The 72,089-nt window shown below is 46.9% G+C and overlaps 1 long non-coding RNA gene across 1 annotated transcript; it reads left to right on the forward strand.

Annotated features, from left to right (window-relative positions):
* Positions 1-33,571: 33,571 nt before the first annotated feature.
* LOC123091602 (uncharacterized) lies at positions 33,572-35,487 on the forward strand. The gene is made up of 2 exons (XR_006443354.1): positions 33,572-34,355; positions 34,459-35,487. It is a non-coding gene; the product is annotated as an uncharacterized lncRNA (long non-coding RNA).
* The last annotated feature ends 36,602 nt before the right edge of the window (positions 35,488-72,089 follow it).

A 72,089-nucleotide genomic window follows, 5' to 3' on the forward strand; every position in this document is an offset into this window, starting at 1 on the left:
GCTGATTTAAAATTTTACCTTCTGTGCGGCCGTTTATAAAATCTGAGAGTTGGCCAGTCGTCGGCTTCTGCCCCCATGTAACTAGTACCGGAGTGTTTGTGATAAATCTAAACGCTCTTTATCCAAATTTTTGGTCCTTTAAGGAGGTGTTTAGCGCAACGAGCAAGGCAATTGGACTATACAGCTTTATCACTTTCACTTAGCAATAGAAGTTCTATAATTTAAATTTTGGCGTAGCCCCTGGTATTCGGAAGGCCGAACTTGGGGCGCTCTACACGCCTAAATCGGACAAAGGCCGATTCCTCGCCCAAAGTGGATTTTTTAAGGATTTGAGACCTCTCGAATAGCGACCAGCTCTCGCTGCATCATGAAAGTTAGTTTTCGGCTTTCTCTACTTAGGTGCTCGTCCGGAAGAACTGGGACACAATCGCAGTAGTTCTCCCTGTGCCACCTTAGCCGATATAGTAGAGCGTAAGGCAGCAAAACATGGGAGCCGGGAAACCCAACTATTGACCCAAGACATGATTCGGAGCTGATGCATATAACGCTATAAGTTCAGGGCGCCGCACTGTCGAAACTGTTCGGACTTTTCTTGCCGTGTTATGGGGTGCACTGAAGCCCCTGGCGAGCTGAACGTACCAAAATGTATGGGTGCAATTTGTAATAAATAAACAGTCAACGAAAAAGATAAAGAAACGTAATAATAAGCTGACGATGTACATTATTTTCCATTGTTATTTGAATAATACGTCAAGGCTTATGTATACAAGTAGTGCAATAAGCAAAATAGGACTATTTAACATGTCCTAACCAAGGGCGAGCTATGTGTGGGTATGTAAAATAGGTATAGCGATCGTTATCAGAGACCACCTGGGGATTCCCTTGTACGTCAAAGCTCCTTGCCTCCTTGGTGTTTCCGTCCCGTGATGGGTCCGATAATCAGGCTATCGGAAGAGCCTCCAGAAAACAGGGACCTGAAAGAAAGAAAAGGGGTGAAGGTATACGGATCCTGGGGCGGCTGAGCCGCATTGTGAACCGCATTCTAGTTGTGCCTCCGTCTATGCCCATGGTATTTAAAGTGCGTAATTATGTAGGCGCGGCACAAATTTCCCCGCTTGACTGGGAATAGGACGGAGGCCGAATTGCTAGGCGAGCTCTGGATGTGCCGGACGATCTTGCTGCAGAGTACTTCGGACTCGCTTGGCCGTGTCTGGGGGTCTTATTGCCGAATTGGAGGTCTACCTAAGAAGGCTGCTCTGCATTTCTGCTGCGAGGGCCGCAGTGTGCTCCTCCGTACGGAGGGAGCGCTCTGTGTTTCCATCGACTGTTATAACCCCACGAGGTCTTGGCATCTTGAGCTTGAGGTATGCATAATGTGGTACCACATTGAATCTGGAAAATGCGGTTCGCCCGAGCAGTGCGTGATAGCCACTTCGGAAGGGGACGATATCAAAGATTAACTCCTCGCTTCGGAAGTTGTCCGGAGATCCGAAGAATACTTCCAGTGTGATTGATCCCGTCCAACAGGCCTCTACACCTGGTATGAGACCTTTAAAGTTGGTTTTGGTGGGTTTGATCCTTGAGGGATCGATGCCCATTTTGCGCACTGTATCCTGATAGAGCAGGTTTAGGCTGCTGCCACCATCCATAAGGACTCGTGTGAGGTGGAATCCATCGATGATGGGGTCGAGGACCAGCGCGGTCGAACCGCCATGACGGATACTGGTCGGATGGTCCGTACGATCGAAGGTGATCGTACAAGAAGACCATGGGTTGAACTTTGGGGTGACTGGCTCCATCGCGTAGACGTCCCTTAGTGCACGATTCCTTTCCCGCTTGGGAATATGGGTTGCGTATATCATATTTACCGTTTTTACTTGGGGGGATTTCTTCTGTCCTCCTGTGGTCAGCAGCCGGGGCTCCTCATTGTCATCACTATGTGGCCCCTTTTCCTTGTTTTCGGCATTCAACTTGCCGGCCTATTTAAACACCCAACATTCTCTGTTGGTGTGGTTGGCTGGTTTATCGTGGGTGCCGTGAATTTGACATGAATGATCGAGTATGTGGTCCAGACTGGATGGGCCCGGATTGTTTCTTTTGAATGGTTTTTTCCATTGACCAGACTTAGAGCCACTGAATCCGGCATTGATGGCCGTGTCTTCAGCGTTACCGCCATTATTGTGACGCTTGTGTCTGTTGTGTCGAGGCTTGCCGTTGCTATCTTTGGCATCTGAGGTGCTAGGATTTCTTGATGTGCTGTTGCTGCGAGCCAGCTAGCTATCCTCGCCCGCACAAAAGCGGGTCATGAGGGTCGTGAGGGCTGCCATGGATTTTGGCTTCTCTTGGCCGAGGTGTCGGGCAAGGCACTCGTCACAGATGTTATGCTTAAAGGCCGCTAGGGCTTCGGCATCCGGACAGTCGACAATTTGGTTCTTTTTAGTTAGGAACCGAGTCTGGAATTTCCTGGCTGACTCTCCGGGCTGTTGGGTTATGTGACTTAAATCATCAGCATCCAGTGATCGCACATAAGTGCCCTGGAAGTTATCCAGGAATGCATCTTCCAGATTCTCCCAACTTGCAATGGAGTTTGCCGGCAAACTATTCAGCCAATGCCGAGCCGGTCCCCTGAGTTTTAGTGGGAGATACTTGATGGCATGTAGATCATCACCGCGGGCAATGTGAATGTGGAGAAGGAAATCTTCTATCCATACCGCGGGGTCTGTAGTCCCATCGTAGGGCTCGATATTCACGAGTTTAAACCCTTCTGGGAATTCATGCTCCATTACTTCGTTAGTGAAGCATAGGGGGTGTGCGGCGCCTCTATGCCGGGCTATATCACGACGCAGTTCAAATGAGTCTGGTCTATTGTATTCGGCCTAGCCAGATTTGTATTTAGTATATCCGGTGTAGCGGTCATCGTCACACGTTGGGGCGGGCCCCCGTGATCCGTAGATCGATCTTGACTGTCCTGCTTTGTTTTCCAAGACGTCTTGCAGGTCATGCGTGTAGCCCCGGGCCCTCATGTTTTTGTTTGTTTGGTGACGGGGTGCGGGCTGGTGTTCGGGCTGATACGCTGCTTTGTCTCGGCCACGAGGTGGCCGGATAGCCGCATCCTGCACTAGTAGTGTAGGCTCTAGTGCCTCCTCCTCGGATTGAGGTAACAACCTGTACTTTGGGTAACTTTTGGTTGGGCACTCGAGTCCGTATTCCTCGGCTGCTAGGACCTCAGTCCATCTATCAGTTGGCAGATCTTGATCATCTTGAAGCTACTGCTGCTTTTTCTTCAGGCTTTTTGCAGTGGCTATAAGCCGGCGCTTGAAGCGCTCCTGCTCGATGGGATCCTCAAGCACGATGAAATCTTCGTTGCGAGGCTCACCTCATCTTTGGAGAGGGGCATGTAATTGTCATCCTCTGAGTCTCCATCCATTGCCTATTTATCAGGGATAGCTTGCCCATCCTCCCGTCCGGCTTGCTCGAAGCTTGGCTGTGCGGGATTGTTTTCGTCTTTGGCATCATCCGGAGTGCTATTGTCTCTTGTGCCGGTATCGCAATTTTTGCTATGCCAGGGCTTAGCGCGGCGCCGCTGACGCCGGGGCTTAGATTGCTTCTCAAGGGGATTATCCTCTGTTGCCTCATCGCCATTGCTTTCTTTGGGTGTGTCCACCATATATATATATATATATATATATATCATATGATGAGGTGGCTGTCAAGCACCCTTTGGGCGGTGGTTCATGTTCTTCTCCGGCATCGTCGCCCATACCATCGATGTCTTCGGGGTCAAAATCAAGCATGTCGGTTAAGTCGTCGACAATGGCTATTAAGTGGGTGGTGAATGGGGAACGAATTTCTTCATCATCCACTTCCCACTCAAGCCGGACATAGTTCGTCCAAGAGTCTCCTGACAGGGAGAGAGATTTTAATGAATTTAGCACGTCGCCCAAGGGCGAGTGCTGAAAGATATCCACGGAGCTAAACTCCATGACCGGTGCCCAGTCAGGTCCGATGGGCACGGATGCACGCGGTTCGGAGCCCCTGGTCGGAGACGAGTCTGAGGGTCCGAAGACACATATCTCCTTAGGAGTGGGATCTGTGTTCGGCTCTATCGCCGCTGAGTGTGCGGCCTCCGTGGCGGGGTCCATACACCCGTCCTCGGATGGCACAATCTGCTCTAGATTTAAAGCCAGGGCAACTACAGGTGCGTTCTCCTGAACACCATCCGATGGCAAATCTAAGCCATGCTCATCGTGACTGTACGGTGCACCTATCATGGGCTCGAATCCGTCGAAGATCATGTCTCCGTAGATGTCGGAAGTGTAGTTCAGGCTTCCAAACCTGACCTGATGGCCAGGGGCGCAGCTATCGATCTGCTCCAGATGGCCAAGCGAGTTGGCCCACAGTGCGAAGCCGCCAAATACGAAGATCTATCCAGGGAGGAAAACCTCACCCTAGATTGCATCATTGCGGATGATTGAAGGAGCCATCGAGCCTTACCGTGACGACACAGTGGAACTCTCAATGAAAGCACCAACGTCGGTGTCAAAACTGGCGGATCTCAAGTAGGGGGTCCCGAACTGTGCGTTTAAGGCTAATGGTAACAGGAGGGCGGGGACACAATGTTTACCCAGGTTCGGGCCCTCTCTATGGAGGTAATACCCTACTTCCTGCTTGATTGATCTTGATGATATGAGTATTACAAGAGTTGATCTACCACGAGATCGTAGAGGCTAAACCCTAGAAGCTAGCCTATGATTCTGATTGTTCTTGTCCTATGGACTAAACCCTCTGGTTTATATAGACACCGGAGGGGGCTAGGGTTACACAGAGTCGGTTACAGAGAAGGAAATCTACATATCTGAATTGCCAAGCTTGCCTTCCATGCAAAGGAGAGTCCTAGCCGGACACGGGACGAAGTCTTCAATCTTGTATCTTCATAGTCCAACAGTCCGGCACAAGCATATAGTCTGGCTATCTGAGGACCCCCTAATCTACGACTCCCTCAACTCCCCCGTCCATCAGGTCAGGTTTGGAAGCCTGAACTACATTGCCGACATCCGCGGAGACTTGATCTTCGACGGATTCGAGCCCACGACAGGTGCGTCGTATAGTCACGATGAGTATGACTTAGATCTGCCATCGGATTGTGTTCAGGAGATCGCACCTGCAGCTGCCCCGACTCTAAATCTGGAGCAGATCATGCCATCGGAGGACGGGTGGATGGACCCAGCCATGGAGGCCGCACACTCATCGGAGATAGAGCCGAACACAGACTTTGCCTCCAATGAGGTCTGTGTCATCGGACCCTCGGACTCGTCTTCGGCCATAGGCTCCGAACCGCTCGTGTCCGTGCCTATCGAACCTGATTGGGCACCGATCATGGAGTTTACCTCCGTAGATATCTTTCAGCACTCGCCCTTGGGCGACGTGCTAAATTCATTAAAATCTCTCTCCCTGACAGGACACTCCTGGCCGAACTATGTCCGACAGTGGGAAGAGAACGACGAAGAAATTTGTTTCCCACCCGCCACCCACTTAATAGCAACTATCGACGACTTAACCGACATGCTTGATTTCGACTCCGAAGACATCGACGGTATGGACGACGATGCCGGAGAAGAACAGGAACCACCGCCCACAGGGCGCTGGACAGCCACCTCATCATATGATATATATATGGTGGACACACCCAAAGAAAGCAATGGCCATGAGGCAACAGAGGATAACCCCCTTGAGAAGCAATCTAAGCACCGGCGCCAGCGGCGCCGCTCTAAGCCCCGCCTTAGCAAAAATAGCGATACCGGCACAAGAGACAATAGGACTCCGGATAATGCCGAAGACGAAAACAATCCCGCCCAGCCAAGCTTTGAGCAGGCCGGACGGGAGGATGGGCAAGCTAGCCCTGATGAACAGGCAATGGATGGAGACTTGGAGGACGACAATTATATGCCCCTCTCCAAAGACGAGGTGAGCCTCGGCAACGAAGAATTTATGGTGCCTGAGGATCCCTTCGAGCAGGAGCGCTTCAAGCGCCGGCTTATAGCCACTGCAAAAAGCCTGAATAAAAAGCAGCAGCAGCTTCAAGCTGATCAAGATCTACTTACTGATAGATGGACTGATGTCCTGGCAGCCGAGGAATACGGACTCGAGTGCCCAACCAAAATTTACCCAAAGTGCAGGTTGTTACCTCAATTCGAGGAGGAGGCACTAGAGCCTACACTACCAGCGCAGGATGCGGCTGACCGGCCACCTCGTGGCCGAGACAAAGCGGCGTATCAGCTCGAACACCAGCCCGCACCCCATCGCCAAACAAACAAAAACACGAAGGCCCGGGGCTACACGCATGACCTGCGAGATGAATTGGAAAACAAAGCAGGACAGTTAGATCGATCTACGGATCACGGGGGCGCGCCCCAACACGTGACGATGACCGCCATGCCGGATATACTAAATACAAGTTCGGCCAGGCCGAATACAATAGACCAGACTCATCTGAACTGCATCGTGATGTATCCCGTCATAGAGGCGCCGCACACCCCCTATGCTTCACTGACGAAGTAATGGAGCATGAATTCCCAGAAGGGTTTAAGCATGTTAATATCGAGCCCTACGATGGGACTACAGACCCCACGGTATGGAGAGAAGATTTCCTTCTCCACATTCACATGGCCCACGACGATGATCAACATGCCATCAAGTACCTCCCACTAAAACTCAAGGGACCGGCTCGGCATTAGCTGAATAGTTTGCCGACAAACTCCATTGGCAGTTGGGAGAACCTGGAAGACACATTCCTGGATAACTTCCAGGGCACTTATGTGCGACCACCGGATGCTGATGATTTAAGTCACATAACCTAACAGCCCGGAGAGTCAGCCAAGAAATTCTGGACTCGGTTCCTAACTAAAAAGAACCAAATTGTCGACTGTCCGGATGCCAAAGCCCTAGAGACCTTTAAGCATAACATCCGTGACGAGTGACTTGCCCGACACCTCGGCCAAGAGAAGATGAAGTCCATGGCAGCCCTCACAACACTCATGACCCGCTTTTGTGCGGGTGAGGACAGCTGGCTGGCTCGTAGCAACAGCACATCAAGAAATCCTGGCACCTCAGACGCCAGAGATAGCAACAGCAAGCCCCGACTCAACAGACACAAGCGTCACAATAATGGCGATAACAGCAAGAATACGACCATCAATGCCGGATTCAGTGGCTCTAAGTCCGGTCAGCGGAAGAAGCCATTCAAAAGAAACAATCAGGGCCCGTCCAGTCTGGACCGCATACTCGATCGCTCATGTCAAATTCACGGCACCCCCGATAAACCTGCCAACCACACCAACAGAGAATGTTGGGTGGTCAAACAAGCCGGCAACTTGAATGCCGAAAACAAGGAAAAGGGGCCGCATAGTGATGACGACGAGGAGCCCCGGCTTCCAAACACAGGAGGACAGAAGAAATTTCCTCCCCAAGTAAAAACGGTAAATATGATATACGCAACCCATATTCCCAAGCGGGAGCGGAAGCGTGCACTAAGGGACGTCTACGCGATGGAGCGAGTCGCCCCAAAGTTCAACCCATGGTCTTCTTACCCGATCACCTTTGATCGCAGGGACCATCCGACCAGTATCCGTCATGGCGGTTCGGCCGCGCTTGTCCTCGACCCCATCATTGGGGGATTTCACCTCACACGAGTCCTTATGGACGGTGGCAGTAGCCTGAACCTACTCTATCAGGATACAATGCACAAAATGGGCTTCGATCCCTGCTTCGTCTTGAGCTTGCGTTGGTTTTCCTCGAAGAGGAGAGGGTGATGCAGCAATAGTAGCGTAAGTATTTCCCTTAGTTTTTGAGAACCAAGGTATCAATCCAGTAGGAGGCTCCTCAAAAGTCCCACGCACCTACACAAACAAACTGAGAACTCGCAACCAACGCAATAAAGGGGTTGTCAATCCCTTCATGGCCACTTGCGAAAGTGAGATCTAATAAAGATAGTAAGATAAGATATATATTTTTTTGGTATTTTATAATATAGATGCAAAAAGTAAAGAAGCAAATAAAAGTAGATTGGAAGCAAATATGATAAGATATATACCCGGGGGCCATAGGTTTCACTAGTGGCTTCTCTCAAGATAGCATAGGAATTACGGTGGGTGAACAAATTACTGTCGAGCAATTGATAGAAAAGAGAATAATTATGAGATTATCTAGGCATGATCATGTATATAGGCATCACGTCCGCAACAAGTAGACCGACTCCTGCCTGCATCTACTACTATTACTCCACACATCGACCGACTCCTGCCTGCATCTAGAGTATTAAGTTCATAAGAACAGAGTAACGCTTTAAGCAAGATGACATGGCGTAGAGGGATAAACTCAAGCAATATGATATAAACCCCATCTTGTTATCCTCGATGGCAACAATACAATACGTGCCTTGCAACCCTTTCTGTCACTGGGTAAGGACACCGCAAGATTGAACCCAGAGCTAAGCACTTCTCCCATGGCAAGAGAGATCAATCTAGTAGGCCAAACCAAACTGATAATTCGAAGAGACTTGCAAAGATAACTCAATCATACATAAAAGAATTCAGAGAAGATTCAAATATTATTCATAGATAAACTTGATCATAAACCCACAATTCATCGGATCTCAACAAACACACCGCAAAAAGAGTTTACATCGAATAGATCTCCACAAGAGAGGGGGAGAACATTGTTCCGAGATCCAAAAAGAGAGAAGAAGCCATCTAGCTAATAACTATGGACCCATAGGTCTGTCGTAAACTACTCACAACTCATTGGAGGGGCAAGGATGTTGATGTAGAAGCCCTCCATGGTCGATTCCCCCTCCAGCAGAGTGCCGATGAAGGCTCCAAGATGAGATCTCGCGGATACAGAAGGTTACGGTGGTGGAAATTGTGTTTCGTCCTACTCCTGGATATTTTCGGGGTACGTAGGTATATATAGGAGGAAGAAGTACGTCGGTGGCTGCCCGAGGGGCCCACGAGACTGGGGGCGCACCCTATAGGGGGGCGCCCTCCTATCTCGTGGGAGCCTCGGCAGCTTCTTGGCTTGCACTCCAAGTCCTCTGGATCACGTTCGTTCCAAAAATCACGCTACTGAAGCTTTCATTCCGTTTGGACTCCGTTTGATATTCCTTTTCTTCAAAATACTGAAATAGGCAAAAAAAATAGCAATATGGGCTAGGCCTCCGGTTAGTAGGTTAGTCCCAAAAATGATATAAATGCATAAAATAAAGCCCATAAACATACAAAAGGGGTAATATGATAGCATGGAACAATCAAAAATCATAGATACGTTGGAGATGTATCAAGCATCCCCAAGCTTAATTCCTGCTCGTCCTCGACTAGGTAAATGATAAAAAAGAAATTTTTGATGTGGAATGCTAACTAGAATAATTCTCAATGTAATTTTCTTTATTGTGGCATGAATGTTCAGATCCAAATGATTCAAAATAAAAGTTCATATTGATAAAAGAAATAGTAGCACTTCAAGCACACTAATCAAAGTAATCATGTCTTCTCAAAATAGCATGGCAAAAGAAAGTTCATCCCTACATAATCATATAGTTAGGCTATGCTTCATTTTCGTCACACAAAGATGTTCCCAACTTCTATACCCCCGATGACAAGCCAAGCAATTGTTTCATACTTAAATAATCTCAAACTTTTTCAACCTTCACGCAATACATGAGCATGAGCCATGGATATAGCACTATGGGTGGAATAGAATATGATGATGGGGATTGTGTGGAGAAGACAAAAAAGGAGAAAGTCTCACATTGACGAGGATAATCAACGATCTATGGAGATGCCCATCAATTGATGTCAACATGAGGAGTGGGGATTGCCATGCAACGGATGCACTAGAGCTACAAATGAATGCTCAACAAAAGAAAACTAGTGGGTGTGCATCCAACTTGCTTGCTCACGAAGACCTAGGGCATTTGAGGAAGCCCATCGTAGGAATATACAAGCCAAGTTCTATAATGAAAAATTCCCACTAGTATGAAAAAGACAACTTATGAGACTCACTATATGAAAAACATGGTGCTACTTTGAAGCACAATATATGAGACTCACTACATGAAGAACAAGGTGCTACTTTGAAGCACAAGTGTGGAAAAAGAGATAGTAACATTGCCCTTTTTATTTATTTTATTCTTTTTTCTCTTTTTTTTTCTTTTCCCTTTTTTTGGGCCTTTCTCTTTTTTTTCTTTGGGCAATGCTCTAATAATGATGATCATTACACTTCTATTGATTACAACATATGAATTACAACTAGAAACTAGAACAAGATATGACTCTATATGAATGCCTCCGACGATGTACCGGGATGGTGCACTGAATCAAGAGTGACATGTATGAAAAATAATGCATGGTGGCTTTTCCACAAATACAATGTCAACTACATGATCATGCAATGGCAATATGACAAAAGTAAAGTATGTCATGATGATGAAGAATGGAACGGTGGAAAGTTGCATGGCAATATATCTCGGAATGGCTATGGAAATGCCATAATAGGTAGGTATGGTGGTTGTTTTGAGGAAGATATAAGGAGGTTTATGTGTGATAGAGCATATCATATCACGGGGTTTGGATGTAGCGGCGAAGTTTGCACCAACTCTCAAGGTGAGAAAGGGCAATGCACGGTACCGAAGAGGCTAGCAAAGGCGGAAAGGTAAAAGTGTGTATAATCCATGGACTCAACATTAGTCAAAAGAACTCATATACTTATTGCAAAAATTTAGAAGTCATCAAAAATCAAGTACTATGCGCATGCTCCTAGGGGGATAGATTGGTAGGAAAATACCATCGCTCATCCCCGACCGCCACTCATAAGGATGCACAAGCCAGGTACACTTCATGTTTCAAATTTGTTACACAACTTTAACCATACGTGCATGCTACGAGATTTGCTAACTTTAACACAAGCATTCTTTAAATTCATAATCACCCAACTAGCATGACTTTAATATCACTACCTCCATATCTCAAAACAATTATCAAGTATCAAATTGATCATAGAATCCAATTCACTTCCTATGATAGTTTTTATTATACCCAACTTGGATGCCTACCATTCTAGAACCAATTTTATAACCATAGAAAATACCATGCTGTTCTAAAAGACTCTCAAAATAGTATAAGTGAAGAATGAGAGACTATTAATTTCTTCAAAATTAGGTCACCACTGTGCTCTAAAAGATATAAGTGAAGCACTAGAGCAAAAACTATCAGACTCAAAAGATATAAGTGGCGCACAAAGAGTATTCTAGCAAATTATAATTAAATAGGATTCTCCCAAAAGGTGTGTACAGCAAATATGATTGTGGTAAACTAAAAATAAAAGACTAATATAATACACGACGCTCCAAGCAAAACACATAGATCTCCACAAGAGAGGGGGAGAACATCGTTTTGAGATCTAAAAAGAGAGAAGAAGCCATCTAGCTAATAACTATGGACCCGTAGGTCTGTGGTAAACTACTCACAACTCATCAGAGGGGCAACGATGTTGATGTAGAAGCCCTCCATGGTTGATTCCCCCTCCGGCAGAGTGTCGTCGATGGCTCCAAGATGAGATCTCGCGGATACAGAAGGTTACGGTGGTGGAAATTGTGTTTCGTCCTCCTCCTGGATGTTTTCAGGGTACGTAGGTATATATAGGAGCAAGAAGTACGTCGGTAGCCGCCCGAGGGGCCCACGAGACGGGGGGAGCATCAGCAGCTTCTTGGCTTGCACTCCAAGTCCTCTGGATCATGTTCGTTCCAAAAATCATGCTCCCGAAGGTTTCATTCCGTTTGTACTCCGTTTGATATTCCTTTTCTTCGAAATACTGAAATAGGCAAAAAACAACAATATGGGTTGGGCCTCCGGTTAGTAGGTTAGTCCCAAAAATGATATAAATGCGTAAAATAGAGCCCATAAACATCCAAAAGGGGTAATATAATAGCACGGAACAATAAAAAAATATAGATACGTTGGAGACGTATCAATCCCTCAAGGATAAAACCCACCAAAACCACCTTTAAAGGTGTCATACCAAGTGTAGAGGCCTGTTGTACGGGCTCAATCACACTGGAAGTAGTCTTCGGATCTCCGGACAACTTCCGAAGCGAGGAGTTAATCTTCGATATCATTCCCTTCCGCAGTGGCTATCATGCACTACTCGGAAGAACCGCATTTGCCAGATTCGATGCGGTAACGCATTATGACTACCTCAAGCTCAAGATGCCAGGACCTCGCAGGGTTACAATAGTCAATGGAAACACAGAGCGCTGCCTCTGTACGGAGAAGCACACTGCGGCCCTCGTAGCAGAAGTACAGAGAAGCCTTCTTAGGCAGACATCTAATTCGGCAATAAAGCCCCCGAACACCGCCAAGCGAGTCCGAAGTACTCTGCAACAGGATCGTCCGACACGTCCAGAGCTCGCCAGCATTTTGGCCTCCGCCTAGTCCCAGTCAAGCGGTGAAATTTGTGCCGCGCGTACATAATTACGCACTTAAAATACCATGGGCATAGACGGAGGCACAGCTTGAATGCGGTCCACAATGCGGCTCAACCACCTCAGGATCCGTATACCTTCACCCTTTTCTTTCTTTTAGGTCCCTGTCTTCTTGAGGCTCTTCCGATAACCTGATTATCGGACCCATCACGGGACAGAAACACCAAGGAGGCAAGAAGCTTTGACGTACGAGGGAATCCCCAGGTGGTCTCTGATAACGATCGCTACACCTGTTTTTCCATACCCGCACGCAGCTCGCTCTTGGTTAGGACATGTCAAATAGTCCTATTTTGTTTATCGCACTACTTGTATACCTATGCCTTGACGTATCATCCAAATAACAATGGAAAATAATGTACATTGTCAGCTTATTATTACATTTCTTTTCTTTTCCCTTAACTATTTATTTATTAAAAATTGCACCAATACATTTTGGTACGATTCAGTTCGCCAGGGGCTTCAGTGTACCCCATAACACAACAAGAAAAGTCCGAACACTTTTGACAGTGTGGCACCCCGAACTTATAGCATTATATGCATCAGCTCCGAATCATGTCTTGGATCAATAATTGGGATTGCCCGGCTCCCGTGTTTTGCTGTCTTACGTTCCGCTATATCGGCTAAGGTGGCATAGGGAGAACTACTGCGATTGGGTCCTGGTTCTTCCGGACGAGCACCTCAGTAGAGATATCCGAAAATTGACTGTCATGATGCAGCGAGAGCTGGTCGCTGTTCGAGAGGTCTCAAATCCTTAAATAGTTTTTCTGTTTAGGGCAAGGAATCGGCCTTTGTCCGATTTAGGCGTGTATAGCGCCCCAAGTTCGGCCTTCCAAATACTAGGGGCTACGCCAAAATTTAAAATTATAGAACTTCTATGGCTAAGTGAGAGTGATAAAGTTGTATAGTCTGACTGCCTTGTTCGTTGCGCTAAACACCTCCTTAAAGGACCAAAAATTTGGATAAAGAGTGTTTAGATTTATCCCGAACACCCCGATACTAGGTACATGGGGGCAGAAGCTGACGACCGGACAACTCTCAGATTTTATATACGGTCGCACAGAAGGTAAAATTTTAAATCAGCAAGCGTTATGTTGCGCAAAAGAACTTGTTTCATATTACAGGATAAAATGAGTGTATTCACTCAAAGATTACATCCTTCGCACATTGCTCTGCCACAAGGCGGGAGCCCTTCAGGACACTATCATAATACTTTTCGGGGTGGCGATGCTCCTTGCCCTTCGGCGGCCCTTCGGTCATCAGCTTCTCGGCATCCATCTTCGCCCAGTGCACTTTTGCACGGGCGAAGGCCATTCGCGCACCCTCAATGCAAACTGACCACTTTATAACTTCAAGCCGCGGGCAGGCACTCACAAGCCGCTTTACTAGGCCGAAGTAGCTGCTGGGCAGAGGCTCGGTAGGCCATAGCCGGACTATGAGGTCCTTCATGGCCAGTTCAGCTGCCTTGCGCAGTTCGACCAGTTGCTTCAGCTGGTCGCTCAAGGGCATCGGATGTTTGGTCCCAATATACTAAGACTAGAACAACTTCTCCGTCGTTCTCCCTTCTTCGGCTCGGTAGAACTCTGCGGCATCCGATATGCTGCACGGCAGATCTGTGAACGCTCCTGGAGAGCTCCAAATTCGGGTAAGTAAAAGGAAAGTCTCTTTCACATGCTTGATTTGCATAATGAATGCCTTACCCGCCGCAATCTTCTTGGCCGCCTGAATCTCCTGGAGGGCCTTTTGGGCTTCATCTTTGGCGTCTCACGTGCTCTAGAGGGTCTTCACAAGCTTGGACTATTGCGTCTTAGAGTCACGCTCCAAGGACTCGTATTTTCGGACGAAATCCTGGAGCTCTTGCTGGACCTCATTGACCCGGGCCTCTTGCTTCTCGCGCTCGGCATGCTCCTTGGCCACTTTGTATTCGGCCTCAGTCAGCACCGTCTTAACGGCCGCCACTTCTAGCGTGGCCCTTAGTAAAGTTCATGATGCTTTCATCAGCAGAAACCATTTTTTCTTTTCAAATATACAGACGGGGTATTGTGTACCTTTGTTTTCCTTGAGCTGCCTTTCACGAGGCCGAGCTCTCCCTCGGTCCGCTCTAGGTCCCACTTCAGTCCAGAGACCTCCGTAGTACGAGCGGCAGCGGCCAGTAGCGACACCTGCTCATTCACATAGACATCTTCTGTTAGACTCCTATGGATGTTATTTGATCTTGTTCAGCCTTTCTTTCTGAACACCAAACAGAGCATCAGGGGCTATTGTCTATACTGTGATATTTTCTTACAATTTTGTTAGTTACCTCAAAGCCTGTTAGGAGGCTGGCGCAGGCTTCGGTCAATCCGCTTTTGGCGGACCGGACCTTCTCAATCATCGTACTCATAATGGTACGGTGTTCTTCATCAATGGAAGCGTCGCGAAGCGCTTCCAGCAAGTTATCCAATGCCTCTGGTTGGACATAGGCCATCGGTATAGGTGGTTCACCCTCCTTAGAGAGAGGGTGCCTGCCTGAATCCAGAACCACTTGGGTTTCCGGAGCCGTATTCTGCTGGGGGCCAGACTTGTTGTGGCCCCCGTTATCGGAGTCCATGGGGGTCTTCCCTCCCATTTTCCCGACGACTAGGATTTCACCTGGGGGCGTCTCGAGAATTGTCTCCCCTGGTCCGGTATCCTCTAAGACAACACCTGGGTGTCATCCGCGGGCCTGGGGGAGGAGGCTGTCAGGACTGAATCGTTGTTCATCGCCGACGGGCCCAGGGACCCCTTCGAAGACGATACCTTGATGTGGGATTTGGGTGGACTACATATGCAAGTTCGGCATGATAAGAAACAATAAAGCAAAACATACTGGAAGTATTATAGTGTCCGGATGCTTACAACTTAGCCAGGGGCTTGTCCCTGGGCAGCCACTCCTCGCTGTTGTAGGTGGCCATGGTGGAGTGGTCCGGAAGGAAGGTCTTCCCTTCTTGGACGCCTCAGCCTCCCCCTGCGGGGAGGACTTTCTCTTCTCCCCCCCCCCCCCCGGTTGGGGGGGGATTTCCTCTTCCTCCTCCTTGTCTTTGTTGTAGGAGTGCGCCTCGGTGTCTTCAGACGTCACGTCCGATACAACCTTGCACCAGAGACCTCTCCTGGTCCCCGCGGCCTTCTTCTTGGCCTTCTTCTCCGGCACCTCATAGGGCACCAGAAACAACATCTTCATTAGAAGATACGATGCTGGATCTTCAGGTAGCGGAGCCGGACAGTCGATCCGCTCCGCTATCGCTACCCAGTCCTATTGAATTAGCATGGAGGCTTAGATTCCTCCCGTGAATGTGCTGGTAAAAGGCACATCTTGCAAAATGTAAAAACTCACCGGATGCGCATGGCGTTTCGCGCTGAGTCCACGATCTTTGGTTATGGGTGGGGGGACCTCTTTGGCCTTGAAGAGCACATTATAGACTTCTTTGTGCATCGTGCCCAAGAGCTCTTGTAGCATCTTGTGTTCGGCCAGGTCGAACTCCCACAGATTGTAAGCCCGTCTCTGACCCGGGAGGATCCGGCGGATGAACATGACCTGGACCATGTTCACAAGGTTGATTTTCTTGCCTATCATATTTTGGACGCAGGTTTGAAGTCCGGTCAGCTCCACCGATGAGCCCCAAGCTAAGCCCTTCTCTTTCCAGGAGGTGAGCCGAATGGGGACACCGGATCAAAATTCAGGGGTTGCTGCCCAGTTGGTGTCGCGCGGCTCGGTGATGTAGAACCACCTCGATTGCCACCGCTTCACAGTCTCCACGAAGGAGCCCTCGGGCCAGGTGACATTGGGCATATTGCCCACCATGGCGCCTCCGCACTCTGCTTGCTGGCCAACCACCACCTTTGGCTTCACGTTGAAGGTCTTCAGCCATAGGCCAAAGTGGGGCGTAATACGGAGGAAGGCCTCGCACACGACGATAAACGCCGAGATGTTGAGGATGAAATTGGGGGCCAGATCATGGAAGTCTATCCTGTAGTAGAACATGAGCCCGCGGACAAACGTGTGGAGGGGGAATCCCAGTCTGCGGAGGAAATGAGAGAGGAACACTACCCTCTCCTGGGGTTTCGGGGTGGGGATGACCTGCCCTTCGGCCGGAAGCCGGTGTGCGATGTTTGCAGACAGGTATCCGGCCTCCCGAAGCTTCGTAATGTCCTCCTTCGTGATGGAGGTGGCCATACACTTGCCTCCCACTTTGGACATACTTGGAATGACTTTGTGGAGAAGGTGAAAGCTTGGGCGCTAGAGCTTGAGCGAGCGAGAATGGATGTGTAGAGGAAGAAGAAGGTGTGGGTGAAAAAGGGAAATCCTTATCTCTTTATAAAGGCGGTAGAAACTGTGCACCTCCCCACTTGCCCGATAAATTCGCTTATTCCCCAAGCGCCGCGTTGATGGCGCGGTTGGGTTACCCAAACCCATATTGATGAGAATCCCGTGATAAGGAGACACGATCTCTGTTTCGACAAGACGTGCCAGTAAATCCGCCTCGCGAGATGTGCAGAAGCAGGTTGAGAAAAACGGTCCGAATAATGACCGGGCCATAGCGTGATGTCATGCTATGAAAAAGTTGTCAGCAGATTAAACTTGTGGAAAATTTTGCTCTCTATGGTGGAATGTGGAATTTGTTTTGCAGAGCCGGACACGATCCTTGAGTTCAAAATCTACCTTGGAATTTGTTTTGCAGAGCCAGACTCGTCGTCATTGAAGCCTGGTTCAGGGGCTAATGAGGGAGTCCTGGATTAGAGGGTCCTCGGACAGCCGGACTATGTACTTGTGCCGAACTGTTGGACTATGAAGATACAAGATTGAAGACATGGTCCCGTGTCTGGGTGGGACTCTCCTTTGCGTGGACGGCAAGCTTGGAAATTTGGATATGTAGATTTTCTTCTCTGTAACCTTCTCCATAGGACGAGGACAATCATAATCATAGGCTAGCTTCTAGGGTTCAGCCTCTACGATCTCATGGTAGATCAACTCTTGTAATACTCATATCATCAAGATCAATCAAGCAGGAAGTAGGGTATTACCTCCATATAGAGGGCCCGAACCTGGGTAAACATTGTGTCCCTCGCCTCCTGTTACCATTAGCCTTAGACGCACAGTTCGGGACCCCCTACCCGAGATCCGCCAGTTTGACACCGACACCCGGGTCTCTTTTCCATCATATAAGTTCTATTTTCCATTATACTATTTTCCGATCTACTATTTTGCAATATTTTACTTTCCGATCTATAAACCAAAAAACCAAAAATATTCACTTTACTGTTTATTTATCTCTATCAGATCTCACTTTTGCAAGTAACCGTGAAGGGATTGACAACACCTTTATCATGTTGGGTGCAAGTTTGTTGATTGTTTGTGCAGGTATTCAGTGACTTGTGCGTTGTATCCTACTGTATTGATACCTTGGTTCTCAAACTAAGGGAAATACTTACTCTACTTTGTTGCATCACCCTTTCCTCTTAAAGGGAAAAAACAACGCAAGCTCAAGAAGTAGCAGGAAGAATTTCTGGTGCCATTTCCGGGGAGATCTATGTCAAGTCAAGACATACAAACTACCCATCATAAACTCTCATCTCTTGCATTACATTATTCGCCATTCGCCTGTCATTATCCTCTCCCCACCTCTAAAACAATTTTTGAAAAGTTTTGCCTTTTCTTCGCCTCTCTTTCGTTCGTCTTCTTCGCTTGCTTCTTGTGTGCTCGTGTGTTGGATTGCTTGCTTTGTCATGATGGCTCAAGATAATACCAAATTGTATGACTTTTCCAACACCAACAACAATGATTTTATTAGCACTCCTATTGATCCCACTAGTAATGCTGAATCTTGTGAAATTAATGTCCCCTTTGCTGATTCTTGTTAAGAAAGATCAATTTTCTGGCCTTCCTAGTGAAGATGTCGCATCCCATCTAAACAATTTTGTTGATTTGTGTGATATGCAAAAGAAGAATTATGTGGATAATGATATTGTCAAATTGAAGCTATTTCCGTTTTCGCTTAGAGATCATGCTAAAACTTGGTTTTCATCTTTGCCTAAACATAGTATTGATTCATGGAATAAGTGTAAAGATGATTTAATCTCTAAGTATTTTCCTCCCGCTAAGATCATCTCCCTTAGGAATGGTATTATGAATTTTAAGCAACTTGATCATGATCATGTTGCACAATCTTGGGAGAGGATGAAATTGATGATACGAAATTGCCCTACACATGGTTTGCATTTGTGGATGATTATACAAAAAAATATGCTAGATTGAATTTTTTCTCTAGAAATCTTTTAGATTCGGCCACGAGGGGCACTTTTATGGATATCACTTTAGGAGAAGCTACTAAACTCCTAGATAATATCATGGTTAATTATTCTCAATGGCACACCAAAAGATCCACTAGTAAAAAGGTACATGCGATTGAAGAGATTTATGTTTTGAGTGCAAATATGGATGAACTTATGAAATTATTTTCTAATAAGAGTGCTTCTTCTTATCCTAATGATATTCCTTTGTCTACTTTGATTGAGAATAATAATGAATCTATGGATGTGAATTTTGTTGGTAGGAACAATTTTGGTAATAACGCGTATAGAGGCAATTTTAATCCTATGTCGTTTCCTAGTAATTCCTCTAATAATTATGGTAATTCGTACAACAATTCTTATGGAAATTTTAATAAGATGCCCTCTGATTTTGAGAATAGTGTTAAAGAATTTATGAGTTCGCAAAAGAATTTTAATGCTTTGTTTGAAGGAAAATTTCTCGAGATTGATGATTTGGCTAGGAACGTGGATAGATTTTCTCTCAATGTTGATTCTTCGAAAATTAGATCTATTCCACCTAAGCATGATATCAATGAGTCTCTCAAGGACATGAGAATTTCCATTGATGAGTGCAAAGAAAGAACCGCTAAGATGCATGCTAAAAAAGATCGGTTTGTAAAAGCGTGTTCTTCTAGTTTTCATGATAATAATGATGAAGATCTAAAAGTGATTGATATGACTCCTATTGAATCTTTGTTTCTTAATCTTGATAAAGCTGGGACTAGAGATGAGTCAACTTTAGCTAAAAGTGGGATTAGAGAGGTCAAGACTTTAAGTAGCAATGAACCCACTCTTTTGGATTTCAAGGAATTTAATTATGATAATTGTTCTTTAATAGATTGTATTTCCTTGTTGCAATCCGTGTTGAATTCTCCTCATGCTTATAATCAAAACAAAGCTTTTACTAAACATATTGTTGATGCTATGATGCAATATTTTGAAGAAAAGCTTGAATTAGAAGTTTCTATCCCTAGAAAACTTTATGATGAGTGGGAACCTACTATTAAGATTAAGATTAAAGACTATGAATGCCATGCTTTGTGTGATTTGGGTGGTAGTGTTTCCACGATTCCAAAAACTTTGTGTGATGTGTTAGGTACCCGTGAATTTGATGATTGTTCTTTAAATTTGCATCTTGCGGATTCCACTATTAAGAAACCTATGGGAAGGATTAATGATGTTCTTATTGTTGCAAATAGGAATTATGTGCCCGTAGATTTCGTTGTTCTTGATATTGATTGCAATCCTACATGTCCTATTATTCTTGGTAGACCTTTCCTTAGAACAATTGGTGTAATTATTAGTATGAAAGAAGGAAACATTAGATTCCAATTCCCGTTAAGGAAAGGTATGGAACACTTTCCTAGGAAGAAAATTAAGTTGTAATATGAATCTATTATGAGAGCCACTTATGGATTGCATACCAAAGATGACAATACCTGGATCTATTCGCTTTTTTATGCCTAGCTAAGGGCATTAAACAATAGCGCTTGTTGGGAGGCAACCCAATTTTATTTATTTTTCTTTTCTTTTTTGTTCCAGTTTAGTAATAAATAATTCATATAGCCTCTGGTTAGATGTGGTTTTATGTTTTAATTAGTGTTTGTGCCAAGTTAAACCTTTAGGATAACTTACGGTGATAGTTGTGTTGATCCTGCTGAAAATCAGAAACTTTTGCACCCAAGAAAATAATTTTCATAATTCACAGAAACGGGATTTTGATCTGATTATTTCTGCTCTGGATTGGTACACAAATTTCTCAGGTCATCCTAATTCTTCAGAATTTTTGGAGTTACAGAAGTATTCGAGAGTTACAGATTGCTACAGACTGTTCTGTTTTTGATAGATTTTGTTTTCTATGTGTTGTTTGCTTATTTTGATGAATCTATTGGTAGTATTGGGGGGTCTGAACCATGGAAAAGTTGGAATACAGTAGATATTACACCAATATAAATAAAGAATGAGTTTGCAACAGTACCTTTGAAACTTAGGAATTTGCCGGTGAGAAAATTCCTTAGCGAAGAACTACTTGCAGCGGAATAAGTACTCAGAAGTAAGCATGACAGAATACACACATAGTTATCATGATGAAATGAAGACAAACACAGAGTACAGAAAGCGTAAACACAGGATAACACAAGATGAAGACAAACTGACTGAAGAAATTGAACTTAGGAAATTGAGAAAGTCTTCAGTCAAAGTCTTCAAACACAGATATGAACAATCACTCAACACAGTAATGAGGAAATGAAAGAGTTGAGGAAATAGAACTAGTAAGGTTGGTGAAGACAATGATTTGGTAGACCAGTTCCAACTGCTGTCTCAGTTGTACGTCTGGTTGGAGCGGCTGAGTATTTAAACTCGAGGACACACAGTCCCGGACACCCAGTCACTCAGCACGCAGCTCAGGACACCAAGTCCTCACCATATTGTCCTTGAACTAAGGTCACACAAACCTCGTCCAATCACTCGTGGTAAGTCTTCAGGCGACTTCCAAACCATCATAGACTTCGGTCACTCGGCGATCCACAATCCTATTGGATGCTCTAGACCATGACGCCTAACGTCTGGAAGAAGCACAGTCTTCAAAGGTAACAAGCGTCGGATCTACGCAGGATCAATCTCTTCAGTGATGCTCAATCACTTTGGGTTTGTAGGTGTTTGGGGTTTGGGTTTTTCCTCACTCGATGATTTTTGCTCAAAGGCCTCGGAGGATGGGTTGCTCTCAAATGACAAGTGTCAGTTTCTCTCGGAGCAGCCAAACAGCTAGTGGTTGTAGGGGGCGGCTATTTATAGCCTAGGGAGCAGCCCGACATGATAAGACATAAATGCCCTCCAATGATATGACCGTTAGGTGGATAAGATATGTTGGGACAGCTGGCGCGTAGCACAACAACGGTCGGAAATTTGACTCTCAAATTCCTCAGGGCTATCATGTTCCTCACTGTGTAGGCAATCCGCACTGCCGAATTCCTAACTCCTCAGTCAGAACAAATTCCTCAGCGACCAGAAGAACTTCGTCTCTGTTGTCGGCATTCTGGGAACGGGGGTCCCCATACTTGCCTACCTGCGGCCTGCGGCGTGGCTCAAAGGGGGCCCAGCACGGCCCATCTTCATCAACACAAGCTCAAGACCCTCGCGAGGGGCCAAGCCTCGCGGGGCGGACGACAAGGAGCTTCCTCAGGCACGGCCCCGTCAGGCTGGCTCCCGAGGAGGCGGAGAGTTCAAGGCGGGGTACCTCGCGAGGTGCCCGTGACGCAAGCCATGACGACCAAGGGCGCCAGCCGGGCGCCAGCCTGTGCAGTGTCCTTCTTCCCTCTTTGGTGCAAGGGGAGAAAGCGCAGGCGAGAGCATCAAGCAAAGGCATCAATTTCGGTGCAACAAGACCAAGACCAGTCCAACGGCAGGATGGAGGTCACCGTGGAGCCCATGTCGGCGTCACCACCAGAGCCTTTGACAGGCGAGGACCAACTTTAGTCAGGATAAGTGTACTATATGTTCCCCTTCAAAATGGCCAATTGTTGGCGCCCTTCCCGCTCAATATTTGGGAAGAGGCCCAGGGCCTTTGCCTATAAATAGGACTAGCCACCCGCAGGGTAGAGGCATCTGGATAGGAATCTAGAGATAAGATAGGCATCTAGAATCAACCTCTCAAAAGGGACAACGCCATTACAAGAACAGACCCTCGCGAGGCTGTTCTTCCTTGTATGGTTGATCATCAGCCCAAGAGGCAATCCACCATGCCACACACTGGAGTAGGGTATTACACCACAATGGTGGCCTGAACCAGTATAAACCCTGTGTCTCTTGCGTTGTGCTTCTCATAGTTTAGATCTTAGCGATTCGGCGAGGGACAGGTAGGTAGAAGGCGAAACCTCCGCGCGCACCCCAGTGTTCGAACCTCAAGGGTCTGCCGGAACCCTAAACCCGACATTTGGCGCGCCAGGTAGGGGTGTGCCGGAATTCGTCTTCCGTCGCCCTGCTCTTCTCCGACCGTCGCGTCCATGGCTGACGCTCGTCGGGCTGTTCGCGCCGCTCGAGTCGCCCGGACGGCTCCCATCAGCGGGCGCCCTCATCGTTCCCCGTTGCCCGCCGTCAACACCGCCAACGGCCCGGCGGGGAATGAGCAATGGGTATCGCCCCTACATCCCTCCGTGGCCTCTTGGGAAAAGCCGCGCGACCTCTTCCTTGCCCGCCACGCTGCTTCGGCCTCACCGGTCGTCGCGGCCCTCCTGGGCGGCTCGCAGGCGCCGCCCTCCGGTCACCATGTCAAGCCGTTCATCCGCCAGGTCGGCGCCGCCTCCACGCGGCAGGGGGCTTCCCGGGACCGGCCGGAGCCGCAGGCCAGGCTAGCCTTCAGTTCGGAAGACCACTCCACCAATTCGGCCTGCTCGGGTGCGCTCCTGATGTTATGCACCCCCACCATCTGCCAGGTGGCTGTCACCAGGACCCTCATCGACGGTGGCGCGGGCCTCAACGTGTTTTCAGTCGAAACTTTCGACCTCCTCCGCATACCCCGGGGGCGGTTGCGGCCGAGCCAGCCCTTCATGGGCATCGGGGGCGGGTCATCCAGCTCCTTGGGACAGATCCGGCTCCCAGTGACCTTCGGCACCTACGACAATTTCCGCACGGAGCTCGTCGATTTCGACATCACCCTCATCGGCCTCCCCTACAATGCCATCCTCGGCTACCCAGCGCTGGCCCAATTCATGGCCGCGACTCACCCGGCATACAACCTCATGAAGATGCCCGGGAGCAGCGGAGTCCACACCGTGCCAAGGGGCACCGGGGACGCGCTGTGAGCGCTCCAGCTCACCTTCAAGACGGCGGCGTCACCACAGCCCGCCACTGCGGGGGGCCCCGAGCCCAAGGGGGCTGCACCAGCCAAGAAGAAACAATTGTTCACCCAAGACAAGGTGGAGACCAAGTAGATAACCGTTGACGAGGACGGGTCCACCAGCGCCACTTTCACCATAGGCGCCCACCTCGGGCCCGAGCAGGAGGAAGCCCTGGTCAAGTTCCTGCATGCAAACAAGAAGGTGTTCGCTTGGGAGCCCGATCATCTGGCAGGGATCCCACGGGGCGTGATCGAGCACCACCTCAACGTGTGTCGCAACGTGCGCCCCGTAAAGCAGAAAGCAAGGCGGCAGTCTACTGAAAAACAGGCATTCATCGTCCAGGTGACTGCCTCAGGAGCCTGGCGTCTTCGAAGAGCGGCTCTTCAAGCCCTCGGCCATGCCATCACTGTCAAGTGCGGTGCAGCCTCGGGAGGAGATCCCCCAGCCGCTAGCCTCGGGAGCCCCGGTCTGCGGGCCGGCCTCGGGGGCGCGTTTGCTCTTGACAATGGAGCCTCATGAGGGATGCTGGGTCACGGAGCTCCGGAGCTATCTGACACAAGGGATCTTGCCAGAGAAGGAGGAGGAAGAAGAGCGCGTGGCGTGGCAGGCCACAGCATACTGCATCAGGGATGGGGAACTCTACCAGAAGCGACCAAATGATGTGTCCCTACGCTGCATCTCCAGGGAGCAAGGGAAAGAGCTGCTGGCGGACATACACGGTGGAGACTGTGGGCACCACTCGTCATCACGAACCCTCGTGGGCAAGGCATTCCGAAGCGGTTTCTATTGGCCTACCGCGCTCAATGACACTGTCGAACTGGTAAAGGCCTGCGAAGCCTGTCAATTCCATGCGAGGCAGATCCATCAGCCAGCGGGAGGTCTGCAGACCATACCCCTCACATGGCCATTCGCAGTCTGGGGGCTTGATATCCTAGGCCCGTTTCCCCAGGCGCCAGGGGGCTATCACTACCTCTACGTCGCCGTGGACAAATTCACCAAGTGGGCTGAGGTGGAAGCCATCCGCACCATCCCCGTGGGTTCAGCGGTCAAGTTCATCAAGGGCATCGTGAGCCGGTTCGGGGTGACGAACTACATCATCACCGACAACGGTTCGCAGTTCACCAGCAACCTCTTCAAAACATACTATGCTAACCTTGGAACGCAGATATGCTATGCTTCAGTGGAGCACCCCCGAAGCAACGGCCAGGCCGAGTGGGCCAACGTGGAGGTCCTGAGGGGCCTCAAGACCAGAACATTCAAGAAGAAGCTGGAAGCTTGCGGCAGAGGCTGGTACGACGAGATCCAATCCGTGTTGTGGTCCATCCGCATGACCGCAACCAAGCCGACTGGAGAGACCCCTTTCTTCTTGGTCTATGGAGCCGAAGTGGTCCTCCCTCACGAGGTCATACGTCGGTCCGCACAGGTCCTGGCATTCAACGAAGCGCAGCAGGACGCCATGCGGGCGATGGACCTCGTGCTGGGGGAGGAGCATTCGCCGAGAAGCCGCGCTGCGAGTGCCAAGATATCAACAAGCACTGCGGCGATACCACTGCCGCAACATCCGCCCCAGGACTCTCGAGGTAGGGGACCTCGTGCTCAGGCGGGTTCTCTCCAAGGAGGGACTTCGTAAGCTCTCTCCCATGTGGGAGGGCCCGTTCAAGGTTGTTCATGTTTCCAGGCCCGGCTCCGCGCGCTTGGAGACTCTGGAGGGGGTGCCAGTCCAGAATGCGTGGAACATCTAGCACCTCCGGAGGTTTTACCCCTGAAAAGGCCCGGAGCCTGTGAAGAAGGCGAATGCCTGTGAAGACCATCTTTTTGGAAAAGGCCCGGAGCCTGTGAAGAAGGCGAATGCCTGTGAAGACCATCTTTTTGGAAAAGGCCCGGAGCCTGTGAAGAAGGCGAATGCCTGTGAAGACCATCTTTTTGGAAAAGGCCCGGAGCCTGTGAAGAAGGCGAATGCCTGTGAAGACCATCTTTTTGGAAAAGGCCCGGAGCCTCTGAAGAAGGCGAATGCCTGTGAAGACCATCTTTTTGGAAAAGGCCCGGAGCCTATGAAGAAGGCGAACGCCTGTGAAGCTATCGCGTTTTGGGAAAGGCCCGGAGCCTGTGAAGAGGGCCAAAGCCCATGAAGCTTGCTTCCCCGAAGAAAGGCCCGAAGCCTGTGAACAAGGCCAACGCCTGTGAAGCTCGCCGCCCGTGACACTCTCACGTAAAAATGAGTTGGGGCTATACACGCCCCGGAGTCTCAGGAGCGCCGGCCTCAGGCATTGGGGCTCCCTCCCACGCCCAGTGGCAGCACTTAGCTCCGCGCTGGTGAGAAGACGTCGAAGACTAGACTAGGTGCCGGACGCGGCTTTTTCATTTGCTTTCTGCAGTTGGCTAGTTCATTCTCATTTGAAGTTTTATTGAAACTGTCACTGTCTTTTGACTTATGGCTCTTCAGTTTTTCGCCCTCCGGCCCCGTTTTCTCTTGCGCGAGGTCTCGCGAGGCGACGGCCCTGGCGCCCTCACGAGTGTTTTGATCCTTTCGGTCAAGACCTCACGACCCGGGTCCACTACAGGAGCATTCCTCCAGTCCGTGCCTCACGGGCACTGCGACACGAATACAGGACTTGGGTCGGTCGCCCCATGGCCAAGGCTGGGGATTACCTATGCGCAGGCGTTCGGCAAGAAGGAACAATACCAGAATAACGGAAACATTACGATGAATGACAACGATAACACAAACACGCCCCCACGGGGCCCCCACATAGTTGTCTTTTTGCGCAGGAAAAAGGGAGAGGAAGGAACAAATCAGACAAAGCTCGCAAAGCGCCGGGCCTGAGCTGCCTCCGGAGCTCAAGTGGACTCCCTCTCGCGCTTCACCAGGGTGCGACGGCGGGCGGACCCGCTACCACCCTCCAAGCAGGCACGACGGCGTGGAGGCAGACCGCGACCGTTGCTAGAAGAGTTGCTGCCCGAAGAGGAACCAGTGAAGCTTGAGGAATCCTGGGCGCCGCCAGCCGCGCGCTCACTACCCTCTCCATCCTCACAGGGGCTGGGTCCCCGGCTGTGGCCGTCGTCTTCAGGGCAGCAACCAGCGTGGCGACCATCTTCCCCAAACACCCTCACGTAGAGGGTGGCGTCGCCGTCGAACTTGAAGTGCAGGGTGCACCGGCGGCTCAGGCCACGCGCGCGGGCAAACGTCTTCCAGCCACGGGTCAGAGCCAGGCTCCCGGCCGCGAAGACCTCCAGCGAAGCCCACGAGGCCCGGCTGCAGCAGCCATCTGCCTGGATCCAGAGGCCGCCCGGGGCGCCAGCCGAGATCTCACCTAGGAGGAAGCGAGGGAGCTGAAGCCGGGCACTGGCCGGCTCCGTTGCTCACACAACAAACTCCGGCAGCACCTCCGCAGCGCGAGAGCACGGCCTCGGGGGGCGCACGGCCGAAACACACCCCCCGGCCGCGGCCGGCCACCCGTCACCATGCGGGAAGTCACCTCCGCGGTCACGAGGAACCGCCATGGAGGCCACGGGGTGCTTGTGAGGGCGGCCACGACCGCGCTTGGGCGGGGGAGAGGCAGGCTTGGCCTGGCGAGCTTTTCCCTTCTCTGCGGCCGAGAGCCTCCTTGGCGGGGCCATGAGGAAGAAGGAGAAGCAACATGGGATGAACTGGAAGGGCACGCGGCGTGCCGTACTTAAGCCCAGAGGAGGCCAACCATTGGCCTCCGCGACCGCAGGTAATCATGACTCGCTTCGCATGCAGGGACTTGTCAGTTCATGCAGTTCCCGAGGCGTCGTGGGGGAGCGGAGCCGCCCACGTCCAATCAACCGCCATGCGGCGCCCAAGGCCGCAGGCTGTTAGGTCCCGCGACGCTTCGCACTTGCCCTTTCGCCTCTCTGCTCGGCCATGCTCGGGCGCGCCTTGGGCCCGGGGGCTACTGTCAGCGTTCTGGGAATGGGGGTCCCCAGACTTGCCTGCCTGCGGCCTGCAGCGTGGCTCAAAGGGGGCCCAGCATGGCCCATCTTCATCAACACAAGCTCAAGACCCTCGCGAGGGGCCAAGCCTCGCGGGGCAGACAACAAGGAGCTTCCTCAAGCACGGCCTCGTCAGGCTGGCTCACGAGGAGGCGGAGAGTTCAAGGCGGGGTACCTCGCGAGGTGCCCGTGACGCAAGCCATGACGACCAAGGGCGCCAGCCGGGCGCCAGCCCGCACAGTGTCCTTCTTCCCTCTTTGGTGCAAGGGGAGCAATCACAGGCGAGAGCATCAAGCAAAGGCATCCACTTCGGTGCAACAAGACCAAGACCAGTCCAACGGCAGGATGGAGGTCATCATGGAGCCCAAGTCGGCGTCACCACCAGAGCCTTTGACAGGCGAGGACCAACTTTACTCAGGATAAGTGTACTAGATGTTCCCCTTCAAAATGGCCAATTGTTGGCGCCCTTCCCGCTCAATATTTGGGAAGAGGCCCAGGGCCTTTGGCTATAAATAGGACTAGCCACCCGCAGGGTAGAGGCATCTGGATAGGAATCTGGAGATAAGATAGGCATCTAGAATCAACCCCTTAAAAGGGACAACACCATTACAAGAACAGACCCTCGTGAGGCTGTTCTTCCTTGTATGGTTGATCATCAGCCCAAGAGGCTATCCACCACGCCACACACTGGAGTAGGGTATTACACCACAATGGTGGCCTGAACCAGTATAAACCCTGTGTCTCTTGCATTGTGCTTCTCGTAGTTTAGATCTTAGCGATTCGGCGAGGGACAGGTAGGTAGAAGGCGAAACCTCCGCGTGCACCCCAGTGTTCAAACCTCAAGGGTCTGCCGGAACCCTAAATCCGACATTTTTCACTGAAGAAATTGACTGAACTATATGAGATTTCCAATGGCTTCACTCGAAGGGATTGGTAGGTGTAGGATTTTGAGTTGAGCATCACATGGAAATTTTTCCTTAGTATTTCCTCGACCCCCTTTAACAGTACGGTGTTTCCTATGACTCAAGAAAGAGAAAAACAAAACTATGAAAACGAAAGTCTTCAAGCTTCATATTCCTTGCATGAATATCAAGTCTTCACGGACACACCAATTTCTTCACTTTCAAAGTCTTCATGAAAGTCTTCAGGAATACCAAAATCTTCAGTCGAAGATATTCATTTTTAGGGGTCAACTTTCTCTGTAAATATCAAACTCCGCATAGACTTATAGACCTGTGTACACTCATAAACACATTAGTCCCTTAACCTATAAGTCTTCAATACACCAAAATCACTAAGGGGCACTAGATGCACTTACAATCTCCCCCTTTTTGGTGATTGATGACAATATAGGTTAAGTTTTCGACGGGGATAAACATATGAAGTGTAAGTACTGATATTGAGGAATTTGATTGCAAGATATAGAAGAACTCCCCCTGAAGATGTGCATAGTGAGGAATTTGCTTTTGAAGCAATGCACACTTGAAGAGTTGAATCATGGAGATCTCCCCCTATATCTTGTAATTCATACATGCATTTGACATATAATATGAAGAATTTGAAATGCATGATGAAATATGGTGCCTGAAGAAATTCAGCATGCGTGCAATAATTTTAACGAGGAACAAGCATGCAGAATCAGAGCACAGTGCATCAAAAGTATCAGAGCACCATCGGTTTTAATATTACAACTCGATCCAATAAAAGTTTCAGAAGAGAGAGAGTTGTAACTTTGCAAAAAAACGCCCATATAATAGACCCGCTTGAAGACTAACTCAGATTTCTCCCCCTTTGTCATTGAGTGACCAAAAGGATCAAAACTGAGGACTAACGCCCCTGAAGAATATCAAGTTGATAGAGGAGCGTCAGCATTGTTGGGGTCGGTTGTCGTAGTAGGGCTTGCCGCAGTGTCATCCAAGTCTTCATTTTCATCAGTGTCGCGCGATGAAGAATAGGAGTTTGCCACCAAGGAAGGAATCTTTACCTTCTTGAATTTCTTCGGTGGAGGTGCAGACCAGTCAAATTCTTCCTTGAGACGCATACTCTTCAGATCTTCTGCGCTATAGACATGAGATAGAATAGCCCAGGTGCGGTTGAAGGTTTCATGGAGGTAGTAGTGGTTTTTCTTCACAACATTGTGTGTTGAGGTCATGTTGTAAAGAATTGAACCAAACTGACGCTTGACCCATTTATGATTGCGATCAACTTTCTGATGAAGACTGAGGAGTAACTCACGATCAGTCATCACCCTGGGTGTTGTGGCTTGAGGAATTTTCTTGGCAGAAGTGTTGGCGGCAGAGTCATGTGTGGTAGAGTCATCATTAGTGGAGTAGGATGCAACCTTGCGAAATTGACCATCCAATGGACGAATGCCTTCATCTATCACAGTAGTTGCCTTGCCTTTGTCATCAGCTGAGGAAAATGTCTGTTTGAGGACTTCAATTGGAGGCAAGTAGCTGCCGTGGTTTAGAGTATCAGCCTTGTAATTGAGTGAAGACCTTGTCCTTATGAACCTCATAATCCATGGTGCATAAGGCTTCAGCTCAAATGGTGACATAGCTATATTCGCCAGAGTCCTCATGAAGAAATCATGGAAGTTAATGGGAACGCCATGAATGATATTGAAAAGCATATTCTTCATGATGCCAACGACTTCTTCATCATTTGAGTGGTGGCCTTTGTGGTATTAGGGGGAAGAGTGGAGAATTGGGATGCTGACTTTCCCAAAAGTCATCATTCATCACAGGCGTAACGCATCCAATACCCACGTCTTCATCTTCAATTTCTCCAACGCCAGCCTCTTCAGCTGTTAACTGAGGCATTGGCGAAGAATCAACAGGCGTTGAGGGGATCACGTCCACTTCAATTTCTTCATCAATCTGCTCTGACGAAGCAGCAAAATGATTTTCTTCATCAGATCTGCTAGGGATCACATATTCTTTACCATAAGGAACAAGGTCCTTTGATGGCATGGTGGAAATTTGAACAGCATCAATTGGACTCTCAAGTGAGATGGTGATATGCTTCATTTTCTTCGGAGCTGAAGAATCTGAAGCAGATGATGCTTTCCTTTTCTTCACTGTAGCTCTCTCTGCAGCCTTGGTCTTCCGCACATCTGATGCAGATGGAAGGGTAGGAGTTGGTGTAGGCGCAGGAGGAGCAGAGGAATCTGTTTGAATTTCCTCAGGCGCAACTGATGCAGTTGCCCTGACTTCTTCATTTTCTTCAGGCGCACCACTAGTGGATGCCCTGGCAATGTCTTCAACGGCTGGAATGGAGTCCTCAGCCCTGGAACTAGCATTTTCATCAACAGCCTGAAAGTCATCAGCGGTGTTGGCATGTTCTTCAGTTTGCTGAGTAGAAGCTTCAGCTTGAGGAATTTCTTGTTGTGATGGGGCTGCAACATTGGTGATCTTCTTAGTCAGTTTAACAAACCTGACTTTGGCTCCTTGCCAATCAGCATAATAAGCATTGAAATCATCGCAGAGGGTTTTGATTTCAGACTGGATCTTGAGGAGTTCATCAGTTGTCATTGTGACAATGTTGTTCCTCAGGAACTTCTCTTTCCTGAACTAAGCCTTCTTGATTTGTCTGGCCTTCTCAAATTTCCATTTCTCTTCAGAGATGAAATGGGTCAGCATGCGACTTTGGCCAGGATTCAAATGAAAATCAAGCATAGGAGTGTTTGGGTCCTTGTGCCAGAGATCAATGTAGTCGAGGGTCGGCTTTGGATCCAAAAGCAGTGACACATTTGTGCCTTTGGCTCTAGTGGCCCTTTCTTGCCTGTCTCTGATGATTTCTCCAAGTTCATCATCATCAGCTTCATCGTCAGATGGCACTTGGAAGGCAACCTGTTTCTTCTTCGGACTAGGCCGAGGACCTCGTCCAGCAGTTGCCTTGGTCTTCAGCAGAGTGGGGCCTGATGAAGAGTTTGGTGCAGCTGAGGAACTCACTGAGACACCCGGAGGCAATAAAGATGCCTGCAGTCCTTTGGCACGTGGCCAGATGTACAGGTGTTGAGGACTTGGCCGGAGCAACTGAGGACTTTGGGGCAGGAGTTGAGGACTTTGGAGGAGCAGGAGCAGCATGAGGAATTGGCCGTGAGGGCTTTCAAGAATCTGGCCGTGAGGGCTTTCAAGATTCTGGCAGTGAGGGCATTGTTGAGGAACTTGGCCATGAGGGCACAGTTGGTGAAGCACTTGGCTTGTGAGCGGGCTTCGTTGCCATTGATTTTCTAGGCTTGAAAGAGGCCTTAGTGGCAACAGCAGTAGCAGAGTCTTCATTGAATTTCCTCACTGCTTCTTTGGCTTGTCTTGCCAACTTCGCTTGGCGTTTGGCCCATTCTTGAGGGAAGTCCTCACCACGCTTGATGCTGGTGGGGTCAGCTTCTTGGCCAGGTGCCAATGGAGCTCTTGGGCATGGAGGATTTAGTGCGAATTTCTTCATATAATTTGGAGTTACATATCTGTACTCCCTCCATTCTCTTGCCCATCTCCTTTCAATCCTCTGTATGCGCACCTTGCGCTGATTTTTCTTCTCCTTTCCGAACTTAGCCTCATCATGTGTGCAATAGTCAGCATAGATGTCCTCAGGTATTTCAAATGCAGTCATGACCTCAGGCCTCTTTCCTCCTTTTTGTGGTTTCTTACCGTCTGCCATATTCTTCAGATGAGGGATTTGAACAATCGAATTCTATGAAGAATTATGCAACTTTTCTTTGAGGAACGCTGCAAATGAGTTAAGTTGATGAGAACCTAGTGATTCAGCAGCGGACATGAGTACCTGTGAACAGAGTATAGTTGCGAAGAATTTGAAGAGGTCATATGCGTTCTCAGAAGGTTTTAAAAAAGAACAAGTTTGAGGAATTTGATCAGATGAGTCTTGAAGAATTTTACTAAGCGTTTTTTGTCTTAGGTTCCAGAGTTGTATAGATTGAGGATAAACACAATTGGGGAATCTTGAAGATAAATGATGCTTAGAGAAACGAATCAAGAGCAGATGAGTAGTGAGGTGTTTTGTGTGTGAGGATTTGAAGAATAAAACACCATTGAAGATTTTGTAGAGAAAATTTGAATCAAAGAGGGCAATAAAAGTAACTTTTAATTACCCTGATGAAGAACACGACGAACTGAGAAGTGTAGATTTGAAGCTCATCAGTTCAGATCTTCCACGCCCTAACTTGGCGGAGGAACACAGCTACGGCGGCGGCGGAGTGAAGATTTCCGCGGCCGGCGCGAGTACGACGGCGACGAGGTCGAGGCAGTGAAGCTCTTCCTCACCGGCGTACTAGGGTTTGAGAAGCTCGAGCGAGAGAGAGAGAGAGCGGTGGAGCGGAGTAAAGGAAGTGAGGAAGGGGTGAGGGGGTATTTATAGTCGCAGTGAAAAACTGTTCGCCCGAAGATTTAGGACGAACGTGCCCCTGGCCCTTCTCATTCGCTTGACATGTGTCACCCACGTACTGAAAGTTGGAGATCGTGTTAGATCGTGGGTGAATAGATAAGTCCATCGTGGGATGCGGAATGGTTTGAGCGGCAAAACCGAAAATTTGGATAAGATTAGTTTTAAAGTTTCGTTCGCAATTTCTTCAGCTGACATGACACAGTGAAGATTTTGAACGAGTTTCAAATAGAACACACATGAAGAATTTGTGAATAGATTGGATTGAGTATAGCATAGAGGGGGAAGGATCTGATCACATTCACTTAGCAGAAAATACAACTTAAAGAAATACCCATAAGTGAATGCTGTAGAGGACATAAACTCATATTATATATATATATATATATATATATATATATATATATATATATATAGGGATGGGTCTATGCTGATAACACTCCTTAAGAGTCTTATTCTGCTAACACCTAATCTTATTCTGCTAACAGTTTCGTGCTGACCCATAGCTCCAAACTAACTCCGCAATAGAAATAGACCGAACTGCACGAGCCAACAAAAAATAACTCCCCGCAGCGCTCACTCCTCCCCACGACCTCCACCAACTCCCTGCTCCCCTCCAAGCCAGCCACCTCCCTGGACCCCAATTCCCTCCCCGCACCGCCCCACCTCCCTCCCCACCTTCTCCGGCACGACGCGCCCCTACCCTCCCCACCTTCTCTAGCGGCGCCGCCCACCACCACCTCCGACCGCGTCCCACAAGAACCACCTTCTACGCTGGTCGCCGCCCTCCTCTTTCTCCCGCGCCATCGAGCGGTCATGGCGGGATCCGGACGCCCTCTGCCACCGGCGCGGCCGCAGCCACCAGATCTGGCCGTCGTGGCCATTGGTGCATCCACGACGACGGATCTGGCTGCTCCAACCCTCAGAGTAGAAGCCCCCTGCTCATTCAGCCAGGCGCTGGATCCGTCGAGATCCGCACGGGGGTACTATGAAGTGGGTCTCTATGGGGCGACGGCCTTCTTCTCCACCGACGGCCAACATCAACGCCAAGCTCCACCCTCTCCCTAATCTCCCTCGGCGGCGGCGCCCCTCGCCCGCAGCCGGCGCGTCCAGCAGCGCTGCCCTGTCATGCGTGGACAGCGATCCAACTTAGCCAGGCCACGAGAGGATGCAGCCGGCCCGGCCACATCGTCGTCATCCTCGTCTTTGGCCATCACTGCTCGGATTCGCACCACCACTGGTGCCTCGTCGCACACCTGTCCACCGCCAAGGGCCGAGGAGGAGTCCAGGCGGCCTTCATCTCCTCTCTGGTGAGGCCTCTGATGAGCATCTCCGCCTCGTATACAATTCCTACCCCACGATATCCTCCTTTAGACTGATGTGTTTCAAAAATTCCATCTCTCCCCTCTGCAGAGAGGAGTCGCACGGCAGGGGAGGGGAGGGTCTGACTGCGGGGGTCACGGAGGAGCTGCTTGCCAGGGCGCGACAGCTCGGATCTGTCGCCGACCAGCGTATGGAAAGGCTGGTGGTGGTCGTGGTGGCTCGTAGGCCCCGGCCCGCCGGCACACAGGAGGGAGATGTGGGCTGTAGGAGGGTGGTGATGGCACCCTCGCCTGGATCCGGGAGGAGCTGGGTAGGAGTGGGTGGCAGCGACCACCCACCGCATCACCGGCCTCTGTGCAGCTCGGTTGCCGCTCCCCGTGCAGCTCGCATGCCGCCCCCGTGCAACTCACCTCCCGCGAGCAAACTCTCTCTGGCGAGTCCATCTCGTGTCCGCACCACTTGTTGTGTCAGTTCGATTACATGGATCGGTTTCAGTGCGAGAGCGCAGCAGCACTCCCATGAAAGGACCTAGTGCGGTTCATTAGCTTATTCTAAATTATTGAAAAATCCTGCAGTCCTGTTTCTAATTAGTAACAAAACAGTTTGAGTGCAGTTTTTTGATTATTTTGCAGCAGCACTTCCATTCAACCCGCAGGTCGTTTCCAACACAAAACGTGCATTTTGGATGCGCGTGGTGTTTTGTTTCACCTCGTGACAGAATGCAACCCAGGTCGTCACTCGGTGCAGTCAACCTTGCCATGCGATGACGTACACCGACGTCTCCAAGCAGTTCTGACGACCAGCTCGCGTGAGCCCGCAACTCCCCGACTTCCTTTGTTGTGGGTCGTATGAATTACAGTGTGGCTCAGATCATACCATGAAGTTTGGAGCATGTGAACATGCAGTGTAAAATGGTGCATTTTGTTTTTGAGGGGTTTATGTATAAAAATTACAGGGACTTTATTTGAATGTTTTCATAAATTGCAGTTTGGAGTATCTGCACATGCAGTGCAGACGCTGCTTTTGTGTTTGTGGATTTTTTTGTATAAACATTGTAGGGTCTCATTTGTTTGCACCGAAACATGGTGATGTTCAGACATGAGCATGCAGTTTCGACCATGTGGACATGTAGTGCAAAATGGTGTTTTCCGTGTTTGATGATTTTATGTATAAAAGTTATATGGACTCGTTCGAAAATTGTTTACCAAAGAACTTCATTTCGAATTGTGTTGCGGCTCATTTCCCTTGACCATGTGGTTCGCTTCTTTGCACATGGTAGTGAAGAAGGAAGTGAAGTGCAAAGATGTGTTAAATGAAAAATGGTAGAGAAATGACAAAAAAGTAATGTCATTCACTTACCATTTGATGCAGTGTTGTTTTCTAACTAATGTCATTTGATGCAGTGTGGTTTTCTAAACTGAAGCAGTGCGGTCGGCTGTCTGATGTTGTTCATCTTGTAAGTGACCATTTGATGCAGTGCGGTTTTCTAACTGAAGCAGTGCGGTTCGATGTCTGATATTGTTCATCTTGTAAATGAAAAGAAAAAATGTTACTAAAACGAGAAATAAAGTAATGTGGTTTACTTCTCCATGAATTTGGGGTTCATGTACGCCCGATGTGAAGTCCCATCCACTTCCTCGGATGAGAAAATTTACGTGTAAATAAAAAAAATCAAGCAGTTCGCTTGCCCATCTAATGGGGTGCGGCTTCCTGTCTAAAGCAGTGCGTTCTTCTATCTGATACAGTACACAAGTCGATTTGGGTGTCGCGAAAAACAGAGTTTCCGCATTTTGGTAAAATTGAAACTGCTCTTAAATCATAAGGAATTGGAGAGTGTATTCTACATGAAAAAGTTGCGTCTCGTCGATATATTTCCAACAGCGTATAATTCGAATCATTTCGACCAGCCGTTCGTAAAAATTTCGCGAAAAAACAGTCACTGCCTCTCGAAGTCAGCCGCACGATTTTCAAAATTAACTAAAAATCGTAAGAAATTTCAAAAATATTTCAACATATGAAAGTTGCGCCTCGTTCGTAGCTTTCCAACGGCATATCACACGCCTCATTTCGACAAACGGTTAGAAAACTGGAGCAAAAACAGTACCGAAAATTTCAAAAAAATTGAAAAACAGAGTTTCGTGATTTAGTAAATTTGAAACTGCTCTTAAACCATAAGGAATTAGAGAAACATTTATACATGAAAAAGATGCGCCTCGACGATATCTATCCAACGGCGTATCGTTTGCTTCATTCCGACGAGCGGTTTAGAAGAAATCGCCAAAAAACGCTCGCTGTCACTCGTCATCCGCCGCACCATTTTCAAAACTGCTCTTAAACCGTGTGAAGTCTCGAAAACTGTCCAACATGTAGAAGTTGCGCCTAATCCATAGCTTTTCAACGGCATATTACACGCCTCATTCTGATAAACGGTTAAAAAATTAGAGCAAAAACACTACCGAAAAAACAACGCGTGCAGTTTTTTCCGCCGAGAAGTTCACTAGTCTATATTGCAGTGCTCGTCGTCAAGAAGATGCAGTGCACTTGCGTTCAGCGTGCAGCGCGGAAGTGGTGTGCAGAATAGTTATTCTGCTAATATTAGCAGAATAGACCGTCTATATATATATATATATATATATATATATATATATATATATATATATATATAGCCAATGAAGAAAAACGATGGAAATAGTGAAGATTTTGAAAAGTTAAAGAATTTGAAAAACTGAAGAATTTCAAAAACTGAGAAAAGACTCAAATTGAAGATTTTCAACTTTGGTGGTGGCGTGACCCACCTTATAAGAATGATGATTTCAGACACCGCGTACAATTGTCGTAGGGTTCTGAGAATCAAATTCTTCATTAATTTCTTCACATTTAGAGTGTTATTCTTCATTGATTGAAGAAAAACGTTTCTTCATGTGTTGCACATCTAAGTCATCAATTTTGCATAAGTGTTAGGATGTGTGTCCTTTTCAAAGAACGTTCGAAGATTCTAAGATATTTAGCTCACACCGCAACTTGCTAAATCTCCTCTCATCCAAGGGCTTAGTCAAGATATCGGCTAGCTGTTCTTCAATCTTCACATGCTCAATAGAAATGTCGCCCTTCAACACATGATCACGAAGAAAATGATGACGAATCTGAATGTGCTTTGTCTTTGAGTGCTAAATTGGGTTGTGAGCAATCTTGATGGCACTCTCATTGTCACATTAGAGAGGCACATTCTTCACGTTGATGTCGTAGTCCTTGAGAGTTTGCTTCATCCACAGCAATTGAGAACAGCAAGAACCAGCAGCAATGTACTCAGCTTCAGCAGTAGACAGTGATACGCAGTTCTATTTCTTCGAGGACCAACAGACCAAAGATCGTCCGAGGAAATAACAAGTACGAGATGATGACTTGCGGTCCACATGATCACCAGCATAGTCAGAGTCAGAATATCCAATGAGATCAAAAGTAGAGCCCTTGGGGTACCATAGTCCTACTGTTGGTGTGTGAGCTAGATATCGAAGAATATGCTTCACAGCCTTATGGTGTGATTCCTTCGGTGTAGCTTGAAATCGGGCACACATGCAAACACTAAGCATTATATCTGGCCTAGATGCACATAAGTACAATAAAGAACCAATCATGGAGCGGTATACCTTGTGATCGAAGTCAATACCATTTTCATCAGTGCATAGATGGCCATTTGTGGGCATAGGAATTTTGACTCCTTTGCAATCTTGCATGCCGAATTTCCTCAGAACATCCTTGAGGTATTTCTCCTGAGATATGAATATGCCATTGTGCTGTTGACGAATTTGAAGACCTAAAAAGAATTTCAACTCTCCCATCATAGAAATTTGATATTCTTCACTCATCATATAGGCAAATTCATCACTATAACGTTGGTCAGTACAACCAAAGATAATATCATCAACGTATATTTGGCACACAAACAGTTCACCATCAAAGAGAGTAGGGTCGAGTGAACCGGGTGTGAAGCCATTCTTCACGAAGAATTCCTTCAAAGTATCATACCACGCCCGAGGGGCCTGCTTGAGGCCATAGAGGGCCTTGTTGAGTCTGAAGACTTTGTCAGGATTCTTTGGATCTTCAAAACCTCGGGGTTGAGCAACATATACTTCTTCCTCAAGCTTACCATTGAGGAATGCACTTTTCACATCCATTTGATATAAAGTGATATTATGATGGTTAGCATAATCAAGTAATATGCGAATAGCCTCAAGTCTTGCAACAGGTGCAAAAGTTTCATCGAAATCAATTCCTTCAACCTGTGTGTAGCCTTGAGCTACAAGTCGTGCCTTGTTCCTCACCACAAGGCCATTTTCATCTTGCTTATTGCGGTAGATACACTTTGTGCCAATGATATTATGCTTGCGAGGATCTGGACGTTTGACCAGTTCCCAGACATTGTTGAGCTCGAACTGATGTAATTCTTCTTGCATGGCCTGAATCCACTCAGGCTCCAGAAATGCTTCATCTACCTTAGTGGGCTCTGTGATAGATACAAAAGCATAGTGCCCACAAAAGTTAGATAAATGTGAAGCTTTTGAGCGGGTGAGAGGACCTGGTGCTTCAATGTCATCGATGATCTTTTCAACTTGCACTTCTTTTGCAACGCGAGGATGAGCTGGTTGTCGTCGAGGAACTTGATCAGCATTTTCATCAGCACCATTTTCTTCAGCATTTTCCTCAGGTGCATTAGCTCGACGATCTTCGCATTCTGGAATGAATTCTTCAGTAGATTCTTCGGTAGGAATGACATCCTCAGTAGCCTTGAACTTGATAGAATCCTCAGGTGCTGGTTCATTTATCACAGAAGGTAGGTGCTCTCTTTGCGAGCCATAAGTTTCAACTAACCGCACATCTACAGTTTCAACAACCTTGTGAAGAGCGTTGTTGAAGACTCTGTAGGTGTGCGAGTCCTTTCCGTAACCAAGCATAAAACCTTCATGTGCTTTCGGTGCGAATTTAGCATTGTGATGAGGATCTCTAATCCAACATTTAGCACCAAAGACTTTGAAATAACTCACATTGGGTTTCTTGTCAGTGAGGAGTTCATAGGCAGTCTTCTTGAAGAATTTGTGAAGATATACTCTATTGATGATGTGGCACGCGGTATCAATTGCATCAATCCAAAAATGATTAGGCGTTTCGTATTCATCAAGCATAGTGCAAGCCATCTCAACAAGAGTTCTGTTCTTGCGCTCCATGATGCCATTTTGCTGAGGAGTATAAGGAGCAGATAACTCATGAGTAATACCAAGTTCATAAAGATAGTCATTAAGACCGGAATTCTTGAACTCAGTTCCATTGTCACTCCTGATGTGCTTGATCTTCACACCAAAGTTGGTTGAAGCCCTCGAGGAAAATCGTTTGAAGACTTCCTCCAGTTCATGTTTGTAAGTGACAATGTGTACCCATGTGTAACGAGAATAATCATCAACAATAACAAAAACATATAGGGATGCATCATTTGTCACAGCAGAATAATGATTAGGACTGAAGAGATCCATGTGAATCAATTCGAATGGACGAGTAGTGGTCATGATAGTCTTCGTTGGATGCTTGGCCTTGGTCATTTTTCCAGCTTCACAGGCTCCGCATAAGTGATCCTTGAGGAATTTGACATTCTCAATGCCAATGACATGCTTCTTCTTCGTGAGCGTGTGCAGATTCCTCATGCCAGCATGACCAAGTCATCGATGCTATAGCCAGCCTTCTGAAGCTTTTGCAAGTAAGCACACGGCAGGTTGTGGTCCTGTAGGGAAATCAACAATGTACAAGTCTCCTCTCCTAAAGCCTTCGAAGACTTTGTAATTGTTAGCTTCCATGATCACAACACAACGATATCTTCCAAAGACAACAACCATATCGAGATCACAAAGCATTGAGACAGATATGAGGTTGTATCCTAAGGACTCGACAAGCATGACTTTGTCCATGTGTCGATCCTTTGAGATCGCAACCTTACCTAGACCCAATACCTGACTTTTGCCTTTGTCAGCGAAGATGATATGCTTCAGATGTGACGGTGATAAGGGAGCATCCATCAATAGGTTCTTGTCACCAGTCATGTGATTTGTACATCCACTATCGAGGACCCACTCATTTGCTTTGGGCTAATCATCCTGCAGATGAATTAGTGCATCTTACGAACTCATATACTTCATCAGTGAAGAATATGACATCAAATTCATCAGTTCAATTTCATCAAGCAATAGCACAGATAAGCAGTGTGAGGATGTGTGAAATGAAAGTTCATTTCATCATGATTCACCTGCGTCCTTTCAGGCATTTTGTCACGCCCCCAGCAAATTCTTCAAACGATAAAGCACATCTGGAGACCTGACCCTGCGGAAGAAGTTAGTTATTTTTCTTTACCACCCACATTTGAAGGGTTGGCAAAGAATTCATCACTCTACAAGCACCATATGAGAAAGGTGGCATAGAAGCTAGTCCACTTCGCTTCACATAAGATGGGTTAGGGTAAGCATATGAATAAGTAGAGAAATTCTTCGAGGACTTATGAACATAATGATTTGAAGAATAATGCGCATATTCATAGCCCTTAGCTCTACCCTGCGAAACAGAAGGGTTAGCACGATGATGTTCATATGAGAACTTTGATCCTTTTGAGGAATTTGATCTACGTGAGGAATTTTGTCCGTATGAGGACTTGGATCCATATGAAGAATTTGGTCCATATGAAGAGTTTGATCTGGGGTTCCTATTCTTCACTGGTGGTGTCATGAGGACATTCACCTGAAGACTTTCAACATAACTTTTGGGAACCCATATTTTCTTCATAGGGGAACCGTTCCTGCAGTTAGTGCCAACATATCTAGCAAATACTTCACCATTCTGATTTTTGAACAGTTTATAGTTGGAGTCAAATGACTCATCAGAAGAATGAGGAGATTCACATGTAAAGCCAGATAAGTTAGATGGATCAACTGGAGGTCCCTTTGCAGCAACCCATGAGGTTTTGGGGTACTGCTCAGGCTTCCAATATGTTCCATCAGCATTGAGTTTCCTTTCAAAGGCAATACCCTCTTTCCTAGGGTTTTTGTTGAGGATCTGCTTTTTAAGCACATCACAAAGAGTCTGATGCCCTTTGAGCCCTGCATCATCAGTGATACTAGCAATGTCCTCAGATGAGGAATTAGTGATAGTAGAGGCAGATGAAGAATTTGTAACATTTGAAGCATTTCAACATTCAGGTGAAGAATTAGCAGATTCACGTTCAATGCACTTTAAGCATGGAGGATCAAATTCTTCCTGAGTAGCGCTGATTTGTTGAGAAAGTAATGAATCGTGCTCCTTCTGAAGATCTTCATAACTCACTCTTAGCTTCTCAAGATCTTGCTTTCTTTGAAGAAGTTCAAGAGAAAGCTTCTCGTGATCAGATAAGAGAGAATTATGATGACCTTGAAGGTCGTCAAACTTGGAATGGAATCCCTAAAGACTTTCAGCCAAGGCTTTTGACTGATCCATTTCTTCACCCAACATATCATCGCTCTTATTTAGCATGTAATGAACTTTTTCCAAGGCTCTTTGTTGTTTAGCGGCAAGGGAAGCAAGTTTGACATAGCTAGGTCCAAATTCATCGCCAGATTCATCATCACTAGATTCGGATAGGTAGGATTCGGTTACCTCAGCACCGTTTGCCATAAGGCAGGGGGTAGACAATGATGATTCTGGTTTGAATGCCATCGCATTGAGAGATTCCTTGTAATCCTCAAACCAAGGATCATGACGAGTCCGATGACCTTCATAGACCTCAGAGAGACGGTCCCAGATTAGCTTCGCGTGATTGAGATGCATGACGTTCCTGAACTGATTTCCGGACAGACTAGGGCAGATGACATCCTTCGCTGTGAGGTTAAGCAGTGTGTACTTGCGAATGTCATCAGCCTCAGCCATCTTGCATAGATCGGTAAGACCGATCTCGGTGACGGTCCACAGTTCGCTGTCCATAGCCATGAGTCGCTTTTTCATCATGGCCTTCCATCGAGGATACTCATTGAAAGTGCAACTATCCCTAGGTGGTTTTGGTAATTCATAACAACATATAGCTCATTGAGCTAATGCTATTCCAAGACTATTATTTCAGGAAAGCTCAATGAATGGCATGGCATGGATGATGAAAGTGGATCCCTCAAAATACTAAGGACAAAGGATTGGCTCAAGCTCAAAAGCTCAAGACTCTACATTTTATATTTAGTGATCCAAGATCACATTGAGTCTATAGGAAAATCCAATACTATCAAGGAGGGATGAGGTGTTGCTTAATGAGCCTCTTGCTTCATGTGCTTAGTGATATGCTCCAAAACCCTCAGCTACTTTCTCACATCCACAAATGACCTAAAACCTAAAGCCAAAATCGGTCACACCGATTCTTCCTATCCGGCGCCACCGATTTCAAAAGTCATAGCCACTGCCACAAACCCTAGGCAAATCGGTCCTACCGATAGGGATCTCGGTCTCACCGAGATGGGATTGTAATCTCTCTGTTTCCCTTCGTAACGTTTCGGTCAAACCAAAGTGAGTGATCGGTCCCACCGAGATTGCAATGTAAACTCTCTGTTTCCCTTTTGTAACATTTCGGTCTCATCGAAAAGAGCAAATCGGTCCCACCGAGTTTACTGACCAACTCTCTGGAGAGCTTATTACCAAAATCGGTCTCACCGAGTTTGTGTAATCGGTTTTACCGAGATTACGTTATGCCCTAACCCTAATCGAACCGATCTCACCGAGTTGCATGTCAGTCCCACCGAGAATCACTAACGGTCACTAGGTTTACTAAATCGGTCCGACCGAGTCTGTTGAATCGGTCCCACCGAGTTTGGTAAATTGTGTGTAACGGTTAGATTTTGTGTGGAGGCTATATATACCCCTCCACCTCCTCTTCATTCATTGAGAGAGCCATCAGACTAAACCTACACTTCCAACTTACCATTTCTGAGAGAGAACCACCTACTCATGTGTTGAGGCCAAGATATTCCATTCCTACCATATGAATCTTGATCTCTAGCCTTCCCCAAGTTTCTTTCCACTCAAATCCTCTTTCCATCAGATCCAAATCCTATGAGAGAGAGTTGAGTGTTGGGGAGACTATCATTTGAAGCACAACGCACCATTTGTTATTTCTTGGAGAGTGGTGTCTCCTAGATTGGCTAGGTGTCACTTGGGAGTCTCCGACAAGATTGTGGAGTTGAACCAAGGAGTTTGTAAGGGCAAGGAGATTGCCTACTTCGTGAAGATCTACCGCTAGTGAGGCAAGTCCTTCGTGGGCGACGGCCATGGTGGGATAGACAAGGTTGCTTCTTCGTAGACCCTTCGTGGGTGGAGCCGTCCGTGGACTCGCGCAACCGTTACCCTTCATGGGTTGAAGTCTCCATCAACGTGGATGTACGATAGCACCACCTATCGGAACCACGCCAAAAACATCCATGTCTCCAATTGCATTTGAATCCTCCAAACCGTTCCCTTTACTTTCTTGCAAGTTGCATGCTTTAATTTCTGCTGCCCATATACTCTTTGCATGCTTGCTTGATTTGTGTGATGATTGCTTGTCTTTTCCTAAGATAGCTAAAATCTGCCAAACTCTAAAATTGGGAAAAGGTTAAGTTTTTAATTGGTCAAGTAGTCTAATCACCCCCCTCTAGACATACTTCAAGGTCCTACAAGTGGTATCAGAGGTTTGGTCTCCATTTGCTTTGATTTCCATAGCTTTGGTGGTCATAGCCTTGGTTTCACAACCTAGGAGAGTATGGAGTCTAGTGAGGGAAATTATCACCGTAGAGGTCCTTACTTTGATGGTACTAACTTTGCTAGTTGGAAGCATAAGATGAAAATGCATATTCTCGGACATAACCCCGCCGTTTGGGCAATTATTTGTATTGGGTTGCAAGGTGAATTCTTTGATGGGAGAGAGCCGAACCGTGAAGCTAATGCGGAAGAATTGAAGATGCTGCAATACAACGCTCAAGCTTGTGATATCATCTTCAATGGATTGTGCCCCGAAGAATTCAACAAAATCAGCTGTCTTGAGAATGCAAAGGAAATTTGGGATACTTTGATTGATATGCATGAAGGTACCGAATCCGTCAAGGAATCCAAGTTGGATGTGCTCCAAAGTCAGCTTGACAAGTTCAAAATGAAGGATGGTGAAGATGTCGCTGAAATGTACTCTAGGCTTGCTCTTATTACAAATGAGATTGCCGGCTTAGGGAGTGAAGAGATGACCGATAGATTCATCATCAAGAATATCCTAAGAGCATTGGATGGAAAGTATGATACCGTGTGCACATTGATCCAAATGATGCCAAACTACAAAGATCTCAAGCGAACGGAAGTCATTGGAAGAATAGTTGCTCATGAGATGTCACTCAAGGATAAGGAGGAACTTCACAACAAGTCAAGTGGTACTTACAAAGCCTCAAGTTTAGCCCCCACATCATCAAGTGAGAAACAAACCTTCAATGAAGAATTGAGCTTAATGGTGAAGAACTTCAACAAATTCTACAAGAGTAGAAGCAAAGAAAGAAGCTCCAAGTCAAGGTCTTATCATGAAAAAAGATCTTCTAGTCGAGAGCGCAATTGCTACAATTGTGGGAGACCTGGACACTATTCCAATGAGTGTACGACACCCTACAAAAGAAGAGAAGATTCTCCAAGAAGAAGAAGCAAAAGAGAAGAATCACCACCAAGAGAGAGGATGAGTAGAGATGATTGTTATGAACGAAGACCCTCACGGAGAAGCAAGGATTCGGAAAGGAAGGACAAGTCATCAAGGAGCTACACAAAACGAAGACATCAAGCTCATGTTGGTGAATGGGTATCCGGCTCCGACTCCGATAAACACTCCGAGAGAAGCTATCACTCCAACTCCGAATATACTCAAGATGAAGGTGTTGACGGTCTAGCACTTGTGTCAACCAACTCCTATGACATATTTGATTCACCAAATGAAGGAATTGAAAGATGCTTCATGGCCAAAGGTCCAAAGGTAACACATCCTGAGTATGTTGATTTCGATAGTGATGAAGATGACCTGCTTGTGGATGATGATTTACTTGTTGACAACTCTAGTGATGAATACTATGATGAAACGTCATTTAATCATGCTAATCAAGATAAAACGAATGACAATGATAAGGAGAAGATTGAGCTTCTAACTAAAGAACTAAACACTCTTAAGTTGGCTCATGAAACTATCTTCGAAGATCATCGAGAACTTTTAAGGGCTCATGAGAAGTTACGCTTTGAAAAGCTCAATCTTGAGGAAGAGCATGAGTTCTTAAAAGCAATCAATGATTATCTCCGTAAGAAAAGTTCTTCTTACATTGCCAAGTGTTTATTCTTATCTACTTACATGCCTCAAGTCAAGTCTAGTAACAAGTACAAGAAAGATACTTCCTCTAGTAGTAGCAATAATAATGTCAATATCATTGCTTCTAGTAGTTCTCTTGATTCCACTAATGATTCTCTTAGCCAAGTCACACTTGGGCAAGAAAATAGCTTATTGAAGGAAATTATAGAGAAAGGTGTTTACAAGAGCCTTGCCAGGAGTAAGCAATTCGAGGAAATTGTACGCAAGCAAGGAAGACACCGGAAGAATCAAGGTGTTGGTTTTGAACGAAAGTTCAATGCCAATGGAGTTGAGTGGGAAGAAGATCAATACCCCAAGTCAAAGTTTGTTCCTCAACAAGAGAAGTATGATCCTACTTCCTTCAAGGGAACACAAGCACAAGATGATCTTCCACCACAAGATCACAAGAACAAAGGCAAGGACAAGCTTGAAGAAGAGATTGATGCATTTGAAGAAGCACCTAAGGCCTCGTTCAAGTGGATTCCCAAGACTACGTCAAGTTCTACTTCATCAAGTACAACTACAACTCCAAGGATTCCCATCAAGATGATGTGGATCCCGAAGAAGAAGAACTAGAGAGTTCTTGAGGGTGACTCCGCCAACATTCTTCACTCATATCATTATGGCAAGGACAAGTGCAATCAACTTCCACATCTTGCACTAGTTCAAGGAGTCACAAACCCTCATGTTGGTAAGACAAGGGACAAGGTAATCTAATGATTTCATAGACATCATCTTGTGTGTGCATCACTCTATGTCTATGGATATTCTTGTTTGTTCCTTGTGGGACTAACCCATCTAGGTAAGTTGAAAGTGCAACTCACTCCAACGGATTGATCCAAATGATCTACATCAACATTGAGCATCCACATCTTCAACGCCTACTTGAAGTCATCATCGACAAAACCCAAGGTTAGTTCATCCCTCTAAGGGGGGATCTCACATCTAGGGGGAGCTTAACTCTAAGAATTGAGTCAAAGCAACTCTAATGGTGTGAACACATCAATGCATTATGTAAAAGTGGTAACCCCACTTGAGCTTAAAAGATGAGTATGACCTATGATCAAATGTTCTCATTTGACTCCTAAGTCAATATACTCATATATAGATGACCTAGTCATCGCAAATTGTTTGATAGATGCTAGAATTGGTTGTGCATGTTTTGCCACATATTTCATTTGCCATCTTATTGAGTGAGCTTGTTGGTGCATATTTTACTCATTCAAGGACATCCACTTGTTGTTTTGATTGACTTGCCTCTTTTTCTTCTTGCCAAGTGGATGGACAAGAATGCCTAAGAACCTTCTCCAGCTATCTATGTTTTTCTCGTCTCAAACTCTATTCATGCTACATCACAACATTTGATCAAGTAAGATTCGAACCACTCTGTGTGAGGAGCACTCGGAGTCCCCGATTCGTCATAGACTTAAACTTCCAAAACTTCTTTGTGACTCTCGGTCTGACCGATTCCACCATTTCGTTCCTACCGAGATCATTAAGTCGATCTAAGTTTTCAATATTGGTGCAACCGATTTGAACTTTTCGGTCACACCGAGTTGCTGTAACTATACACAGTTATGCATCTCGGTGCCACCGAGTTGTTCCACTCGGTCACACCGACAGGGTCGGGCTATATATAGTCACGGGCAAAAATTTGGAAATTCCTCCGAACCCCTTTGCCCGCGCAATAGCTCACTCTGCCTCCAAGGTCTCCGGATCGTCTCCTCATCGCCAGCCGCCTCCTGTCACTGGTCTCCGCCGCCGTCAACGGAGTTCAACCCCGCCGTTGACGTCGTAGCGAGTTCATCGCCGAGCTAGGCTATGGACTCGATCACTGTCCTATCCTCGTCTGATTCCTAGCACATTGTGTTCTTATTGATTCTTGCCACGATTGAAACACTCCTATCGAGTCAATGCAATCCGTAGATTAGATGAGATTCAAAATTTTAGGGTTAGGCTTCCGCCGAAACCATCTCGGACCCACCGAGTTTAAAAACTCGGTCCCACCGATTTGGCGTATGCCATTGGACTAGTAACTCTCGGTCTGACCGAGAATTGCTAATCGGTGAGACCGATTTTAGGACTTTGTGAAACCCTAGCAGTCTCGGTGCCACCGAACTGTGACTCGGTCCAACCGAGTTCATCAGTTTAGGTTCCAAAACTACTTCGGTATCACCGAGTTTGAAAATCGGTTGATCCAAAATGCTTTCTATGGAAAACTAAAACTGAATTTTTGAATCGTTGTTTTGCAAAAGTCTCTGCGTTTTGTGATACTCATCCACTCTATCTCATTTATAACTCTTCACAGGGTCAGCAGTCAGTGTTTGCAGCATGTCAGACCAGAGTGACAGCCAGAATAGGTCAGAAGAGAAGATTGACATAAGTCAAGGCACTAGTCCCTCTAGCACTTCAGATGAAGGCAGCAGAAGCACTCCTAGCAACCTACCTAAATCTGCTACCAGGCAAAGGAAGAAGAGAACTTCAGACTCTGAAGATGAGGATTATAGAGCTGAAGAGGATGAGGCTACTTCCAAGAAAGTAGAGCTCAAGAAGAAGCTCAGCTCAGCTGCAGGATGACATGCAGGAGAGGCAGGGCAAGACTACCACTAATGTGTTTGCCAGAGTGCCTAGAGCCCAGAGGTCAGTTGAGTGCCTGTGACAGACACTAGAGCAACATCATCTGCACCAGCTACAACTCCTACAGCTCTAGTGCAACCAGCTCCAACATCAACTCCAGCACCCTCTACTTCAACTGAAGCCTTCGTTATTGGAGTTATCCCGACACCACCACCTGAAGATCAAGCCTGAGAGACGACCTAGCACTATGCATTTTCTATGAACTTTTTGGTAACTTGTTGCCAAAGGGGGAGAAAAATGTATAGATCATAGGCTTCGAGAGAGAGAGAGTGTTGCTTTTGTTCTCTCTTGATTTCGTGGTTAAAACTTGTTTGCTTTTGATTGCTTGAGATACTATGCTATTCTTGTGAGACATTGATGATCATGTGTTTGATCATAAGCTACACTTATGCATGTTTGATGATATTATCTTATCTATCCTATGTGATCATTCACCTTGCTTGGTGATGAGTGCATGTATTCAATATTTATTATTTTGAGCACCCCACCAAGATGTATGTGACATGGAAGAGTAACCCTTGAGTATATGGGCAACGGCCATGGTGGGATAGACAAGGTTGCTTCTTCGTGGACCCTTCGTGGGTGGAGCCCTCCGTGGACTCGCACAAGTGTTACCCTTCGTGGGTTGAAGTCTCCATCAACATGGATGTACGATAGCACCACCTATCGGAACCACGCCAAAAACATCCGTGTCTCCAATTGCGTTTGAATCCTCCAAACCCTTCCCTTTACTTTCTTGCAAGTTGCATGCTTTAATTTCCGCTGCCCATATACTCTTTGCATGCTTGCTTGATTTGTGTGATGATTGCTTGACTTGTCCTAAGATAGCTAAAATCTGCCAAACTCTAAAATTGGGAAAAGGTTAAGTTTTTAATTGGTCAAGTAGTCTAATCACCCCCCCCTCTAGACATACTTCAAGGTCCTACACTCATGACTGTCAAAGATGGGGCAGGAAACATTCCTCGATCCTGCAGTCGACATAACTAGAACTCCAGGTGGTTAAACCAAAATCACACAGAACAAGGGAGTACCTTGCTCTGATACCAATTGAAAGTGCGTTATATCGACTAGAGGAGGGGTGAATAGGCGATTTTTATGAATTCTTCACTGAGGAATTTGCCGGTGAGGAAATTCCTTAGCAAAGAACTACTTGCAGCAGAATAAATACTCAGAAGTAAGCATGACAGAATACACACATAGTCATCATGATGAAATGAAGACAAACACAGAGTACAGAAATCGTAAACACAGGATAACACAAGATGGAGACAAACTGACTGAAGAAATTGAAATGAGGAAATTGAGAAAGTCTTCAGTAAAAGTCTTCAAACACAGATATGAACAATCACTCAACATAGTAATGAGGAAATGAAAGAGTTGAGGAAATAGAACTAGTAAGGTTGGTGAAGACAATGATTTGGTAGACCAGTTCCAACTGTTGTCTCAGTTGTACGTCTGGTTGGAGCGGCTGAGTATTTAAACTCGAGGACACACAGTCCCAGACACCCAGTCATTGAGCATGCAGCTCAGGACACCAAGTCCTCACCGTATTCTCCTTGAACTAAGGTCACACAGACCTCGTCCAATCACTCGTGGTAAGTCTTCACGCGACTTCCAAACCTTCACAGACTTTGGTCACTCAGTGATCCGCAATTCCTCTTGGATACTCTAGACCAGGACGCCTAACCGTCTAGAAGAAGCACAACCTTCAAAGGTAACAAGCATCGGATCCATGCAGGATCAATCTCTTCAGTGATGCTCAATCACTTTGGGTTTTTAGGTGTTTGGGGTTTGGGTTTTTCCTCACTCGATGATTTGCGCTCAAAGTTTGTGGAGGATCAGTTGCTCTCAAATGACAAGTGTCAGTTTCTCTCGGAGCAGCCAACCAGCTAGTGGTTGTAGGGGGCGGCTATTTATAGCCTAGGGAGCAGCCCGACATGATAAGACATAAATGCCCTTCAATGATATGACCGTTAGGTGGATAAGATATTTTGGGACAGCTGGCGCGTAGCACAGCAACGGTCGGAAATTTGACTCTCAAATTCCTCAGGGCTATCATGTTCCTCACTGTGTAGGCAATCCGCACTCGCGAATTCCTAACTCCTCAGTCAGAACAACTTCCTCAGCGACCAGAAGAACTTCGTCTCTGTCAATGAAGAAATTGACTGAACTGTATGAGATTTCCAATGGCTTCACTCGAAGGGATTGGTAGGTGTAGGATTTTGAGTTGAGCATCACATGGAAAATTTTCCTTAGTATTTCCTCGACCCCCTTTAACAGTACGGTATTTCCTATGACTCAAGAAAGAGAAAAAAAACTATGAAAACGAAAGCCTTCAAGCTTCATATTCCTTGCATGAATATCAAGTCTTCACGGACACACCAATTTCTTCCCTTTCAAAGTCTTCATGAAAGTCTTCAGGAATACCAAAATCTTCAGTCGAAGATATTCATTTTTAGGGGTCTGTCGGTGTCAAAACCGGCGGATCTCGGGTACGGGGTCCCGAACTGTGCGTCTAGGCGGATGGTAACAAGAGACAAGGGACACGATGTTTTACCCAGGTTCGGGCCCTCTTGATGGAGGTAAAACCCTACGTTCTGCTTGATTGATATTGATATTGTGGATGTTTACAAGAGTGGATCTACCACGAGATCAAGGAGGCTAAACCCTAGAAGCTAGACTATGGTATGATTGTAATGGTTGTTGTTGTTGTCCTACGGACTAGAGCCATCCAGTTTATATAGACACCGGAGAGGGCTAGGGTTACATAGAGTCGGTTACAATGGTAGGAGATCTACGTATCCGTATCGCCAAGCTTGCCTTCCACGCCAAGGAAAGTCCCATCCGGACACGGGACGAAGTCTTCAATCTTCTATCTTCATAGTCTTGGAGTCCGGTCGATGATGATAGTCCGGCCGATGATAGTTCGGCTCATGATGGTAGTCCGGCTATCCGGACACCCCCTAATCCAGGACTCCCTCAGTAGCCCCTGAATCAGGCTTCAATGACGATAAGTCCGACGCGTATATTGCTTGGCATTGCAAGGCGGGTTCCTCCTCCGAATGATAGAAGATTGTGAACACCAGGATAGTGTCCGGCTCTGCAAAATAAATTCCACATTCCACCATAGAGAGAATAATATATACACAAGTTCAATCTGCTGACGTTTTTTGCGACATGATGTCACGCCACTACCAAGCCATTACTTGAATCGTTTTTTACTCTACCACCTCAGCGCATTTAGCGAAGCGGTTTCCTTGGCACGTCTTGTCGAAGCAGAGATCGTGTTCCCCCTTAATCCGGGATTCTCATCAATACGGATGTGGGTAACCCAACCGCGCCCGTCGCCACGCCCCCTCTATCGAAGGCGAGTCCCAAACGGTCATGGAGACGGCTCTTGGTATTCTCCCTCTTTATAACGGGACCAAGGCTCGTTTCTTTTCTTCAATCCTCCATCGAATCCTCTCCCCGCTCCAAGTTCCAGCACCTAGAGCTCCAGATTCGAGCGCTTCGGACCTTCAACGATGTCTGGTTCAGACCTCCAGGGCCGGTGGATGCCCTCCTCCGTCACGGAGGAGGACGTGCTAAAGCTGTGGGAGGCCAAGTACCTGGCTTATGAGATTTCGCACAGGTTGCCTGCCGAAGGGCAGGCCATCCCCACCCCCGAGCCCGGCGAGTATGTCGTTTTTGTATCCCACCTCCGTCGGGGTTTAGGCTTCCCGATGGATCCTTTTGTGAGAGGGCTCATGTTTTACTATGGGTTGGAATTCCACGATTTGGCTCCGGAGTCCATCCTCCATATTTCCGCATTTATTGTTGTCTGCGAAGCCTTCCTCCGCGTCACCCCTCACTTCGACCTATGGCTGAAGACCTTCAATGTGGCGCCAAAGATGATCGGGGGGCGTCAAGCGGAGTGCGGCGGGGCGGCCATAAGTAGGAGGGCCGATGCCCCGTGGCCCGCTGGATCCTTCCAAGAGGAGCTCGGCCCGTGGCAACAAGAGTGGTTCTATATTACCGTTCCGAGGGGCCGCAGACAAAAGCCACCGCCCTTATTCCACCCGGGACCTCCATGACGGTTGATGTCGTGGGTCAACCAAGGGCTCAACTAGGGGCCGTCAAAGGACGTTCCCCTACTGCAGGGCCGGATCCGAGATCTCCAAACGAGGGAGATCGATATGGTGGTGGTAATGCAGGTTATGTTGATTAGGCGTCTCCCGCCCTTCAAACGCCGCCCTCTCCGGCTGTGGGAGTTCAATCCGGAGGGCCCACGGACTCTTCAACACTTCGTTGGTATGACACCCCTGGAGATGTACAAATTATTCTTCGGATCGCAAGATGCGCGTCCGGAATTGACCGAGGATGCTGGCCTAAGCTGCAATCGCCCGGATTCTCAAGTAAGTAGTTCCAAGTCCAGACATACCATTTGTTTGCATTTCGATAATTCTCCTTATGACCAACTTCCTTTTAAACAGGAGTGGATAGCGGAAGAAAAATTGATATGGTGTCCGGCCCCCCTCCCCGAGACCGCGCCGGATTCCGTGCTAGTCCGGATGCTTGAGGTTGCGCCTCCAGAGGAAGGCGAAGGGGAAAGCAGGAAAGCTAGTGCCTCGCCTAAGGAGGCTCTTGAAAGAGGGGGGATCGAGAATCCCTCCCTCCAAGGGGAGACGAGGACTACCTCCGAGGACCCAGGGGCAAAAGCCCCTAAACGGGGGAAGAAATCTTCGCCAGAGGGCCCTGCGTCCGGGGAGGCCCCGGTCGCACAATCTCCCTTTGAGAATCAGCCCTCCAACGAGCCGTAAGTAGAAAGAAAGGAGTTTTATAATAAGGGACATCCCTATTTGTGCTTCTGAGGATAACTAAAGTTTTTACCTTGTAGTTCGGATCTCCGTCCTTCGCAAATGAGCTCATCTTCGGGGGACCTTCGTCCGGAGATGATGGAGAGCGAGACGCCTCCGTCCGGGGCGCCGTCGGATAGGGCGGACGAGCCTGAAGTGTCGTCACGGAGGGAGCCCCCTGGTTTGGCAAAGCCGGATAGTTCGGCGCCAACTGGTGTACGGCTGAAGGATCTGCTTGAGAAGGCGTCTATCTCAGAAGATCACCACGCATTGATGAGCATGGTGATTGAAAGGATTTCGTCCGCCGAAGGCGGGTTGCATAATGCCGTCAGGAGTTTGCTGGCGGGGTTTGTGGTACGTAAAAATGACACACCTTTTAACAGTTTCGCATATAGAATGCGCCCTGTATAGATAGTAGCCCCTGAGACTCGGTAGGTTGTCGAAATTGACAGCGTGCCGAGGATCAAAATCGCAGGTTTAAATTTCCGCCATGCCGATGCAGGTTGCGGTCGTCTGGGGGCCAGCCGGACTGATGGAGTTGCTGAACTAAAGCGGCAACTCGCTGTTGCGGATGTGGACATCACGCTGGTCAACAGGCGACTTGATGAGTCGCAAGGTAAGTGTTTCTGTGTGGTCACTTGGTAAGGGAGCCGAAGCCAGCTCCTTACAACGCGTGTGTGAAATGCAGATAGTGCCGCTGCTATGGAGAGCCTTCAGACCGAACTTGCTCAAGCCAAGGAGCAGGCCAGAAGGAGTAATGCGGCGGCCTCGAGGGCGGCCGAGGAGTTAGCGGCCGAAAGGGTCACACACTGCCGGAGCAGGGAAGAGATGTCTGAAATGGCCGTGAAGTTAAAAGATGCTACCGACCGCAATGAGGCTCTTGGGAAGGAGCGCCTAGCGGGGCAAGAAGACCTGGAGAAGGCCACCGCCGAAGCCAAGGATGCCCGCTCTGCAATGCGGGCTATAAAAGAAGAGCTGCACCAGGCCGGAGAAATTGTAGCTAGCATGCCTTTTCTGCTGCGCCGAAGGTTTACGGATCCAAAGTATGCTCAGCTGGGCCGACTGTGGGGTCCAGAGGACCCTTACATGGACTTAGCAGCGAGTGCGGCGGATGCTGTTGTGCATTTTTGAAGCCAGAAGGATCACAAGACGGAAGAGCTGTTTTGGTCTCAATTCCATAGTCTGGAGTGTTCACTTCCGCTGACCGACCGTTTGGCCGAGTGGGCTGAGCTAAATAGATTGTCCGGGCTTGCTATGACGGATATAGTGACCCATGTCTGGCCAGATAGGCCCGAGCCGAAGAGTTACTTTGGCTTATTGTAGCGATTTCTTGGAGCGGTGCCGCAAATTAAGGCGATGAAGCGGTTGGCCTGCATAGAGGGTGCGCGGATGGCACTCGCCCGTGTGAAGACACATTGGACAGAGATGGATGCCACCGCTGTTGCGACCCCGGGTTCGGACGATAACCGGTTACCCGCCGAGCACTATTTTGGCGAAGTGCTGCATGGTGCTCGTGTAATAGAGTCGCAGTGCTCAAAATTTTTTACGTTCGAATGAACGTTTTTATGATGTAAAACAATATTTATGATGTAAGCGCCTTTTATACTTGTGTGTTCAAGTAATAGAGTATCTCCTATGGGTCCGTTCATGTATACGTGTGTATAACCTGAAAGATGGCAGTCGTCGGCTTCAGCCCCCACGCATAAGGTGCGGGGGTGTTTGCAAAAAATAGCGTGTTTTCACACTTAATCCGACGTCTCGGTCCTGTAAAGGAGGTGGTAGCGTAGGAAACGAGGCAACCGGACTATAATGCTTTATCACTTTCACTTAGCGATGGAGTTCGAGGGTGGGGCTACGATATAGCCCCTGGGGGCACCGCGCTCTCCGAATTTGGGGCGCTATGTGCCTGACCGGGAAACGGCCCTTCGTCAAAGCGGAGGAATTCTAAACATTCCCATGGTCGATCGAGTGGTTGACAAGTCTCTCGCTGTATCATGACAGTCAGTTTTCGGCTTTCTCTACTGAGGTGCTCGCCTAGCCGAACTGGGGCACAATCGTAGTAGTTCTCCTGGTGCCGCGTTAGCCAATGATACGGAACGTAAGGCAGCAAAACACAGGAGCCGGGCAAACCCAACATTTGACCAAAGACATGATTCGGAGCTGATGCATATAAGGCCTAACTCGAGACGCCGAACACTCCCGAAGGTGTTCGGTCTTTACAAAAGCGGGCAAAACAATGCCCTAAGCCCCTTGTGTCCAGGTACGGGCAAGTTCTTCTGGCGCGGCCGATGCCAAAACGCCAGTCTCCACTCTGGTTATAATAAGAAACCAGGGGATTATAGCAACAAGAGACAGTAAGAAAGGTTTCCGTAGGGTCTTAGTCTGAAAAGAGTCCTTGCAACGGGTCCCTACTGCACATCTGCGCCTGTGTCTCCGTTGTGCCGTATCCTGGATGGGTGTGCACGCTGTTCATTTGTAAGAAGAGAGGAACTTAGTTTGAAAAGAAATCATGCGAGAAAGTGCATAAAAAATTGAAATATAGATTAATAAAGCTGAGCCTATGCTAGCTCATCATGGCTTATATGTACAAACCCTTGTGAAGGGGTGTGTGGCTAGGTAGCCCCTAGCTTATTTATTCCGGACTCGTCCAGCCGTGTCCGGGGTCTCAGGCAACCTTTTAATGAAATGATGCCACATGGACCGGGCATTTGAAGCGTAAGAGACGCGTAATGTGGTATTGCATTGAAGCGGACGAAAGCTTCCCATCCCAGTGATGCTTGATAGCTACTTTTAAATGGGGCGACATGAAAGGTTAGCTTTTCTCGTCGGAAGTTGTCAGGTGACCCGAACACAACTTCTATTAATAATGAAATTGTGCACCTGGCATAAGGGCCTGGCGCCACTCCTTTTAAGGAAGTGCGGCTATGCTGAATTGTAGTAGGGTCTATACCAACTTGCGGATTGTGTCCGGATATAGCAGGTTTAAGTCACTGCCGCCGTCCATCAGAACCTGCGTGAATTGCAGTCCGTCTATTATGGGATCCAGTATCAGGGCAGTCTATCCTGCGTCCCGGATACTTCTGGACTAATCCAGGTGGTCGAAAGTGATTGGTTTTGACATCCAATCTCGGTGTTCCGCTGGGGTGGACCGTGCGACACTTGTCTTAGCGAGTGCCGTGTTGGTTTTCCGTACTATCACATGAAGTGAGTTTACTGTTTTGACTTCTTGTGGGAAAGTCTTTTGACTTCTGGTGCTCTGTTGGTGGGGTTCGTCATCGTCCTCGCTTGGCGCATCGAGCCCCTTGTGTCCGGCGTTGAGTTTGCCGGACTGTTTAAAAACCCAACAATTTCGGTTGGTATGGTTTGCAGGCCTTTCGGAGGTACTGTGGATTTGACATATCCGATCTAAAATTTTGTTTAAATTTGACAGCTCGTCGCTGTTGTCCTTAAGAGGCAGTGTTTTATTGTTTGGCCGCGAGCTTTTGAATCCGGCGTTGACCGCCGTGCCCTTTGGGCTTTTTTCTTTATTCCGGCGCTGATCTTTCCTGCGCCGTGATTTTCCGTTTCCATCTCTGATCTTGGATGTACTCGGGTCGCTGGTGCTGCATCTTGCTAGCCAGCTATCTTCTCCTGCGCAAAAGCGCGTCATGAGGCTTGTTAGCGCGGCCTTTGTTCTTGGCTTCTCTTGGCCGAGGTGTCTGGCGAGCCATTCGTCTCGGACGTTGTGTTTAAAAGCTGCTAAGGCTTCCGCATCCGGACAGTCGACTATTTGGTACTTTTTGGTAAGGAACCTGTTCCAGAATTTGCACGCTGACTCTCCGGGCTGTTGGGTTATATGACTCAGATCGTCTGCATCCGGAGGGCGGACATAAGTCCCTTGAAAGTTTGCTCTAAATGCGTCCTCAAGCTCTTCCCAACTTCAACGGTGTTTTCTGGGAGGCTTTTGAGCCAATGCCGAGCTGGCCCTTTGAGCTTGAGGGGTAGGTATTTTATGGCGTGGAGATCATCTCCTCTAGCCATGTGTATGTGTAGTATGTAATCTTCTATCCAGACTCCTGGGTCTGTTGTGCCGTCGTATGCCTCTATGTTTATGGGTTTGAACCCTGCTGGAAATTCATGATCCAGCACCTCATCGATAAAACATAGCGGGTGTGCGGCGCCCCTGTATTTGGGTGTGCCGCTGTCTTCGAACACTTTTCGTGTTGTGTTACTTCCTGGGGCCCTCTTTTTTGGCTCGTAGATGGACCTAGTTGGGTCGTCCGTTTTCGCAGGATCATAAGTCGGCTTGTGTGCGGCGCCGCTTGTCGCTTTTGGCCTATCATCTGGCCATCTATCCGGCCATGCGGCCTCTTTATTTTTTGACTATGAGGGCTCTATGGCTTCCTCATCGAATTCTGGCAGCAGCTTGCGCTTTGGGTAGCTCTTTGTTTGATGGCCATTGCCATATTTGTCTGCGGTCTTGAGTATTTTGCTCCACTTCATTCTGAGCATGTCTTCCGCTGTTTTGAGCTTCCGTTTTTCCTTCTTCAAACTTCTTGCAGTGGCGACGAGTCTTTTGTGAAGGTTCTTATGCTCCGGTGGTGTGTCCGGACTGTTGATTGCTCCGTGAAGGGGTTGATTATCCGGTTCGTCCTGTTCGGATGGTTGCTTGGTTGTTTCTTCGTCGTCCGCTGGTTTGCCCTGCTCTATCGCTGGGTCGTTAGGAATGCTGCTTTGATCGAGGCGGGACTTAGGGCGGCGTCTACATCGCCGTTTTGGTTGTTTATCGGCGGGATTATCCTCTGCCGCGTCCCGTTGTTCCTTGGTATCGCTTCCCTTTGGGGTGTCCACCATATATATGTCATGTGACGAGGTGGCCTTCCATACCGTTGATGTCTTCGGAGTCGTAGTTTAGTACATCGGTTAGATCATCGACGGTGGCTACGAAGTGGGTGGTGGGTGGGCTTTGAATTTCTTCATTGTCCGCGTCCCGACCATCCTGGCCGTAGTTCGGCCAGGGCTCTCCGGATAGCGAGAGACGCTTCAGCGAATTTAAGATATCGCCGAAGGGTGAGTGCTGAAAGATGTCCGCATCGGTGAATTCCATGATCGACGCCCAATCGGATTCGACTGGCAGGGGCGCAGGAGGTTCGGAGTCCGGCAGAGAGTCCGGCACCTCAGAGTCACGGGCTTGATGCGGGACAAGGTAAGTGTTCGGCTCCATCTCCGTAGAAGTTGCAGCTCCCGAGGCGGTGTCCAGCCATCCGTCCTCGATCTGAGCGATCGGCTCCAGACTATGGGTCGGAGCGGATTCGTGTGCGGCCTCCCAGGTGCTGTCCGGCGGCAGAGTTAGGTCGTGCCCATCGTGACAGCGCGGCACGCTCAGCTGTGGCTCAAATCCATCGAAGATCAAGTCCCCGCGGATATCGGCTGTGAAGTTTAGGCTTCCAAACCTGACCTGACGGCCAGGGGCGTAGCTTTCGATTTGCTCCAGATGGCCAAGTGAGTTGGCCCACAGTGCGAAGCCGCCGAATACGAAGATCTGTCCGGGGAGAAAAGTCTCACCCAGGACTGCGTCGTTGTTGATTGAAGAGTCCATCAAGCCTATCGGTGACGACACAGAGGAACTCTCAATGAAAGCACCAATGTCGGTGTCAAAACCGGCGGATCTCGGGTAGGGGGTCCCGAACTGTGCATCTAGGCGGATGGTAACAGGAGACAAGGGACACGATGTTTTACCCAGGTTCGGGCCCTCTTGATGGAGGTAAAACCCTACATCCTGCTTGATTGATATTGATATTGTGGATGTTTACAAGAGTGGATCTACCACGAGATCAAGGAGGCTAAACCCTAGAAGCTAGCCTATGGTATGATTGTAATGGTTGTTGTTGTTGTTGTTGTTGTCCTACGGAATAGATCCATCCGGTTTATATAGACATCGGAGAGGGCTAGGGTTACATAGAGTCAGTTACGATGGTAGGAGATCTACGTATCCGTATCGCCAAGCTTGCCTTCCACGCCAAGGAAAGTCCCATCCGGACACGGGACGAAGTCTTCAATCTTGTATCTTCATAGTCTTGGAGTCCGGTCGATGATGATAGTCCGGCCGATGATAGTTCAGCTGATGATGGTAGTCCGGCTATCCGGACACCCCCTAATCCAGGACTCCCTCAGGGTCAACTTTCTCTGTAAATATCAAACTCCTCATAGACTTATAGACCTGTGTACACTCATAAACACATTAGTCCCTTAACCTATAAGTCTTCAATACACCAAAATCACTAAGGGGCACTAGATGCACTTACAACCTTAAAGTGGTGATTTATTTTCTTATACTAATGGAGCTCATGCAATTTTCTGTTGAGTTTTGTGTTGTGAAGTTTTCAAGTTTTGGGTAAGGATTTGATGTACTATGGAATAAGGAGTGGCAAGAGCCTGTGATTAGGGATGCCCAAGGCACCCCAAGGTAATATTCAAGGACAACCAAAAGCCTAAGCTTGGGGATGCCCCAGAAGGCATCCCCTCTTTCGTCTTTGTTTATCTGTAACTTTACTTGAGGCTATATTTTTATTCACCACATGATATGTGTTTTGCTTGGAGCGTCTTGTATGATTTGAGTCTTTGCTTTTTAGTTTACCACAATCATACTTGCTGTACACACCTTTTGGGAGAGACATGCATGAATGGTGATTTATTAGAATACTCTATGTGCTTCACTTATATCTTTTGAGCTAGACAATATTGCTCTAGTACTTCACTTATAAATTTTTAGAGCATGGCGGCGGCTTTGTTTCACTTATATTATTTTGAGTGTCTTTTAGAACAACATGGTAATTTACTTTGGTTATAAATTTAGTCCTAATATGATAGGCATCCAAGAGGGATATAATAAAAACTTTCATATAAAGTGCATTGAATACCACTACTAGAGAAAACCCTAGTAGTAGCGCGTGTTTAATGCCCACTAGTAGCGCGGGACACCACGCTACCAGTAAGGCACTACAGCTATTACTTAGCAGTAGCGCGTGCGACACGCGCTACTGCTAAGACATATAGCCACGGCGTGTGTTCACTCCCGCGCTACTACTAATCTAGCTAGTAGCAGCGTGTTTACTATCCATTGCTACTAGTATTATTTTTTTCAATTTTTTATTTTTAGTGTATTTATACGCCGTTATACAAATTTTGGTACAATACCAATTATGAGGTTTATATCATTATTTCCATAACAGTGTGTCAAATGAAGGTGGATTAGGTTCAAGTGGAGGCAACCTGTGGTGCATGTCAAAAGTATACTACTAATCCAAACTTGATATAGTTTGGACTAGTAGTACTTTCGATGTGCACCACATGTTGCGTCCACTTGAATCTAATCCGCCAGCACAAGCTATTTAATCATCATCATAATCATTACCACCAACAGTAGCTATTTAATCATCATAGTCATAGTGTAGCACATCATCATCTTCAAACTCATTCTAGCTAGCTAATCACCACCAACACTAGCTGCCGTAGCTATCTAATCACCACCAACACTAGCTAATAATAATCATCATAGTCATTACCACCAACACTAGCTATTTAATCATCATAGTCATAGTGTAGCACATCATCATCTTCAAACTCATTTCTAGCTAGCTAATCACTCCTGCTGCTCTCTCTCGGGTAAAATAGCATAAAACATGTGTAGAACTCCTGCTTCATCATGTTGGAGCATGCAGATGAACCTGTGTCCTAATTGTGGGATGCGCTTCTGATTGTTGCCCCCTAGTACTTCTGAGTGATCGTTCACAATTTTGCTCCAGTCTTTCACTATTAAGCATTCCTCGCTATTAGAAATCACTAAAGTTCATTTTAGGATGTCTTGGTCGTAAGCTAACCATTCTCATGTGACCTTTAGTCTCAATCCAATTAGGCACAACATTCATCAGGAGTCCCTGTTGAAGAACATCGTATAGTAACATACTTAGCAACGAAGTTTAGCTTAAAAAATAATGTATGCAAAAGATGCATTGAGGACAAATAGTAAAAATCTTACCATCTTTCCTAAATCGATGTGACCGTAGTTAAGTACGAACACTATTGGTCGCACGTTTAGAGTACTAAGATTTTTAAGTCCAGAAAAATAATTTGTCTTGACAGTATGAAGATCCTCAAGCCATGAAACATAATCACTTATCTCCTCGTAGTTTAGTTCAGCCCCGGGACATTAGTAGGTCCTGTCTACCAAGTCCTGGACATGTTTGCTTGAATGCAAATAAGCTGTCAATAGAAATTAGTTGTCAACTATTTTTGAATAAACAATATCAAAGGCATAAATATGGTTGAGAAACTCACATAATGGTATAACTGGAGGCGTCTGCACATCGACCCAGATGTCGATATTACCTTCAGTATCATCTTCCGGACAAATATCAAAGGTGATAACCATATCAGGCTCAAATGCATAAGTCTTGCATAGTGCTTTCCAAGTTTTGCTTTCAAAATAGGTGTAGGTGTCTGCGTTGTATAATTTTGCGTGAAAAGTATAACCATGCTTGGTCTTCAAGTAAACTCTCTTTACCTCCATAGTAGTTTTCATAGGATTGAAACCTATCTTATCCAAGACAAAAACTCTTGCATGGCAGGGGATACGCTAGTAGAATAGTAAAAAAATTAAATTATAAGTTGAAGCAAAATGAAGCAGATGTCATGCTTAATTACGAAAAAAGACTTGTCATTGTGACTTATTGTATCCACTTCAAAGTTCTCGTCCAGCTTGATGCTGAGGCGCCTACCATCATCTAGGAAGATTCTGTCGAACAGGCCGCGCTCGTCTTCGCAGTATTTGCAAATACCGAAATGATGTTCGTCATCAGAAATTTCCTATGTTCATAGTTGAAACATTAATTAAAAATCGATCAAAGACAACTACCAGGATACTCAACACACAAATCCAGGGCACTCGATGTTTCCTACATATTCTGGCACAACTCATGCCAAAATTCATGGAAAATCTGGCACGACCTTTGCTAAAATAGGAAATAACGAGCGCCTGAAATTTGCCGAAACAGAAATGAATTAACACTCCAGCAAAACATAGGCCACTCGGAGGTGTAACCTGCAAACATGACCGGCCACTTGGGCAAGCACATATCCTATTTGAGCAACACAAGATATACATTTCAAAATATCTTATAGGACTCATATTGACATGAGCATTCAATAAGCAAAACCAAATCGTAAAATAAACAAGTATTCAAATTAGCATGCATTCAATAAGCAAAAGTAAATCATCTCTTGTGTCCGTACATCGTCGAATATTATCACTAATACATCCCGAATAGTATCATACATATAACATCACTAATACAACTAAAACCCTAGTGAACGACGGGTATCGGCGCGGGCGGTGGACACCCAAAGAGAAGGAATCATCACAGGATCATAGCTCAAGTGAGATCCCTGGAGAACCTGCCAGGTATTGGAGAACCTGCGCTCCAGCACAACCAAGTAGCGACGGACATGCGCGTCCTCCTCACTTACACGGTGACGTACCACCTCCGCGAGGTCCTCAAGCCTCTCGACCATCACTGGCCCACGCGACCGCCACCAAAGAAGGTTTGGGTCAATGACGGGCTGACTCCTCACCAAGCTGCGCCCCCCGATAGGTAGCGCCTCCCAGTGCCAGCCCGGTGGAGCCCAGTCTCGGACATGGCCCATCTGGTCAAGTAGGTGTCCTCCTCCGAGTCAACGACGAGGATGCGGGATAGGCATCGTCGACGTCGATGCGGGAAAAATTGCTTTAACTAAAAAATAACAACAAATCTGACATGTTCAACTAGTTCTATTAATTCAACTAGTTCTTACTAAAAATAAACTTACTATAAATAAAAATAAACTAGTACCTAATTAGTACCTAGTTCTTACTAACTAATTAGTACCTAGGAACTACCGCCCTAATTACCATCTAATTTGATGAACCTAGGGGTGAAAAGTGGTAGCGGATAATCCGAAATTTGATGCAATAGATGAACCCTAACTAATTTGATGTAATTGAAATTTGAAGAACCCTAGGCAAAGGTAGGGGAGGGGGAGGAGCAGGCGTGCTGACCTCGGGTGCCTGCGGCGAGGGAGGGGTAGGCGGCGTCGAGGTCGGGGTCGGGACTCGGGCACGCGATGGAGGGCGGCGTCGAGGTCGGGGTCGGGACTCGGGCACGCGACGGAGGGCGGCATCGGGTTCGGGGTGGCGTCGAATCTGGGGTCGGGGCGGCGTCGAGGGTGTGCGGAGAGCGATGGGAGAGCGCGCGGCGGCTGACGGGTGACGGCGGCCGGCGACAGCGGAGGAGTTGGGATTTGGGGGAAGTGGTCGTGGGGAAGAACGAACTGCGCGGTTAAGTCAAAAGTAGTAGTAACGCTTTCTGGGAAATGCGCTACTGCTAAGTTAGCTATAGTGCGTTCCTGGATACGCGCTACTGCTACTCCTTTCTCTTTTTTCCTTTTTTCATTTTTTATTTACATTTTATTTTTTCCTTTCTCCTTTTTCTATTTCTTTCATTTTCATTTACTTTTCTATTTGCTTTCCATTTAATTTTATTTCCTTTATCAGTAGCGCCTTTCTGCGTAAACGCGCTGCTACAAAGCATGTAGCTGTAGCGTTGTTCGATGTAGATCGCTACTACTATGCGTAGCCTATCGGCTAAGCAGTTGGAATTTTAATAGTAGCGCTTTTATCTTGAGGCGCGCTAATGCTATAATTGTATCTGTAGCACGGTTTACGCCAACGCGCTACTGCTACTTAGCACTAGCGTGGTATTTTGACACGCACTACTGCTAAAGTTCTATGTATAAGGTTTTCCCTAGTAGTGTACTATGAGAAGATTGATTCTTTACGATTGTTTTTAGATATGAAGAGGGTGATATTAGAGTCATGCTAGTGAGTAGTTGTGAATTTGAGAGATACTTGTGTTGAAGTTTGTGATTCCCGTAGCATGCACGTATGGTGAGCCGTTATATGATGAAGTCGAAGTATGATTTATTTTTTGATTGTCTTCCTTATAAGTGGCGGTCGAGGACGAGCGATTGTCTTTTCCTACCAATCTATCCCCCTAGGAGCATGCGCGTACTACTTCGTTTTGATAACTAATAGATTTTTGCAATAGTATGTGAGTTCTTTATGACTAATGTTGAGTCCATGGATTATACGCACTATCACCCTTCCACCATTGCTAGCCTCTCTTGTGCCGCGCAAATCTCACCGGTACCATACACCCCCCATAAACCTTGCTCAAAACAGCCACCATACCTACCTATTATGGCATTTCCATAGCCATTCCAAGATATATTGCCATGCAACTTTCCACCGTTCCGTTATTATGACACGCTTCATCATTGTCATATTGCTTTGCATGATTTTGTAGTTGACATAGTATTTGTGGCAAAGCCACCTTTCATAATTCTTTCATATATGTCACTCTTGATTCATTGCACATCCCGTTACACTGCCGGCGGCATTCACATAGAGTCATATTTTGTTCTAAGCATTGAGTTGTAGTTTTTCGAGTTGTAAGTAAATAAAAGTGTGATGATCTTCATTATTAGAGCATTGTCCCATGTGAGGAAAGGATGATGGAGGCTATGATTCCCCCACAAGTCGGGATGAGACACCGGACAAAAAATTAAAAAAAAGGAAAAAAGAGAAGAAAGAAAAAAAAGAAAAAAGAGAGAAAAAGAGAGAAGGGGCAATGTTACTATCCTTTTTCCACACTTGTGCTTCAAAGTACCACCATGATCTTCATGATAGAGAATCTACTATTTTGTCACTTTCATATAGTAGTGGGAATTTTTCATTATAGAACTTGGCTTGTATATTCCAATGATGGGCTTCCTCAAATTGCCCTAGGTCTTCATGAGCAAGCAAGTTGGATGCACACCCACTTAGTTTATTTTTTGAGATTTCATACACTTATAGCTCTAGTGCATCCGTTGCATGGCAATCCCTACTCACTCACATTGATATCTATTGATGGGCATCTCCATAGCCCGTTGATACGCCTAGTTGATGTGAGACTATCTTATTCTTTTTTGTCCTCTCCACAAGCACCATATTCTCTTCCACCATAGTGCTATATCCATGGATCACGCTCATGTATTGCGTGAAGGTTGAAAAAGTTTGAGAACATAAAAAGTATGGATCACGCTCGGGGTTGTGCATGGTTTAAATATTTTGTGTGATAAATATAGAACATAGCCAGACTATATGATTTTGTAGGGATAGCTTTCTTTGGCCATGTTATTTTGAGAAGACATGATTGCTTAATTAGTATGCTTGAAGTATTTTTTATGTCAATATTAAACTTTTGTTTTGAATCTTTTGGATCTTAACATTCATGCCACAATAAATAAAATTACATGGATAAATATGTTAGGTAGCATTCCACATCCAAAATTCTGTTTTTATCATTTACCTACTCAAGGACGAGCAGGAATTAAGCTTGGGGATGCTTGATACGTCTCTGATGTATCTATAATTTTTTATTATTCCATGCTATTATATTATCTGTTTTGGAAGTTTTATATGCATTTATATGTTATTTTATACTATTTTTGGGACTAGCCTATTAACCTAGAGCCCAGTGCCAGTTTTTGTTTTTTGCCTGTTTTAGAGTTTCGCAAAAAAGGAATACTAAACGGAGTCCAAACGGAATGAAACTTACGCAATGCTCTTTCTTGGACCAGAACCAAATCAGGAGACTTGGAGATGAAGTCAGAGACTCAACGAGGTGGACACGAGGGTGGATGACGCGCCCAGGGGGTAGGGCGCGCCCCTACCTCGTGGGGCCCTCGGAGCTCTTCTAACCTAATTCTTTCACCTATATATACTCTTATACCCCCAAAACATCAGGGGGAGCCACGAAAACACTTTTCCACCGCTGTAACCTTCTGTACCCATCAGATCTCTTATAGGAGCCTTTTTCGGCATCCTGTTGGAGGAGGATTTGATCATGGAGGGCTTCTACATCAACTCCATTACCCTTCCGATGAAGCGTGAGTAGTTTACCACAGACCTATGGGTTCATAGCTAGTAGCTAGATGGCTTCTTCTTCTCTCTCTCTCTCTCTCTCTTTGATTCTCAATACTTTGTTCTCCTCGAGGTTCTTGGAGATCTATTTGACGTAATATTCTTTTGCGGTGTGTTTGCCGAGATCCGATGAATTGTGGATTTATGATCAGATTATCGATGAATATTATTTGTGTCTTCTCTGGTTTCTTATATGCATGATTTGATATCTTTGCAAGTCTCTTCGAATTATCGGTTTAGTTTATCCTACTAGATTGATTTTTCTTGCAATGGGAGAAGTCCTTAGCTTTGGGTTCAATCTAGCGGTGTTGTGGGGACCCCGACTCATAAGTCGTGATCACCGAATGCACGTGTACAGTGATCCCAGAGATCAATGCTCATTGAACACACAGAAGCTGAATAACAAGAGTCTTACATCCATACATACCGTCTTACACAAATTATGACCATTATGGTCAAGTCTTACATAGATAAAGCCACAGGGGCTGAATACCAAATAATCTTAAGCAGCGGAAATCTTCGTTGATAAGTAGAACCCATGCCATCTGCCTTAACCCTATAGGCATTCTGACTGGGAAGCGTCCTAGTTCGCATGTTCGTCACCAAAGAACTCTTCCTAGAACTCCTGCTCTTCCATGCCTGGTCAATTAAATAACCAGTGGCAAGCCAATGAGTACTTTGAATGTACTCGCAAGCAACCCATGATTTGGTTCAAAGTAACAATGCAATTGTACAACAAGTAAGCAGCCTAGCTTCAAGCTAGTTGAGATGTCCTATCAACTTGTGAGATATGCATCAATGAACATGGGTAACCTTGAGAACAGGTTACAGATATCAACACAAATAGGGTTTGGATAAATGCCATTTCATTCAACATGTCAAGTCACCACCTTGACACAAATAGTTCTCTTCCACACATGCACAGAGATTGTAAAATTTCTGGACATAGTTTAAGTAGCACCTCCCAACTGTCCATGACCGTGGACACGGCTATTCGAATAGTTTGACACTCTGCAGAGGTTGCGCACTTTACCCACAAGATCCGGGAAGCTTTCGTGTCATCCACGATCCCGCAGTACCTCAAGTACTCGGGGGAAGCACCCGATCATTACCTTTCCCTAGACGACACTAACATAGGGTCCACTCGTTGATACACGACCCTCGTGTATAAGCAAAAGATCGTGGGACTCTGCCCTTTTCACATTATTACGCATACACGAAGGGACCAACGGTGTGTCCGGTGCCCTGTGAAAACAGTCATGGCCGCCTATCCAAGCACGACCCCGTCCCGAGAGTGACCTCAAGTCACCCCCGTCACTAGTAATGTGGGCACCATGCTAGTATCAGCCTAAGTAATCAATAATGCCCCGTCCCATAAAGGGGTAGAGTGGTTGCACATGTTTGGTTGGGACGGTAGTCACACATAAATCTAATCCATCATTTTACACACACCCACCAAAAGTTCTCTTTGGTACACCACTTCTTCCTCAAGTGGTGACCTTAGTTCAACATCTCCCAAGGGCATTAGGGGCACCCGATGGGGTTTTCGAAAGAATGTAACCATGAAGAGTTCATGGTACACATGCATCATTATGCATCAACTAGTCTCTTGAAAATGCAATCATGAACAAGGTAAGGTCATGAGTAGGGGTATGCATCGTGGGGTGGTTCACAACAAGTTTTACACCGTCATATTTCATCATCATGCAATCGGAAAAAGGGTACCGATGAACAAGAGGGGTGACATGGTCAAAGGGCTGCTTTCCTCGATTGGCTTGTTCTTCGAGGTCTTCAAATCCTTCTCCTCCTTCTTCTTCAGCAACTTCGTCAAATATGGGATCTAAACGTCGCCAGAAAATAACGAGAAAATAAGGCAATAGTAAAACTGAAAAACCAAAGTGCTCAGAAAAATGTCAACTCATTTTAGTTAAATACTAGGGTGAACACTAAGAAGGGTAAAATTCCTAGTTTTGGATTTGGAGTAGCAGAATAGGAGAAATGGAATTACAAAGGTATATTTAAATGCTTAAAATCACATTTAAATATTTACAGTGAAGAAAAGGTTGTTGGATTTGAATGAAAGTTGCACCATTAAATAGGTGGGATTTTTACAAGAATTTAGGAACTGGAATTATTTCATTTGGATTAATATTTAGTCTAGAGGAATTTTTGCAAGTCTGACACAAAAGAAAAAGGGGAAGGGGCACTGTGCCTACTGGGCCAGAACAGCTGCAGGGCAGCAGCCCAGCCAGCGGCGTGGCCCAGCCAAGCCGACGCGCGCGCGCCATATTTTTAAACCTGACGGGCGGGCCCCAGCTGCTAGTGGGAGAGAGAGGGGTCGAGAGAGAGGTGAGGATGACAGGTGGGGCCCGCCTGTCATCTCTGACCTCACGACCAGAGGGCCAGCGTGCTCACCGGTGGCGATGCAGGGCACGGCGGGTCGAGCTGACGGCACAGTTGGACTTGGCGTGGAGTCGCCATTCGGGAGGTTGTTTGCCGGCGACGAGGAAGCACGGTGGAGGTGCGTCGGGCAGTGGTTGTTCCGATCAACTCCGGCTGCAAACGAAGGGGAAAAGGAGGGGGGAGGAGTCAGGGGCTCGCTGCGGTTCCAGATCGAGCGAAAGGAGCGGCGGGGGAGGCTCTTACCGCGCAAACACCGGTGACCCGAGGTGGCGGCGCTCGGCTCGATCCCGAGCACAGAGAGAGGGAGGGGAGATGGGGCTCTGCTGGTGATCGCTAGGAGGCGAGAGAGCTCAAGGGATGGAGAGAACAGGGTCCGGTGTGGCCTTAAATAGGAGGGGCGCGTTGCACCATGGCTCGTGCACCGGCGAGCTTCTAGCCGTTGCTAGAGGCAACGGGGGCGCGCGTGGGCGTGTCTGGGGCGTATGTGGAGGTGGTCCATGACCAGGGGAAGGAAGAGAGGGAGCAGGAGGGGCCAGAGGCGCCGCACGTGTGAGTGTGCTCATTGGAGCTCTCGTGCGGCCATGGCACGCGTGTGAGGGAGGCCGTAGGAGGGAGAAGAAGTGGGGTACCAGGGCTTAGCGTGCTGCGGACGCCGAGGCGCATCGTCGAGCGCACTGGGGAGGCCCGAGGTGGCCGGAGGTGGTTGGCAGGGGGCGTCTACAGTGCGGGAGCGCACTGTAGCGCGCTCCAGAGCGTGCAAATGGCCGGCATGCCATTTTTTGGCAAAGTGGGCACGGCCAGGCATGTCTGGTAGCTCTAGGGGGAAGTAAAGAAGAGGGGAGGAGCATTGGATGCCCTGGGGATCCAGTAGGAGAGGAGTGGGTTTGAGAGAGAGGGGGAAAAGGGACTGTCCAGAGGGGTAACTGAGGTGGTTTCACCCCTCAATCATTGAGCTGAGATGCAGCCATTGTTACTGGAGGTAGAGGAGGACTTGTAGGGGCTGTGGTAAAAAGTGGAGGCCATGGAGAAGAGTGGAAGTGGTAAGAATAGTGTTTTTAGAAAAATGGCAGAAGGTGTTTCTTGTTGATTTGGGAAAGAAGATGAACTCCTCTTGTCTTGAGGCTTGACAGGGTAAAATGGAATGAGAAAATAAGAGGTTCCACCAAGACTGAGTTTATTTGGGCAAAGTTGCCAATGCAACTTTTGTAAACCCTAGAAATTAGCAGAAATGAACTTGTGTAGATCTAGTTGAGCAAATCACTTCTCCTTGATGCACCACTTGGTGTAGTGGCCTCATTTGGTCATGTGAACATGCTCACAAAAGTTGAGAGCAAAATGAGAAAGTTGACAATGTAAAGTTGTTCAAATTTGATTCTGGACAGAGAGGGTTTTGGGGCACTTTGATCAGGTTAACTTGTTCTCCAACTTGTGCCACTTGGCCTAGATGAATAATTAGAACATTTGAGCATGTTCACAAGGTTTGAGAACATTTGGAAATGTTTGGCAATGTAAAGTTGCTCAAACTTCAAAATGGACAGAAATGGTTTTGAGGGGATTTGATGATGTTATATTGTTCTCCAAGACATGATACTTGGCAAGATCATCTAATATGTCATATGTGACATGCTAGAATTTTCTTGGAATTTTTAGAGAATATTTCCTTTGTAAATATTTCAAAAGCTTGAAATATCCAGAAAGGGTTTTTGAGGGGTTTGACCAATATTTTGAACATGACCATGTGTTGAAACTCTTATATATGGACAATATATGTCCACTGAGTTTCCCTAAATTTTCACAAATATTTTTAAAGTATTAAAATAATTTTAACCTATTAAAGACCATTTCTGGCCTAAAGAAAAAGCCTTTAAATAAAATAGGAAAATAACTTTTAAAATTATATTTTTGTGGTTTATGGAAGTCCTATATCTAATAGGTTTCAAATATACTCTTTGAAATATTTTTCATACCCCAAATCAAGTACTTGCAGTGCAAACCTCAATTCAGGGGTTTTTGGAAAACTAATTTTTGAAAATACTTTTTGGCCAAATTATTTTTGTAAGAAAATACTATATTGCTCTATACACATGGCATGATCATTGGGCAGAAGTTTGGGGCAAGAAGATGAAGTATAGAAGGTGGAGTTGTGTTGACTTTAAAGAGCACTTGAAAAACACAGAGAGAAAACCAACTCCAAATAAAAGCCAATTGATGCAAAAGTTTTTGTCAAACCACACTTTATCATGATTTATTAGCTCAAGTGTTGTGGCATGAAAATCAGGGTGTGACAGACCTACCCCCCTTACAAGAATCTCGTCCCCGAGATTCCCAAACTAGGCGCGGAAAGGGATACAGAAACTTGGATCTGGGGTAGTCTTCAAGTCCTCATGTTGCTTCTGCTTCCGTGTAGTGCTCCATTGAGCTTGAAGTACTTGATGGTGTGGCTTCGTGTATGACACTCTTCTTGATCCAGGTTGCTAATGGGTAGCTCGCGGTAGGTTAGATTGGGCTAGGGGTCGATGGCTCGGTGGTCAATGCCCTCGTAGAGATCGGGCAAGTTAGGAAGTTGGAAACACTTCCGGGGTTGTGATGCATGGAAAGCGTTGTGCACATCAGGTAACTCCGGTGGCAACTCCAGCTGGTAACTGTCTTCTCTTCGTCTCGTAGTGATCTCAGAGGGGGGTTGTTAAATCTTGGAGTGATCTCGAAGGGGGCCGATGAATCTTGGTGTGGGTCTCCTTGTCATGGAAATGCTTGGTTCCTTAGAGAGAAGTGGCTTGCAGATACACCTGGTCTTCGACGAGAAAGTTCACTTCTTGACGATGGTGGTGGGTGTAGTTCTTCCTCCTTGGCATGGCGGTCTTCAAATGTTCCTTGACTAGCTTAACGGCTCTTCTTCCATCTTCGGGTGGACAAGTAGGTCACCAAATGATGATGACAACTATCTTGTCTAAGCACTCCATGAAGACTTTGTTCACGGGGTACATAAAGTAGGCTGGGGAATTAGTGGTGGTTTTTGTTGAGTGTGGGCCAAGGTGTTCTAGATCTAGTGTCAAGGCCCTAAGGTCCTGATCCGACCATGTTGTAGCTTGGTAGGGCGTAAGGGTTTCAAGGATTCTAGTGTGCGAGTGAACATTTATCATCTTATCTTTAAGCACGGTTTCTGAGATGCCAATTGTGCTATCTAGTCCTTTAAACAAATCACATCATATCACTGATAGCATCATTTCGTATAGGTCAACTCCAATCATCACTCATGTGATTCATATCCTCATGACTCTCGAGAGGAGGTCTAACAAAATCATATATGTCTACCATCTCCAAACTCAGGTGTATGGCTATCCTCATGTAAAAATCCATGGGTAGAACATACAACTGCCAAACTGAATTAAACACGACAATCCAAGGGCTCAGCCTATTCTTC

This window comes from Triticum aestivum, chromosome 4B, assembly GCF_018294505.1.
Source record: "Triticum aestivum cultivar Chinese Spring chromosome 4B, IWGSC CS RefSeq v2.1, whole genome shotgun sequence".
Lineage (NCBI taxonomy): Eukaryota > Viridiplantae > Streptophyta > Magnoliopsida > Poales > Poaceae > Triticum > Triticum aestivum.